The sequence below is a fragment of the Pezoporus wallicus genome, unplaced genomic scaffold (assembly GCF_028554395.1).
Source record: "Pezoporus wallicus isolate ANWC-B61680 ecotype Strahan unplaced genomic scaffold, APGP_CSIRO_Pwel_v1 contig_5261, whole genome shotgun sequence".
NCBI lineage: Eukaryota > Metazoa > Chordata > Aves > Psittaciformes > Psittacidae > Pezoporus > Pezoporus wallicus.
Window position 1 is genome coordinate 4,730,416 of NW_026642423.1, and position 60,948 is coordinate 4,791,363.

The window sequence follows — 60,948 nt, forward strand, 5'->3', positions numbered from 1 at the left end:
TCTTTGGACCAAAACCCTGTCTCTTTGCTTTAAAATTCTCCCAGACACTTGTTGAATAAATCATCATTCTATGTGCAACAAAGAGGTAGAAAACTTGACTGAGGGCTACCTCACGAAGGGCTACTTGCTTGAACCCTCCTAGCTACACCTCTGTTGCATTTAAGATTCAAAACGGTGAACCTGCAGTTGGGTGCCTAGTAGAGCTGGAGACCATTCTGCAAAGCATGAGAAAAGGAAGATTATCATGGTCTTCCCTGGATACTACTGAGCATGATTTTTTTCATGCTCTGCGTACACCACCAGGCTGCATGAAAAGTAGTGGGAATGCAGCAAGGGCTGGCATGGAGTACGCCATACTTGCAGCCACCTATCAAAGTTTGCTGTTAAAACATTTAAGAATCACATTCCTTGGAATTCTACTGCATGAGCAAAGCTCTGAGTTAGGAGATCAGGACCTTGCAGGATAATCATGGGCAGCATTAGGCATGAAGGTGTATAAAATAGCTAAAAAGATGCTCTGAAACAAGCTGCCAAATAATGAATAATCACAGGGAACTTAAATGGGACCTATAGTACAGCCTTTTGTTTCTTAAGGCAAGCTACCTCTCTTGGACTTTTTTCCTCTTTGAGAATAAAAGGCAGAATCAGTAAGCTAGTCAATGAGACCACTGGAAACCACTTTGAAGTTTGTGATGAAAGAGAATTTTCTTTCCTGTTTGAATTTCAGATTCCTTAGCACACAACATGGCTGGTTTACTTCCACCTCAGCAAATCCAATTGAGGCATCTAAGCTCCCATCCCATCCCGCTGCCCTCCTGAGCACAACTCCACTGAGTGAGTTCAATCAGCTGTAGTCTGCACTGCAGACATGGTTTTTCAAAGTAGAAGCTGAAGCTATTGTTTCACCATCCCAGCTCTCTGGAAGTTTTGCCATTGTCAAGGCACTGTATGTTATCTGGCAAGGGAGGAAAAAAATAAATTCAAGCAGTCCTAAAATTTTTAGCTTTTTGGGTTTTTTTATTTTAATGCCCATGGGTCAAGACAGCTGCAATAGCACTATAATCGTTAGTGGTAAATAAGTGTTAAGCTGCATGTAAATTAGCGCTTGATAGTCCCAAACAGTTAATGAGCTACTCGTTAGAAACAAGTTGGGGGAAAATGCCTAATTCCTAAATATGTACCAGTCTGAGTGTTATCAACCATAGCATTCTTTCTTTTAAATATATAATAGGATTAAGTTGGATCTCTTGACTTCCTAGCTCATACCTGGAGGACAATAACACTTTGATTCTGGCAGCCAGAGAATGTTTGCTCACTACTTGGCTCCAACTCTACAGATGCACAGTTTCTCTTCAGCAATTTCAGAACTGTTCAGTGGCATGACACCAATGGAAGTATCTGGTGCAGAGCTATCCAGGGGCTATTGCATTTTAATCTTACAATGGGCACTGCCTCTCATCCTTTGCTGTCATTGTGAGTTAGAGACCTTGTCAGAGACATGGGTGGTCTTTATTAGTGTGCAGTCATGTAATACAAGATTGTCCTTGATCAGGGTAGCTCTCATGAAAAGTATCACAGAGGGGGGTGGCTTCTGTGCTCTGCATGTTTGCAGCACCTAGCAGTTTCCTTTCCATTGATGCTCTTTAACACAGTCACTAAATATTTTGCCCCATTCAAAGATGAGACCTGAGACATTAGGATGGCACGCTTCAGCTAGGTTTGAAATTGGCAAAGCAAAATGTAGGTAAACTTCCTTACCTATAAAAATTACCTTGCTAACACTGGATAGTCTATAATCTCTTCTTGCATCTTACTGCACAATCATTCAGCCTTCAGTTGGTGTGAACTACAGTCTTTCAACCCACCAGGGTCTGCTTTCTGTCTGCAATGGTTTGTGCTGCTAACCTAGTGGGACATCAAGGAGACCTGATGACATCTCACCTAGCAGCTCCCTGTACAGACATAGGGTCCTTCAACTAATCTCACTTTTAGAGGGGAAATGTAGAATGACAAACCTTGGTGCCTCATCTTACTAATGGCATGATGGATCTAGGATGAACTGTGTTTCAGAGAGGTCCAAAAGAAGACCTCTCCATCTTCCTTCAGCCTCTCCCAAATGCACTCCAAAGAATGTAAGTATGCCCCAGGCTTCAGCTGAAGACTTTCAGTGTTCCTGTCACCACTTCATTGGTCACTGGGCTCCCTGGCAGCCCAGTCATTTCTGAAAGAAGTTCACCGAACAGAAGTGCTCTGCTAATGCAAGTTGCCTTAAACACTTGCATTCCTTACGAGTTAAACTAAAGCACCAGGGACTCATCTTCAAGTGAAGGGTGGGGAAGAAAAGGTTAACCAGCTAACTGCAAAACCATTCCCTTTAACTGAAGGCCTGGAGCCACACTGCATATTTTATAGCTTGGGACAGAAAAGTGCACAGTATGTGACATTGGTGCAGAGTAAATGTTTCATGAGCCGGCCTCCTAACAGACTTCTTCCTGAGAGGAAGAAGCTGGGGTGGTGGTGACAGCCTGAGTGCCTGCAAAAGCGAGCTATGAAGTCTCCGGTAGCTTTCTTAGAACCTGAGGATCTACCCCCTTGGGCTTGCATAGCTTTTTGTTAAATAAAACTTCGGCCCTTTCTTAGCAGAAGGGAGCAGTGCATCCAGCAGATGCTGCACTGGTGGGCATCGGAGCCGGACAGTACTTGTGATAATCTGGTGGCAGCTCTGAAGGCTGCTAGCCTGCCTATGCTTTACTTGTGAAAACATGAATAATTGAACATTCTGTCAGACCGTGCTCTTATTTTTAGTAGCATTGCTGCAAATGCCCTACATGCTACAGAGATTGCTCTCTGAAAATATATTGTTTGCAACCTGATTTTAACGTGGTTAGCAGAGTTTGCAAACATGGCAATAGCCTTGGAAAAACTGCTTCTGTGAGAGAAAGACCTCTGGTTTAGTCTGAGACTGTTAGTTTTCTACCTCTTATGTTATCTCAGCTTTATGGAAGCAGGACAGGTTACAGAAAAGTTTTTGTCACAGCTTGCAGTGAAAACAGATGGTGTAGCAAAGGAGCCAAAAAACAAGGCTAAGAAAAGAGATGTTATATATCTCTGTAAAATACTTTGGCCAGTTATTTTAAAAATGTCAGACATCAGGGTATTTTTTCAGCTTCTGGTATCTAATATAGATATCAGATTTATTTTTTTTTAAATAGCTAGGCAAATTACTTCACATTCTCCTACAAAATCACTTTGCTATAGTTATTAGTGAACAATAAGACATCTTTTCCAGCAGCTGATGGAAGTCCCAAGGTCCGTTCATAGCTGCATCACTAGAATGTGCTGAAAAATCTTTTCCCTAATAATAGCATACTGGTCCTCACCACTCATAAATGAGATGTAAAAGTCAATGCTATGTCTCAGAGTATCACACTGAATAAACTCAGATATTAAGCTGGCCAGAGCGCTGAGCTAGCATGAAGAAATAAGGCTTGGAGCATGGAAAAATAAGGGTTACAATACTTACACTGCCTGCACGAAGATCAAGTTTTGTCGTTTATTCTGTACAGAACTTGGGTGAGATCTTAATGTGCTCATCTGGAGGTCAGCGGGGCTACTGCTGCATGTGTGAATATTTCTGTGACCATTTTGCTATTTGGTTTGGCCCCAGGCAACTCCAATTTCCACTAAAGTTGAGATACTGCTTCTTGACATCCTGCTAAATAGGGGATCTGCCTTCCACCGAGAGCCACCTGCAAACTGCCTCAGGCAGGAGGATGTTATTTTATAAACCTCCACTTAGCGTCCTCGCTGGCTTGCTTTTTGGATCAGCTAGAAAAAGGAAGGGCTCTTGTTTCGGGAAGGACAGAGGCTAAAAGGCAAGAAGATCAGAGTATACACATTTTTTACATAAAGAATTAATCTGCAATATTAAGTCTGAGCTCTGCCCGAGCACCTTGGGGTTGGCAGCGTCTCTCCTGATGCCTGCTGGGTTTGAATGGCTTCAGGATGCAACCCACAGTTTGTAAGCATTCTAATCCACATTCAGGAGTTTGGCTGAGGTCCTCTGAAGCCTGTGGAGCATGGCTAACATGTAGGGCCTGATACAGAAAATCCCTGGGAATCCCTCCTGATCTGAAGAGCATGGCTCTCCCACTGTGGATAAGCAAGTGCAAATGCTTTCACACCATATCTGCTAATGAGCTACTGGACAGACTGTATTAGTCTCATTTTGGATCCTGATTATGTAAAATATCAATGTGTGCTTCATGTTGAAGGCAATTCCTCCCTTGTGTGTTGACTGATAACTAAGTGGTCACTGGGAAAACTCAAGTAGATCTCTATTTCAGACTGAAGGAGCTGTCTGTCTGGGTTGTTTTTTTTTTCAGCTGTCCCTGCTAAGCTAGTAATAGTGTATCTACCTTTAAACTTCACCTAGCTCATTAACAAAATCTTACTTCCCACAAATGCTCAAAGCTGGAAAGAGTAAGGTCTAGGCCAACCAGCTCATGTTTTTACAATCACCTACACATAGAATCATAGAATAGTTAGGGTTGGAAAGTATCTTAAGATCATCTAGTTCCAACCTCCCTGCACATTACAGGCCATTTAATACCATATGGAATTGCAGAGGAATCTCTTCAAACTTCCCCTTTGCCCTATATTTATATCTGAAACGGGTCTCTGTAATGGAATTATTTTAATAAATGTAATTGTTACTAATTTGATCATTTCAGTATGGTAGCTACTGCTCACCTTAAAGAAATGTCTGCAGCATTTATACGATGCAAACAAGGAGTGCACAGAGCAATGTACTTGCTTCAAAAGTTTTCATTGGCTTGAACAGAGAAAGGATTAAACCATGTTGCAGATCAGCCCCGGGTTTTGGCATACTAATTGTTTGGGGAATTTTTCTTTATTGTCATTGGGACTGTGGAGCCCTGAAAACTTTACTTCTGTAGCTGCTGGAAGACAAAAACCTATTTCAAAACTGAACTTATTCGTGAAGGAACAACAGTGGATTTCACATGATCTTAATTTTACCAAATTCCCCTATTTTAAGGTCAAAACCTGTTTTGTTTTGGTCTGGGTTTTTTTCAGATCTTATACAAAGGCATCTTGTCTCCTCACAAAAGGGACAAAATCCATCCCTTCCACCAGGGGTTTGTTCCAATGATAAACACTGACTTTGTTTTAGGCTACTTTGCCTTATTTCTTTTGTGAAACTTTTCTAGCTGAAGTTCATAGCAAGCTGACCAAGTACTGCTATTCTGGGCCAGGGTAATCTCCAGAGGGAAAACATCTCCTGTTAACGGGGAATATTTGAACACATCAGTTGATGAACTGGACTTCAACCCAGTAACTCCACTAAAAGTTTAGTAGCCTAATTAGACGATTACCTCCTTCAGTTCTTATTCCTGTTCCCCAAACTGAATACTCACCAGTCCTAAGTCTTCTAATTATTTTCTAGGTCTTCCAACCTTTGTCCAATTGAGCATTAACTTGTACAATTGTATCTGACATTTAAGTCTATTTAGATACAGCTTAATTTGATCTTTCTCCTTTGCTACATAATTCTTTATTCCTTTTCTTTGTCCAGACAAATCTCAGGACATGGGCCTCTAACCTGATCCTTTTTCTTATGAGTTGTTAGGATCCAGCTTTCAGCTATTGGGAGCCAGTTTGCAGAGGTGCTTTTGTGTGCAAAATCAGGACCAAAGCTGAGAAAAAAAAAAGCATTTATTTCTCCTGGTGTAGTCTGAGAGCACCTCAGAATTGGAATGCTTGGGTTGTCAGTAGCTTATTAGGTGTGAAATGCCCGCTACCTTTAACTGGGTGAATCTCTGACTGAAGAGATTCTGTTATTCATGGTATTGGCAATAGGACTGCATCAATGGGCCAGCTTTCTGTGTAGCTGTAAATCACACGGTATTTTGTTGCACAAGAGAAAAGCCACTGAGAGAACTGATTCTATTTGGGTGAGTTGTACTGAAGGAATGTCACTATTTTAGAAATAATCATTATTGGGTTTGATTTGATGGGGAATACGGTAGAGCCTAAGCTGTACTTTGCAGGGTTACTATAATTACTTTGAAAGCTCAGCATGGAAAAATTTGTAACAGCTCATGTGCTCACTTCAGGAATCGTTTCAATTTTACCCTCATGAACAGTTGTTCATTCATTGCTGATTGCAACAATCTTTTAATCAAGAAAACAGTGTGGATATTTTACTCCAGCTGGTAATAAGGGTTGGGGAAAATGGTGAGATTAATTCTACAAGCTAAATTTGACAACTGAATTTCTTCAAAGTAATGATACTTGCTAAATAGAAAGAAGTGGCTTTAAAGCTTCTTTAAAATGAAAGACAGTGTCAAATTCAGCATTTTAAGCAGTGTGTTGCAAATGGACTCTGATCCTAGAAGCAGCAATGGGAAGGTTTGTATCACAGGCAGCCTACAGAGGCAGCTTTTCCCCATTGCTCTTTATGTGGCAGAAATGGGCAAGAGCTCTGGTTTGCTTCACCAGTAACAAACTATAAATCATTACGTGAATCAGCCAGCACACAACAAAACAGCTGGAAGCAAGGATCTCCCTTTCCATTCTCTTTGCTGCTCAAATTACCTCATGCAGTGCTTGCTTACTCTTTGGTGTCCAAACCCAGCATCTTACTGACTACCTTAAAGGTTGGTGTTGATTTACAACAGAAAGGTGGACAGACACTGCAGATCGCTTCCCAGACAGGTAGAGCTAGGGAGGGGATAAGATAATATGTCTTTTCTGTGTTCTCAAAGTTCAATATCCCTTGTAGGTTACCATTACAGCTGTCTGGAAAGCACTTTTTATTATTTTAACACTGTTGACGTGGAAGAGGAAAGGAAAACAGGCTGAAGGATTGCTTTAGATGTTGTTGACTTCTGTGGGTTATTCCCCTGGAAAATGTTTGGGTTAAAATATTGGAGTTATCTAGTGAAAGCATGAGAATTCTGGATGAAACCTGCTTTAAGGGTTTCCCCTGAAACCGCAGACAAATTTTTTTAACAGAAAATGGTAGTTCTGGATGGAAGAAACCCAACTTTTCTGACCACTGTTTGACTGTGAAAAATCCTTCAGGTTCTGAATATAGCCTGGTGGTGTCTTTCATAGTTATTTTTAAGTAGAGTCCATCCAGATATGAATGGCACAAGCAATAGCACTTGCATTGCAGATTTGACTTGAAGAAAAACCCATCTGGGTATCACCAGTGCCAAGTGAGTGTTCAGCTTCGGACTGCTGCATGACTCAGTTGCCTGCTCTTACTGTGCTGGCTGTGCCTGCTCTGGCTCTGCTACTGGCCAGTTTGGATCCATGTTTCCTGATGGGGACACTGTTCTTGAGAGCAGCATGCTAGTTAGACATCTCAGATGGCCCATCTGAGGAGACAAGGGCAAAGGAGAGTTTACTCTTCAGACCTCGCAACTGTTTTCAGTGACCAGTTGGGAACATGTGAAAGAGATGACCAAGCTTTGAGAATTTAGTCTCAATTGTGACTTGTGCAAACAGGGTACAGAGCAGGACCAAAGCCCTGCCAAGTGCCAAACCACACAACTATCTATTTTGCAATCAGGAGATATGAACAAGTAGTTGTCCTGGGTTCAGCAGTAGCAGTCATTTTTTCTCCTTCTTAGTAGCTGGTGCAGCACTGTGGTTTTGACTTTCGGCCTGGGAACAGTGCTGATAACACCAGTGTTTTTAGTTACTGCTCAAATGTTTCATCTGACCAAGGACTTTCTGAGCCTCATGCTCTGCCAAGGAGGAGGGGAAGCCAGGAAGAAGCAGAGACAGGACACGTGACCCAAACTGACCAAAGAGGTATTGCATACCACAGCACGTCATGCCCAGGATGTAAAACTGGGGGCAGTTACCCAGAAGGCCTAGATGACTGCTGGGTGGGGTGAGTTATCGGTCAGCGGGTGGTGAGTGGTTATATTCTCTTCCCTTTTTATTTCCTTTATCATTATTATTATTATTGGTGGTAGCAGTACTGATTTGTGTTATACCTTAATTACTGGACAGTTCTTATCTCAACCCGTAGCAGTAACATTCTTTTCAATTCTCCTCCCCATCCCTCTGGGAGCATGGGGAGGGCAAGAAGGGGGGGAGTGACAGAGAAACTGAGTGGCTGACTTGCCGATAGGGTTTAAACCATGACAGTAGTCCATACTGAAATGGGACACTCTGTTTTTGTAAGTGTTTTTGTAACCTAGTAAGCAGAGAGAAAACTGCATCAAAGACGGATATTTTAACAGTAAGTGCTAAGTTATGTACAACTTAGGAGCTTTTCCACCAGTATAAACGGATATGGCAAAGATGCTTTAGCCACTCCAGGCACAGGTGGAGTGACTCCAGATATCAAAGGTGCAACTGAGAGCCTTCCCTCTTGGTGGCTTCACTGGGAATCTTGCATACCTGCAGAACTCAGGTTGGGGCCAGTTATCGTTATTGCAATAAAAAGCAAATGTGAAAACCCTGGTTAGGTATGTCATTACAATCAGTTTTCACAGCATACTCTCCAGACAGATTGAATTTAAGGGGTTGTTTTCACTATTGCCTCTTCTGGTATGCTAAGAGGGACTGGGAGACTTGAACCTATTCAAATTGATCTCTTGATACTTCTCTCATCATTTGTATATTGGGATTATTCCATAATGGGAAAATGTTTGGGTTTGTCATACAGAATCAAGCAGCTTTGATATGCGTACTTCATCTTAACTAGTATCTTCTATGTGGAAGGAGTATAAAGTGACCTCTGTTATGGTGATATTTTTGTTATCTTTTTAGTGTCATGAAAACTGGCAAGTAAATCTTCTATAGAAGCTCCCAGCACAAAAACAAAACTGAAATATTTAATCTGCATGGAAACAGTTTATCATGGATGGAGGATTTCCCCCAAATCAAATTGTGAGCTTCCAGGAATGCATACTGGGAATGGTGATTTCACATAAAAGCTGAGAATGTGAGTGGGAAGAGAAGACAGGAGATTTTGCAGAAGAGGGGAACCCAACCGCTGATGTTCAGCCTCCAACACCTAACTCCTGTGGATTTAGTGTACATGTGAACACTTCCACTGATTTTCAGCACTCTAGGCAGAAGAGCCATTGTTTGTTAGCTATTTAATCTGCAAGTTAAGAGGATCATCTTTCTTCCTTTCAAATCTAAATCCCTTGTTAGCTTAATTTCTTGAGAGGAACACAATCAGACAATTTTTCCCTGAATACAATTGAGAGTCAGTCTTTTTTTTTTTCCTTCACTCACAAAGAAAAGCACAAGTTACAAAGGAATGCTTACTTCTATTTCTAACTTTTTTTTTGACCACTGAAGTGCATGTGATGTGTCAGCTCCTCAAATCCCTTTATTCTGTGTCTGCGTTTGTACTCTTCCAAGTATTTTTGTTTTGGTCTGCTGTGTCACTTTCTGCTTTTCTCAGAGGTTTTTCTTTTAATTGCAACACTTTAAAACTTGACACCCACATTCCGTCACACATCAAGACCATCTTCTCTTAAGTCTTAGATTTCCTGCTCCTGTTAGTGGAGCTCTACTTCCAGGCACTGATGCAATGCACTCAATTGCTTATGCATTCTTCCAGTGGCAGAAGAGAGGAAAATCTCTCATGAATGGCCCAGATGCCTTTCCACTATCCATGGGTGAACTACATCCACTGCCTCTGTGACCCAGAATTTATCTTCTTTCTGCAAGTGACTGAATTTTCCTTGTACTCTGTTATGACATTTCCTCAAATGTCTTGAGTCATGACACCTGGACTTCTCTTTTCTCTGGCTTCTGCACTTGAGAAATGCTGCCCAGGCTCTCAAATCATGTAACTGCTCATGATCTTTGCACAGCTGAAGTGGAATGGATAGATCACAGCTAGTAGCTTACTTTAGAGCCTTTTATTTCTAGTCTTACTGATTTGGGTCTTGGCTGGGGTCTGAGTAAAAACTGACATTATTTGACAGCTGGTTTTTACATGAGCTGGCAGCTTCTATATTCTAAAGGAGCATGCTGATACAGGATACTGGAAATTTTGGTGAAACACTCTCAACAGAAAAGAAGCCAGGGATTGAATTAGCATGCAGTCTGAATAACTGGAGCATGCTGAAGCATCTCTTTAGATCAAATGAACTTCTTGTCAGTGCAAACAACCAACCCCCATATGCTCAAACTCTTCAGATTTTTCCTTGGAACCTTGACTGCTACAAGATGCAAAAGATTATGCCCTTGGATATCAAGACCTGTGCAAGCAACATCTTTTATCTAACTGGATTTCAGAGTGGCAGTATGCTGAGGATGAGGTGGAGCCTCAACACTGTAAAAAGATTTGCATGCATCCATGCAACTATATTCAAGCAGAGGTTCTTACAGCATTAGCAGCCTTCATCAGCAGACTTCCACTGAAGGCCTGTGACCCCATTTGTAAAAATGTATGGCCTTCCATAAACACCACTCAGTGCTGGCGAGCGAGGAGATAGGAGAGAAGGGCTTTGTCTTTCTTCAATCAGAGAACATATCTTTGGTTTCCTTCTGTAAAGAAATAGTTCACTTTTATTAGAACTTGTCAGCAAAGAGGAAATATGAGGAGTAGCACAATCCAAGCAGAATCCCCATAAGCTCTCCACATGGTGTTTGGATACTGGGTATCCAAAACTGGGTACTGACTCTTCAGGGTCAAATCATTAAGTATTCTGTCTCTAAAACTCCCCAAAACTTAACTTCCCTTCAAGAAGCACTCGAAAAGGAGCAAATTTGTGCCAACCATGACAGCAATTTTCGTAACTTTGCATTTCAAGACAGTCCTTTTTTGAGTAAGAAGAGTTAGTCTGGGACCTGATCTAATGCCCGGCAGGTTCACTGAGCTGTGAGTAGGTTTTCTCCTAAAATCAGCTGTGCTTGAAGGTTTTCCATCAACTAGCTGTAAAACAATGGGGCAAAGGGCTTTTGTTGTCTCATTTCTCATATGTGAAATGAGGCAACAGTTCCTCTGAAGCTTGATTTACTGATGTTTGCAAAGCTCATGGTAGTTTCTGCTTGTGGATTTCCAAGGGCTGCATTTCTGTCTAGTGTAAGTACCCGGACTTCAGCAAAGCTATGGACTACATGAATATCTTCATCTTGTGCTAGTAACTCCTAACTAATCATGTTAAATCCTTTCCAGCCCCAGATCAATATCTGAAATGCACTCTGTCCTGTAATTAATGTGGTGAGCCATGCTATCCATGTGTACAAGTCCCTTCAAATTTTTCTTTAGAGTTTTTTATCTTAAAATTAAACTGTTTTAGCAGAAGCAGGGTCATGATCTCTGTTTCTCGGTAGCTTTTTCATGCCCTTATTAAATATCCTGTACTGAGTGCACTCAGTAATTCAATGATCCTGCTCTAGTGATTACAGTTGGATACCAGGGTCTTAAAGACCCTGCACAGGAGCAGGTCTGACAGTCTGATAGCTCATGTGTGAAAGGCATCAGTCAGACCAGCCTGACAGATGCGTGGATTTGTTCCTCCAAGACATAAATGCATGATGAAGCCTGTAGATCTACATGAGTTAGTCAGCACTCCTGGCTCCTACCTGATGCAGTCATGTGTTCTCAGCAACACTTGGTCTGTTTCAGCTCTTAAGGGTAGAGTCTACCTCTTGGTGAGGGCAGTTTTTTGACACCTGGCACTTTTGGAGCGAAGGGCTATTCAACAGTTGATGAACTACAGTGCTACTAATTGGTGAGAGCATGAAAACAGCAACCTTTAGCTTTATATGCCCTCCAGAAAAATGGACATGTGATATTTGCTTGTACAGGTGACTTCATTAATAGTATAGATGACAGCAAGACTTACAAGTAAGCTGTAGGAACAGAAGGAATTAATCGAATAATATCATGACTCAGTTTTGTTGCCAGTGACCAACAGTCACATTACTTACACGTGTGAGAGTGCAGCAAACTGTAATTAATGCACTACAGTTGTGTCTGAGCTCAAAACCATGGCTGGCTGGTCTAATGTTGGCAATAACTTCCAGTTTACAGTTAAACTTCCAGTTTAATTTTCAGGACTACAGACCTCCACTGGTCCCTTCCAATTTACCTGGAGTCTGTCACGTTGCACAGTGCACAAATGTTGACACCCTAGTGTCACAGAAAGGGGTCTAAGGATGAGGAGTAGATATTGCATATATGCACAGGCAATTGTGTCAGAGCTACAAACAACATCACAATTTTGCTTTCTTTTTCATCATCAGCCTTTGGTGTGCTTCTCTTGAAGGGACTCAGATAACTGAAGGCATCAAGAAGGAGGCGCTGGAGAGGTTTATGGCAACAGGAAGTGCAAGGCTGAGCCAAAACACTGAGCTACTGGGTGAAGAACAAAGCAGTCTAGGCCAACCAAAGATTATCTAGTCTCTATAGAGTCTTCCATGGAAATCTGAAGGGTTTATTTCCCATTTAAAGAGTGGAAATCACAAACATTCTTGGTTTTAGGCTTAGGGTTTCTCTACAAGACACAAATAATATTGCACAGCTGAAAACTTGGAATCAACAAAAAAGATTTGTTCACCTCTTGGCCGCTGCAGGAGCTGCTAAAGGTGCTCAAAGGTCCTGTGAGATTCATCCCTTCACCTTTTTATTATTTGAAGCTTATATGGTCATGGAGAGGTAAGGAGAGAAATGGACCCTTGTGTTCTTTCTGTAAAGACTGAAAGTGCTTATCAGCATTTTATCTAGTGACTTGGGTTTGGCATAGGCCTAGGCTCCTTTTGTGCCCAGTTCGGTCTTGCTAGTACAGTGCTAGTACAGTACTAGTTAGTACATGTGCTAGTTGTACTTGTTACTACAGTACTAGTCTAGCTAGTACATGTGCTAGTTTGGACCCAGAGACTGTTTAAGGACATCTTCCTTATCTCTGAGGATGTTTGCATGCCCCACTGTTCTCCTTGCATAAAGGCGAAAGCTTGTGAAAATCACCCCACAGCTAGGGCGCATTTGTGTTACAATTTTAGCCTGGGTCTGGTCACCCTGCCTTGACCTGGAGAGCTAACTTGACTAGCCAGAACAGTGCCAGGCTGCCAGGAAAGTGGCAAGCTCTGTTCTGCGAAGAGCTGCTCAGATGGGCTGCTACTGTGTGAGATGTGAGGATCAGAAACCCTTCTCAGTTGGGATCTGGGGCTTAGCTTGGTCACATGTGTGGGCTCCACTGCCAGGGTCATAAAAGCACCTCTGTTCCGGCAACTGAATTTTAGGAAAATGTTCTGCATAGTTTGAATATCCCAGTGTGGGGTGGGGAAGGGAATCAGGTCCTGGTCTCCTCTCTCCCTTCCTCCTCATGGGAATTAAACATGAGAGCTAAGTGCTTGCTTTTCTGAACCTATTATTGGTAACCAATGCAAAATGTCCCTTTACATGACAAGTAAATGACCTGCTAAGTACAAGCTATAAAAATTCAGGTCATGTTTTCTGTTTCATTAATATGCTGCCTGACAAAGCCTTTGTCTGCTGGGGCTGTCTGCTGGGGCACAGGATTTAGAAAACCCTTAAGGATTTCTCACTGTCATTATGAGATAGAAAGGCAAGAAGGCTTCTAAAGGAAAGAAGGCTCCCAAAAGACAGGCTGCTTTTGTGTCCTGATCTCATGAGCAACCACAGGAGGAGGGAAGTAATGCCATTTACACACACAGTCCCACCAGTGTGGGGTTCGAATGCTTTTATATTTCACTAATAGCTGGGCCTGACTGTCCCAGAAGTCAGTAGAAAGGTTTTCCTTGATTACAACAGGCAGTGGACCAACAATGTTATTCAGGCACAGAAATGTTCATAAAGTTAGGAAGGAAGGGAGAAGAACAGTAAGAATCAGAAAGAGAATCCAAGGGAGAGTCTCTCTGAAATGCTTTTCTATAAAAACCATAGAATCATTTAGGTTGGAAAAGACCTTTAAGACCATCAAGTCCAACCGTTAGCCTAATACTGCCAAGTCCACCATTAAACCGTGTCCCTAAGTGTCACATCTTTTAAATACCTCCAGGGATGAGGACTCTAACACTTTCCTGGGCACCTTGTTCCAGTGCTTGACAACCTTTCAAAGAAGAAATGTTTCCTAATATCCAACCTAAACCTTCTCTGGCGCAGCTTGAGGCCATTTCCTCTTGTCCTACCTCTTGTTACTCAAGAGAAAAGAGCAACCTCCAACTTGCTACAACCTCCTTTCAGGTAACTGTAGAGAGCAACAAGGTCTCCCCTGAGTCTCCTCTTCCCCAGGCCAAACAACCCCGGTTCCTTCAGCTGTTCCTCATTAAGACTTGTGCTCTAGACTCTTCACCAGGTTCATTGACTGCTGTAGTCTTTGAGACAGTAGCATGAAAAATTTCCTGGAGATGGGTTGCTCTTTCCACATAAAGCTGTCCTTCAGAAATCATAGAAGTGTCTCCCTGCAGGGAACATGCAAGTGGGTTCAGAGTGCATCACTTCTAGGTGTAACTACAGGGTTTTCCCATAGAGGATGTAGGGAGGATGTACCTTCCTTCACGTGCTTGGCTAAAATTGTAATAATCTAAAGCTGGATTCTGGATCCAAAGCTTTTTCTCTATGTAGGGACCTTGGCCTCGAAGGAATGTGAAAAGCATTAGCTTTTCCTCTTGCCATTATTGAGTAGGATGTATCTTGCCTTCTTGACTGTGTTCTCTGGATTTACAGGGTGGTAATTGATGTGCTGGCAGTGAGATCATGCTGCCCTGCCTAGGGCTGAGGTTTGGCTTTCCAGCTCCCGGTCAGCTCCCATTCCTCTCACCTGTCCTGCTTCCTCAGCTACAAGCTGATAAAGTGAGTTACATATGGAGAGCATGGAGGTTGATGCAGCAGAGTGATCCGAAATGTAACCTGACAGGTTAGTGCTGTTCAGAGGGTTATGAATATTTTGAGCCAACAGGAATTTTCAGGTTTGACATCTAGGTATCCTGCTGAATCACTTCTTGCCAGAGATGGGTTTTAGGGACCAGGCTGCTTTGTGTCCTTCTCTGTGTTGTTCACTGCCATGTACCTTGTTCTTTACAGCACTCTTGCCCAGAATGTCAGTGTTCAGGAGCAGCACCATTAGCCTCATTCCAAGGATACTCAGTCTGCAATGCTGCAATGAATGCATTGATTCATAGCTTATTTTTAAAGCCAGAAGGAATTGCTATGCTGATCTGCTCTGACCTCGAGCATGCAGTGGGCACAGGAGTATTTATAGCTCCGTTTACAACATTCTGCTCTGTATACAAGCCAATAAGGCTAAGTAAAGAGCAGGGTCCCTGCCCCAGTGTAGGTCTGACATCCACTACAAGCTCAACTGCTTTATTATTGCCCTCAGTAAACAGCAGGGCAGACTAGCCATGCTGATTACAGAGCACATGGGCAGAGTCCCTTGTGCACAGGACTTACTGTGTATACATCTGTGGCCTGTCTGCAGCAGAAGCAGAAATAAGCTCTAGATGCAGGGACAGAGATCTGGCAAATCCTGGTTCTGTGCTTTAGTATTTCTTAGTCTCCATGCTAAGCCTGCCTTGCATCTTCTCTTGGGGAATCATCTCTCGTATGTTTTAACCATATTGAAGCAGCCCAAAAGGTGCATAAGGTCACTGGGTAAGATAGTTGAAATGAACCTAGGGAGGTGCTGGAAAAGAGCAGGACAGAGCCACCACCAATTGCAGCTGCCACAGCTTTCCCAGTATAATATTTCTCAGTGTGTGTTCCCTGCTTTGTATTTGGAGTTTTAGGCTAAGGCACAGTGTGCTCCAGAGCACCATGGTGCTGCATCTCAGATGTGGTGATGAACTGACCTGCCCAAAGCTCAAGCACTCCAAGAAGATAAGCTCCTTGTATGTGTGGAACTGACATCATTAGAATTGAAACAATGCTAAAAGTTACTTCGCTTTCTACTTGCCATGTCCTGTCTTCAGTCAGTATCCAGGCCATTTGTCTTTCTCCTCTGTTGCCTTAGCTCTTGACACGTGGTGAGTGTCCAACCAGAAACCTGAGCAATAACTAAATACATAACAAGACAGATTAGCTAGTTTTTATTCCTGTCCAGTATCAGATTTTTGCAGGTTAGTGCCGCACAGCTGCTGCTGGACTGTCAGCACAATATAAGAAGTCCTTGTCATTCTCTTTGCAGCAAAATGTTTTTTACAATATTTCTTAGAATAAGATTTTCATAGCTGAATTTTGTTAGTGTTCTGATTACATGTGTCCTCAGGTTCAAATTCCTCTGAGAGCTCGCCGTCTTCACCAGACTGTATTTGTGAGTGAACATGTAACTAACTGTAACACTGTGCATCCTTCAGATGAAATCCCTAAGTGGGAAAGTAATTGCCTTTTTGCATGCAGAAATGGTAAAATCAGCTGCAGCTAATGCTTTGATAATTAAGAGAAAAGTTATTAATATTTCTGCATGGAGGCAACACAGCCACCAAGGCCCTTGCAACTGTGAATCTCACAATCTTGCTCTTGGGCAAAGTATATGTAGTCATCTCTAATCTGTTCCATCTCTCTACAAGCAGCTCACCCAGCAGTGCGAACAAATTGCCTGGAAATGTCGCCATCAGGCTTCATCTGGCACTATCTCCCTTTCTGTCTGTGTCATTGATTTCCTCATTTCTTCTGCCTTAAAACACACATCGTACATTAATTTGCAGCTCTCCAGTATTGAAGCAGCTGCACTGTATCTTCCCTGCTCAACACCAGCAGCTTTCAGCCTCTGAAGTGTCCTTTATGGCTGCTCATATGAAAACCTCCCGAATATGTCTCAAGTTGCCTCCCTGCCTGCTACATAACAGCATGTGCTCTGCCAGCTTCTGTTTCATCATAAGAGAACTTAGAGCTGTTCTGCTTTCGGAAATTGGGTAAGATTCGGTCCCCTTCCTACAATGACTCAGTGTGCTGGAGAAATGACTCCTGCCTTGTATCGACAGCTACTGAAAAGCTCTCCTGGCTGTGCCAGCCTCCGCTAGCCACCAGCTGCCCTCCGGAGAGTGCCTTCACCAGTAAAGAGCCGGGGCTGCTCCACACTCTGGTCTTATGATTGCTAAATATAGAGTCCTTTGATAAATAACATAAATGCATGAAGGGCACAAGAACCACCAGTTGTTGCCGTCATCTTATCTAATACAACCTTTTCCTCTGTGTTTTTTTTTTTTTTTTATCCATGTCCCTGAGGCCTTTCAATACCATCCTTTGAGTTTTGAAGCCAGGGCAAGTAGGTATATGTGCACCAAATTCATACTTGGTTCTCATTGCAAGAGTGTCCAACATCAGGTCTTCAATGTGTAATTCAGCCCAGATAAATCATTCTGTAAGAGATAAAAGTCTTCTCTGGCTACCCGCTGATGCTGTAGTTGATCTGCTTGCCCTGGTCAGAGTTTATTCCCAGTGCTGGTCTGCTGCCATTGTTTAATAGCTAGTTACCACTCAGATCCTGTATCAGACCTGTTTGCTGAGCTGAAGCCAGTTCAGGCAGCTAAACCACAAACTTTTTCCTACTGTAGGTTTGCACAGCTATTCCCAAGGATCTAATTTGACTAGCAGAAGCTTACTTTCTTTGTGTTTTATTAGGAGTAATAAAGTTCCACCTCTCCTCAACATTTGTAAACTGAGTGCAACTGAAATGGAAATAAGTGCAAGATGCTGAGGCCTCAAATTTAAAGCCCTTATTTCTAAATTAATGATGATCTTAATGGGAATAATTCCATTCAAATGAAGTGTCAGATAAAATAAGTCTATTTCCTTAGGGAAGTGTGTTCTTTCTTAAATCTCTGCAGACCCTTTTCTTTGTAGAAACCAAATTGTCAGTCTCTGTTTTGCAGCCAGATCCCCCATCCTAGGCCTGGAATATGTCTGGAAAAATATTTCTAGAGATAAATAGCATGGCGGGGGGAAGTATTCTATGTATCTTTCCTAAAAGGAAGAGCGGTAGGCTGAAAAAGGCTATGGAGAAAGGGCTGATCCCTTGTACTAGGGAGAGAAAAAATCTTCAGTGTGTGCTCAGGGTGTCACATGAAAGGCAAATTGAGATAAGAACAGAGACTCCTGATTTTAATCTCTGTATCCCTGCTTAGAGTGTCTTTGCTGTAGAAGTAAAGGTGCTGTACTTCCGTGTGATGTCTCCTTGTTAAAAAGCGCATCACCACCAGGTCCCCAGAGCTTTCTGTCTATGCTCTCGCTGTTTGTTTTCTATGCATAAAGCCTTTCAGAAGATTTTTTTTCTTTGTGACCTGTTTATAGCAGGTGCTGTGTGCTGAGCCTCTCCCAGCCCTCTTGCAGCTGCTACAGCCACACCATATCCAGTCTTTAGCCAAACTGGCTTTTAAGCAGTCACACATGAACTTTTATCAGGTTTATGTAGTTGCATGTGAATATCACTAGATGTCCTCTACTGCTAAGTAGCTTTATCGTAGTCTGTGCCAAGTACACAAAGAAATTGAGTGAAATGAATTTCAGCTGTTTAATCTTTTTTTTTTTTTTTTATAGCTTCATTGTTCCTAGTCCATAGATGCACAGCAATATTCCTCATCCATAGCCTAAAGGAGTGATCTGCTACTTCTGACTGACTGGACTTTCACTGACAGCAAAGCTATTGTATTCGTTTTGTGCAGATTTGGAACCATATGGCATGTCATAGAATCATAGAATAGTTAGGGTTGGAAAGGACCTTAGGATCATCTAGTTCCAACTCCCCTGCCATGGGCAGGGACACCTCACACTAAACCATCTCACCCAAGGCTCTGTCCAACCTGGCCTTGAACACTGCCAGGGATGGAGCATTCACAACTTCCTTGGGCAACCCATTCCAGTCCCTCACCACCCTCACAGTAAAGAACTTCCTTATATCCAATCTAAACTTCCCCTTTTTAAGTTTTAACCCGTTACCCCTTGTCCTATCACTACAGTCCCTAATGAAGAGTCCCTCCCCGCATCCCTATAGCCCCCCTTAAGATACCAGAAGGCTGCTATGAGGTCTCCACACAGCCTTCTCTTCTCCAGGCTGAACAGCCCCAACTTTCTCAGCCTGTCTTCACACAGGAGGTGCTCCAGTCCCCTGATCATCCTCATGGCCCTCCTCTGGACTTGTTCCAACATTTCCATGTCCTTTTTATGTTGAGGACACCAGAACTGCACACAATGCTCCAGGTGAGGTCTCACAAGAGCAGAGTAGAGGGGCAGGATCACCTCCTTCAGCCTGCTGGTCACGCTCCTTTTGATGCAGCCCAGGATACGGTTGGCTTTCTGGGCTGCAAGCGCACACCGCCAGCTCATGTTCATTATCCCATCGACCCTCAAGTCCTTCTCCGCAGGGCTGCTCTGAATCTCTGAAGAATCTCTTGAGAAGCCCCTCAACTTTTTCATTTGCAGTTCATTTGAGACTGAGCCATCAGGCAGGTCTTAGGCTTTGGTCTCCCTGTGCTCTTCTCCCAGTTCAACACCAAAGGTCAAGCCTGCAAGGCTCCACTCTAGCAAGATCTGACCCAGTGCAGGATGGTGCATGCATCTCTGCAGGGTGCAGTCAGGTATAGCTGTCTCCTCCAGCACAACCCAGCAGCCCTCAAAGCAATGCCAGCAGTGCCTTGGGTTAATACCTGGGAGGGCTACCGCATGCCCTGGGATCCCATCTCCACTCACTGCCTCCTCTGCACTGACCTCTTATCCCTGGCTATGTGGCACAGGCAGGAACTTCTGCAGACAAAAATCTCACCTGTTTCACTGTTCCTGCAGAGAAAACATGGCTTTTTTGTGTGTGCAAACTGTCCTTGCCTTGCCACCATGCTGCCCAAGCCCCTGTGCTTGCAGCCACCCACTGCAGGCCTCGGCTTGCGTGCAGCATGCCAAGGGAGGGCAAGGGAAGCTCCCCAGCCAGCCCAAAAGGCAGCTGCCAGCAAAACAAGCAAAGAGGCTCATGCTGCATTAACCCACTCAGCTTTAATGCAGGATAATAAACAGCTACATTCATCTAGCCCTAATAGTGAAACATTATGCTATATAAATAATGTGACCTCTTATTTAGAGACAGTTGGCCTGAAGTATAGTCTGACCTGAGCAGTTCAGAGATTGTACAATCGCTTTAATCTATTAAATGAAGCTGAAACAGACTGGAAATGCTGTGTGCTTAAAGCTGTATGAGGGGAAATGGCTGAAATTTTAAGGTGCTTTTTCCTTTTAGCTTTGCACTCAGTTCCATAGTTTGAAGTGTTGCCCATCCTGAACTCACATACCCCTGGGGGAGGGCTGTTAAAGGAGGGGCTCCGCATGACACCACCTCTGCTGTCAAACTGAACGTGCAGTTCTGTTTGAGGGCTCGTGACTCAGCAGGATACAAAAATGCACTTGAATAGGAGTTGAATTGTATAAACACCCAATCACAGCAGCAATTCTCCTTTAGCAATGTTGTTAAGTAATATGCACTACAAGAAATCTAATGGTGCTCCAGATACTGGCTGGAATTGAAAGAAGTTTTGGCTTTTCTCCCTACATAATTTTAGTATGTCTTACAGGCAGGAAGGCTACCGAGAACTGAGGAATACCCCAAAGACCTGATGTATAGGAGCCAGGCCACAGGCTCTTCCTCTCAAATCTTAATGACTTTGGTATGAAATGCACCACAGATTTTCACGTTTGAGTGTCTGAATACCAGGCTTGGTTTGGAAATACAGCTTTTTGCACAGAAACAGACATGTAGTTGCTCTGAATGGTGATCTCCTTAAGATGCCCAAGTACAAAGCTGGATGCTCAGATTTAAAGATCTAAACCTGAAACCTTTGGCCTACTGGTTCCCAGGAGTGCTGTGTCCCCAGCATTTAGTGACAACATTTCCATACCTCCAAGTGTATAAATCTGTATAAACAATCTGCTGTGTTTTGAGACTCACTAATGGATACTGCTTACCCACAGCTCTGCCAGTGCAGCCCTCACTAGCAGCAAGATGCTCCATCTCTGGTGGTGTTCAAGGCCAGGTTGGACAGAGCCTTGGGTGACATAGTTTAGTGGGAGGTGTCCCTGCCCATAGGGGGATTGGAACTAGATGATCGTAAGGACCTTTCCAACCCTAACTATTCTATGATTCTATATACTCATAGCAAAAAACTCAAGATTCTTCATAGCCAGCCACCTCCATCACTGTGCTGCACAAAGTCTGCCCTTGGGAAACCGAGGAGACCAGTTTGTCCTGGAAGGAAAATTTGCAGCCAACAGAGGAGCCAAGATTTGCACCAAATTCACGTGCAAGCCTGTGACTCCTGTTGAGAAATGGGTGTCGTACAAAACCCATCTGAAGAAAGCACCTCTGTCCAGTGATTCAGTCAGCAAAGCCTGTAGGGGTTCTGGACACATTTCTTTGTGTCTCCAGTTGGGGTGAGATGAGTGCAGACTGCAGGGTGAGCTGGTACAGGCACTGTGGCCAAGTGTGCTGTAGCCACTTGCTGTGGGGTCTGCTCTCTCTCACCCATCCATGCTGCTGGACCGATGCAGATTTTGAAGCAGAGACACATGTATCTTGTTTGTAAAACGGCAGTGTGTTCTCTGCCTCTTACTTAGGTAAGAAAGACAGCATAGAGGATCTCTCTTGTTTTTTGCAGGCCGCAGTGCAGTGCCAGACTGTCTTGGGTAGACATTTTCAGGGAGTACCAGGGTATGCATAATGCTGATTTTGCACAGGAGGGGAACTGGGTCGTTCACTTGTCTGTGAGAATCAATTCAAGTCATACATCTATTTTGTAAACTAGTATAGAGGTGGGCCCTGACCCAGCAAGGTGAATTAGCAGGTGCCTAAATGCAGCCCCAAGATGCTTTGGGCACTTGGAATGTGCCGGAGCATGCTGCAGGATTGTGTCCAAGATGATCCCATGGTGGAACATGGGACACAGCCAGACCCACCAGTACTTACTGACATGGATATACTGTCATAGCTATTGCCTGCCTCCTGTGAAGGCAAGGCATGTAAATAAAGGAGTGCATGCACAGAAGCGGGTGAAGGTGTGAAGTGGCAAAGGAGTCTGCAGGAGAGATGTGAAGCACTGCTTTGGTTTTGTCCCGAGTGCCAAGGGCACAAAAATGAGGTAGGAAAAGTTTATCACTGCCCATGTGTTCCTTAAGTTCCAACTGGGATGAGGCCTGGCACAGTAAACACAAATTCTGTCACTGTGCTATAAGTTGATAAAGCTTCCTCCTATTTAGTATGAATATATGTATGTGTGCACGCATATAGTAGCTGGTTCTTAACGGCATCGTGTGCGCCGTGTTCACGTGGCATGAACTGCATTTGTACAATCCCGTGCCCTCCGGTTGCTGCCCCGTCCATCAAGCAGCACCCACAGAGGCGCGGTTGTTCTCCCTCCTCCTCTTCCTCGCTCGCCGGCGGCGCCACAGACCTCGCTGCCCGGAGACTGTAGCCGCTCCCTTTCAGCCCCAAACCCCCAGGGCCCGGGATGCCGGGCAGGGGGAGGCGAGGCACCGGTCGCCCGTCCCCCGGAGCAGCTTAAGGTGCTGCCGCCCGCTCCCGCGGTCCACCTTAACGCGGCGGCGGCGGCGGACGGGCCCATTGCGGCACCGGGGGTCGGTGGGCCCCGTTCCCCCGGGAGCCGCGCCGCGGCCCCGCGCCCGCCGGAGAGCGGCGTGAAAATAAGTCAAAAGTGAGAAACACGCCGCTTGTCACCGAGCCGCAGGTGATGACGGGTCCCCGCCGCTGAGAAACCCCCTCCTGCGGCACCCGGGCCGGCCCCCGGCGGCGGGGCCGGGCTATTTATAGCAGCCGCCGCGGCGATATAAGGCATGGCCGGGTGCAGGCTTCCCGGCCGCGGCCGCCGGGGCGAGCGGGAGCGGGAGCGGGAGGTGGCTGCCGGCGCTGCCCAGCCACGGGTGCCTCCGGGAGGGCGCTGAGAGCGCGGTCCCGGGTGAGCGGCGCTTCAGAGCCAGGGGGTGGAGGGTCGGCGTTGGGTGGCGCTTTTAGTATCGGGGGGAAAGACCAACCCAGTAAATCGCAGTTTGTTTTGTTTCTGTGCGCGACAAGCGACGGGCTGCGGGATGGCGCCGCGAGGAGTTCCGGCGCTCCACGCGTGAAAAGCCCGCGGGCAGGGTGCTCTCGCCGTGACACCCTGGGATAACTGCGGAGAGGCTCTCCCCGCTCTCCCTTCCTCTTCCCCCAGCGACTCCGGCAGCAGCGCGGCGCCCCGCTCTGGCATGAGCCCCCCCCCGCGCCGGGAGGAGTGCTCCCCGGGCACCGCCGCCTACCCTGGCCGGGGATCCGGGTCGGGAAGAACGGGCTGTCGCTGACTGACGCGGCGGAGCCACCGCGCTCAGCAACGCCAGACGCAGAAGGGCTCGGGACGGTACGGTGGTTGCGTGCGCGGCGGCGGCGGATTTGGTGTCCTGGGGGTCTCTTCCCTTCCTTGCTGAACGCTTGAAAAACGGTCCAAAACCACTGTATAAAGCCGTGGTTGGACTGCTGTGGGTTTCATGTCGTGTTCTGGGTGGGTGGTGGCGAGAGGGTTTACTCTGTGCAGGGAGGAACCTTTGTAAACTGGGGACTTGGTTTTTTTTGTTGTGTGTACCCCCCCCCCCAGCAGACTCAGAGCAGAGCCACGCTAATCTTTTACTTTCCTACCCCTTGTGTGCTCTGACCTGTGTGTTGCAAGTTTTCTTATCTTCCATTAAAACCGCTCTTGGACCGCTAAGTACTTTGTGAAAGCTTCCAGATCCATGTGTTTATTTGCTAGACTTCTAGAAGAAAGATACAGATGCTGTCTTTAACTACAAAGAAACAAGGAGAGGAGGATGTACCCTTTTTTTTTTTTTTTTTTTTTTTTTTTTTACTTTTTCCCTGCTTTGAGAAAATTAAGTAAACCACAGTTGAAGGACAAGGACTTTTCAGCTGTTGTGCTTGGGAGTGCTCGGGGTTAGAAAGAAAACTGGTAACTTTTGTTCTGTTTTGTTTTTAAAGCGGATCAGAAACAGTGGTTAGAAAATCCTGATTCCCAGACAGAGAAACTAAGTTAAAGCCATGCTGGCTGCAAGTTGAGGAGCAAGTTACGAATTAGACCTTGGATGGACCAGTGTCAGCATCCTGTGCTTGGCTGCTCTAGAAACCCTCCCCAATGAGCTGATCACTTCATCCAAGAAACAGGGACTTTACACCATGGCAGTTCAGAGTAGAAAAGCGCCTGGGCAGAGTCCTGACCCTTGTGTGAGACTCTTCCCCAGCACAAGTAGCTGCAGCTCTACTGCACCCATCAGCTGGCAGTTTCTACATCAGTTGCCTAACCTTAAGAAAGTGTGAAAACTGAAGCCACCAACTTCCTTGGGCATCTTAATTCACCTAAGTTTCGATTTAGGTGGCAGGCTTAAAGGGATGTTACTGACTGGAAACATCCTATTTATGTCTTATCTGGAAACTGTTTATACTGTAGTTGGTACTAAGAACGAGCGCACCACCTTTATAGTCATACCTAGATGTAGAGGTGCTTTCTGAATTTTCACTATGAATATGAATTAGCTTGGGCCCTTTCTGCACAAGACAGATGCATTTCAAAGGCCTAAAACTGCATGGGTCATCTCTTGATATCTTTATGAAAGGTGCCTATCTGTTGCTCTGAATCCATTACCGTTATGGGCATTACAAAAATGAGGTCCATTAATTTAAGAGAAGCTAGGAGAACAAGGATGTGGCACGGCAGTTATAAAGTAATAGTATTAAAAAAACACACTTCTCATTAGCATTGCTTTGGACTGCTTAATTGAGATAGGATTTTTTGTGTACTTATGTCTGAAAATATAAAGCTGACAGCATCCTTTTAAAACTGCATAAGGTGCACATAGAAAAATTGGTGTTTTTCATGTTATAGTTCTGCATCAATTTGTTTGACTTCCTCTGATTTTGTTCCTTTGTTCCAGGAGATATCTCATAGGATAGAGCTTGTAGTCCAGATTGCAGAGGGCCAAGCACCCCACCAGTGTGACTCCTGAACGAGAGCACCTTCATCAGGGTCAGAGCTGGCCCAGCATCTAATTACAGAAATTATGTGAAAGGCAGTTTTTATTTATGAAGTCTTTAGTGGGTGTTTTCACAAGCTTGAAATTTTTTTGCATTGGAACTAAAACTTACAGAAACAAAGCTTGACCTCTTCATGGGGGGAGGTTTTGGTATGGGTTGCATTGAGTGTTGTGTTGTTTTTTTCTTAAATGGACTGAAGCTAACAAAAGGGAGGAATAAAACTGTATCATCTGGTGGTTAAAGAGGAAGTCTTTATCCCCACACACTTTTTGGCAGTAGAGAAGACATGGCATCTGGGGACTGAAAGGAGGAGGATGAGTCCTGTATGTGAGCTGGTGTTGTCATTGGCAAAGTATTACATGAGGGCAATGTAAGGACAAGTGAATGAATGTGATGAATCATTATAATTGACATCATGCTGTGGTTCCTTAGAGCTCCTCTTTAACTGCAGACAGAAACAGTGTCCTGTACCCAAGACCTGCATGGTCCTTTAGCTTGAGCCACATGCTGCTGGTGGTGTTTCACTCTTGAGACCATCAGGGCAGAAACTCTGCTCTCTTCTGATATTAATTCTGGATGGCTCCTTGGGGAAAGCTGTTTGGCTTCATTTCTGCCCTTTTTATCTTTGGTGTGAAATATTTTCTGTGGCTTGATTCAAGACAAAAGCCTCTACATACCTCCTGCAGTTGTCAAGCTGGGCATCCCTGCTGACCCACTGGCCACCTGCAAGTCAATTCATCAGATGGATCAGTCTGCCCAATGTTAGCATAAATCCTCAGGAATGAAGAGGAGAGTGGTTTTGCATGGTGGCAATGTTTGCATAAGCTTTAGATCAGGGTTAGATCTAATATGGAAAACATGGAATTAATTTTCATGGCTTCCAAGACAATATTATAGACAGGGCTGAGGAAGAAAACTGGTGTTAAAAGATACGGAAATGTGCCTTGAAAGTGACCTTTCCAAGATCAACAATATTATTCTTGGTGTCTGAGGCACTCCAACTTAATGAAGTATAAAGCAGAAGGGGTTGGGAGGATTTGGTCCAAGTGAAAACAGAATGAGCGTGGGACTAGCAGATGGGAGGAATGGTTAGCCCCCTCTTTGGTGGAGTTATAGCTGCTTTTTTCTGTTGTTATTGCCTACAGAGGGACTTGAAGATACTTAGTGGGGAGGGGAGTACAGCCTTCCTGTTCTGCTTGAATGTCACTGGCTGTATTTTTATCCATAGGGAAACAAAGGTCCAGTGCTCCAGTGGGTCACATCCGGAGTATTTGTATCCAATATAAATCTAGAGCAAGTCCATCAATTTCAATAACATCTGCAATAAGCCACAAATGGCTCTTTCTGAACAGAGAGGTGAAATGAACAGCTGTAACTTCAGATGCTGGATTTTTTGGCAAACTCTTTTTTTGAGATTTACAACTCTCTTATTCTCCATTTGAGAGTGTAGTGGAGCAATTGCTGATCCATACATGCATGTATATGTGAACAAATGTCAGTGGAGGAGTAATACAAATGGAAGTCTTGCATATAGATCTGGCAAACTGGACACCTGTTCTTAGCTAATGAAACATACAAAAATGTCTCCTGAAATAATGATTGACGGAAGAGGTGGGGGCAGTTTAATGATATTTTAAAGTAGTCTTCTGTACTTACAGTTCTTATTACTAGCTTTCCTGCTATTTTATACTGCTTCAGATGCTAGTTCTTCAGTAAGTGCTGCACAGACCTATAGGTTTCATCAGAGCAGCCGCTCCAGTGGCTGGAGCTAGCTGAAGAGATGGAAAAGCTGTCTCCAGGTACCTTTTCTGACATGCACTGCCTAAAGGCAGGCAGGCAGGCCAAGGTCAGCAACTCTTACAGATATCCATAACTGTGACTCTGCATCTCATTGAGCCTCCTTTTCTTCTTTCTAAAATAGGGTAGTGGAAGTTTCTTCTTTGTGGGGTGTGTTGGGAGCATAAATACAGCAAATGCAGAGATACTTCAAAGGGATCTAAGTATCTGAGATACTCGGGGGCTGGATTTCCCCTTCCTGCTGCTTCTCTTCTGGCGAGAATTTGTTTGCCATTGATGGGTTTGAGCTTGAACTGCTTTCTTGTACTTTCTTCTACTGCTGCTAAAGAGCTGCTTGGAAAGAGTGCTGACATCCCTTTACCTTTTCCCAGACAACATAATGCCTGTTCTTTCTCTTTCAGGAGATCTGCTTCTAGAGAGAGTGTTGTACCAAATATAAGTTTATGCAATGTGCTAGAATTGTTTTATTCTTCATCTTTCCAGCTTTCTGCTATTTAAGCCTTCTTTGTTGCTGCAAATTCCATAGTTTCATACAAAGCCTCTTATTTTGAATATTCATGGTGTTGTATTAACTTGCTAAACCTACCTGAAGTGGGTGCTTGATTTCATGGAGGGGAAAAGTCTATTTTCCCAAAGGTGGGAAAAATGCTCCCAAATGGTTTGCTGATCTATGATGGTTTGCTGTCTCTGATTATTGCCAACTCTTGACTGCATCTGCTTAGTTCCTGGCCTAGAGATGAGTGTCACTGAGGACTTCCTGGGGACTATTTTGCATCTGAATGGTGACTTGTAGTGGCGAAACATGGAGGGCCAGACTCTTGGTTTATGTAGTGACTGGTGTTAGTCCACTGAAGATCAAGGAGCTGCTCAAAGTTTCCATCATCTCCAGTGAAATCAACTAAAACTGCGTCAGCTTGCAGCCGGTTTACAATAAACCTGTTCCCTGGGCTGTGGTTTAACTTCACTAAATATCTTCCGAGGTCAGGTCTGCTACTCTTGTATGTGAAAATAAGTGTTGGTGTGCTTTCTGATCTGCTGGAGTGTAAATAAAGCAAGAAGGTCTTTCACTTACAGGTTCACTCATCAGCATATATTAGTAACACTCATCAGCTTTTGACTGGAACTTTGATGGCGTAATTACTCTAAAAGGCTAACATATTCAAAACTACCTGTGTGACTTTGGGAGTTAGATTCCTAAGAGTCTTAGTAATCATTTTAAACAGTAATCAGCTTTTTAAGCCACACATACTCCTGGAAGCTTTAAGAACAGGCTTCTGTTATCATGTCTTTAAAATGACAGTTTCTGGGATGAGGATGGCAGCTCTGCCACCCCACTCATATCAGATATTAAATAAGGAGGTTGAAGAAACAATTTAAAAAATACTGTGGAAAATAGATTCTCATGGGTAAGCCGACTAGAGAGGTGCAAGTTGTAAAAATGTCTACACTTCAGTCACCTGACAGCAGGATGGATGGGAGCATGTATTTTCAGCTATGTCTTCAGGACAGCTGGGAGGATGGCTGATGTTTTGGCCATCACTGTAGACAGACGCAGTTTGGTGTACTGAATTTGAACAGCTTGTGACAGGGACAATTTGAGTCAGCAGGGCAAACACAGTTGTCAAAAGAAACTGATAAACTAAGAAAACAGCTTTGCATACCCTAGTATTTATGTTTGTGTAGGTAAGACTTTAATTTGTTACCAGTCTTCAGTTTCTTTTTGAGCAGGGATGGATTAGTCTTGGTACCTCTGCAATTTTTAAAGCATTCCTGTAACACTTGTAATGCAAAATCTGTTTATTATGCAACATATCTGAGATAGGGGCCAACTGTCCCACTTTTACAGCTGGGGAACTGGAGTATTCAGTAAACCTAAACACAGCATGCAGGATCATACAAGAAAGTCTGCAGCAGGACAGACAGGAGAGTGCTGAAAACTGGGTTTCAATTTCCCTGAAAACCACCAAGCTATGATCTATGCTGTTCCCATCACATTCCTCCTCTGTGCCTCTGAGACAGCCTGGGGCATTTCTTTGGCTAGAAAAGGTGGGGGTTGGCTTTTCTGAGGAGAAAAGCTCAAGCCTGGTGATGAAGGGAGGAAGATGATATATATATGGGGGAAGATGGGGAATGGGTAGCATCACCCAGCTAGAGATTCCACTACCACTTCCTCAGCAAGCCCCGCTTCCCCGGTGCTGGCACAGACTACTTCACAGCTATTGAAACTCTATTCCTCTGGGAAAATCCCTGCTCTTCCTGTGCCCAGAGCCAGCTCTGCTGTATTTAATAAAGTTAGTAAGAGTGGCTGGGTTGGCATGAAGTCTGCCCATCTGCTGCCACTGTGCTGTGTTCCTGTGCTGCCTGGGCTCCCTGGTGAAGGAGAGCTGCCTTCACTCTGTCATAGCCTTAAGAGAGGCACTAGTGCTTTGCTTTTGGGGGAGGAAGCTGTCACAAAGCTGGCAGAAGGAATCTTTTGGGTTGCATGGTGAGCAGTAACAATATGAGTTTTATTGCTCAGAATGTATCCACATTTATGGGATGCTATATTTAAAAGGAGAAAATATGAGTCATGGGGAGCTATGCTAATGCTAAGTATTTATGTCTACCTCTTGTGAGGCTGAAGGCAGCGGGAGTTGAGCAACACTCTTGTGAAGTGCCTAGAGGATTTACGGATCAAACTAAAGCCCACTGAAGTCATCTGTAAGTCACACTGTGCCTTACTTGGGGCCTGTATTATGTACCTTGTGCTGGCTACAGTGAAATAACTGTTCTTGAAAAACCTGAGAGCACTCAGTGCTGTCTGTATAGGAGCTCTCTGAGCTGCAGGCTGCAGCAGAGATCTTACCCTTCCAGCAGTCACTGCTCCTCTGCCGGAGGTCACACCTTGGTCACACATCCAGGGGACAAATGTCCCTGTGCCTCTCAGGCTGTGTCTACAGCACCACAGGAGCACGTACCTGCATGCTCAGTGAGAGCAGGCAGAGCCTGGGCACATCTCGGCTTCTGTCTGTTCCTCTACAAGAGCTGTAGCCCCAAAGAGGTGTAAGGTTGGGGGGTCTGCTGCAGCACAAACTGCAGGAGCTCTCTGTTCAGAGACTGCTAGGGATGCTGGTGTTCATGTACTTTAGCTTATGGCATGTTTTAATGATAATTCATTTGGCTTGAACTTCATAATTATGTACAAGCCTTGGTTTTTGTTTGTTTGCTTGTTTGTTTCATTTAAAAGTTTCTTAATGAAATGGTGTTTTATCTGCAAGTGCCTGTTAATTCAGCTTTCCAACTGTCTGCTTGCCAGTGTGGCTTGGCTCCAGTTGCAGGTAGAAGAAGGGTTGGAGCTGGGATGTCACTGCTGGGTGGGCCAAGAACGGAGAATGGAGAAGGACTCGCTGTGAACAAATCGGACAGCACGTGGTGCTTGGAAAATACAGATCTGGTAACAGCAAGGGGCTCTGCAGCTCCTCTGTTTTGCCCACTTTTTAGAGGGAGTTTTTGAAGCGAGTGTTAAATAATTCTTAAAGTGAAATCTTCAGGTTTATTGGGCATTTTGTTTCCTGGTTTTGGTTTTTTTTTTAAGTATTGGTGTATCAGTATGAAAATGAGCATCTTTGAGCTTTCTTCAGCATATTTTTGAGGGGTACACTGGAAAATGGAAAAAGCCGTAATAGTGTAAGGCTGGTTCTGGTTTGTGGAAACAAATGCTTACTCATCTTACAAATGTGAGAGCTTTTGAATAGGGATCTGTTATTTGCATTGCTGGGAGCACACAGCCTTATGGTGAGTCTGATACACAATAGCTAGAACAAAGACCCACCCAGCCCAAGTTAAAAGCATGTTAATGGGCATCACTGTAGTGGGAATCTCATGCTTCTTTCTTCTTGAACTGTTCTTCTTACTTAAAAGGCAGCTAAAACATCCACTGTAGCATGTCTCCAGGCACATGGTCACTCCAAAAAAGTGCTTAGAAGATTTTCTTCTGTAAAGTTGTGAGCCTGTGATACAAGCTGTCTACCAGTTGGTTGTTGTGACATAGAAAGACTCCAAAAAGGCATGAAATGACAAAAAGTAACAGGATGCAGATGGAATTTAATCTTTCAGGTACATCCAGACACTGTTATCAGGTCTGTCATCTGTATTTAACATACCCAGATAGCTCTGGAGTGGTCTGCATAGACAGCTGGCAATTTAGTAGAGATTGTGATCTTCAGAAAATATGTGGCTGATGTCTTCTGTAATACTTGGTTTGGAAGTATTAGTGCCACCAGTCTTAAGTACAAGACTTGATGGGTGGGGAACATCTATCTATAGAGTAGGAAGAAGTTATTTGGTATCCAGCATTCAGTCCCAGAAGAATCATGAAGGGATTGACAGTGGCCTGCTGTGGCATGATGAACTGGGAAGGGGGAGATCACTGAACAAATCCCTTTGGCTTAATGTTTGCTGGTGAACTGCACTTATGGACTGGAGGTTGGTTTGGTGGCTGCTGGTATTTGGTGGGGTCCCCTGCTAACCCTGGAGGAGGAGGAAACATGCTCCAGTACTCTGGGAAAACTAAGCTGTTGTGAATTGGTTTTGTGAAATGGCAACACAATGTAAAGTGTTGCCATCGTAGTTCTCATAGTGTGTGATCTCACTGGTAATGCACCTGCCACAAGTCTACATCAGACATAACAGTCCTTGGAGAGCAAAGTAGGTATTTCCTGAGCGTGTCCTGTGCACACCCTGCTTGGCTTCCGCCTGACTAGACCTTGGTGGTGAAGCATCATAACTGTGGATTAAAAGTCTGAAGATTATGATGAGCTGTAGCAATGAGGTGGACTTCAATGAGTACTTGCAGCTCTTCCCTGAGAAAATATTTTGTAGCTCAAGGGCAGAACGTTTGGAGAGAGACTTCTGTTTCCTCCACATGTTGTGGATGCTTTCAGATTTAATCTGCAAACAGGCAAAATAGCAGGCATAAGGAGCTGAGCAGACCATTTGCTTTCTTGAGGTTTGGTCTGGTCTGAATAGATACTGAATGTTCTGTTAAAATGCTCTGCTGAGCATTGTTTCCTCTGTGTATTCTGTGAAATGGTTCCATGCAGCACAGAGATTCTGACAAGATGCAGCATCACCCCTTTCATGTAAGGAACGAGTGTTTTGTTACATGATATTTACCTGTGGAGTATTAAGTCCATCTTCAAAAGTTTAACTGGAACTGAACACCTACAGAGCGTGAAAAGTCTTCCCTGTTAATCGGCAAAATTAGCTAAGGGGATATATAATTCCTTATTCTTTTTGCAGTCTACGAAGTCTGTTTAATTAGGCATCTGGGATTTGAATTATTAAATAACAGAACAGTTTCAATCTACTTTCTATTGGTAAAGATCTCCAGAAGCCCGTTTTATTCCTTGGATTTCTAAATTATGAGCTTCAGAAACTCTTTGAACCTCAGGAGGGCGACTTGCTGGATCCAGGAGGGCTGAGAAATACAACTCTTATTCTAAGGTCCCCTGAGCACAGCAAGTCACTCCCCATTGTTTACATACCAGCCTCACAAGAATATGGAAATAAACATTAGGTTGTTGAAGCAAAGCAGAAAAAATATGGTTTTGGCCATATCCCGTGTTGAAGCATCTGCTTGGTTTCATGCAGTGTAAGAATAAATCTTTTTGCTGCACAAAATACTGGGAGCAGTTCTCTGCTTTGGAGGTGAGATTGCGTGATCTGTTTTGAGGTTAAAAAATAAGATAGAATAAAATAACAGTAGTTGCAGTTTGCCTGGGCTTGGGAAGGCCCACAGAGATGTGCACAGACCTAGCCAAGAGGCAGGAAGGGATAAAGAGGTGTCGTCTAAGCAAAGTAGTAAAGAGTTGCAGAACTCCAATGGTCCATGGAGGTCTTCCACCTTCAAGGAAGTGAACAGGGAGCTGGGGAAGGGAGTAACATGGTCGGGCAGAGGTGCAGGCAGCCCTGGTCAGGGTGTCATTGTGGGCAGCAGGACGTAAGGGACTTACTGACAAAGCCACCTGAACCCAGCAAGCTCCCAAAACACCTCTCAGCCTCAGGAGCAGTCCAGCTTTCCAAGCCCTCCTGACACCAGGGTAATGTGCTCTTGTTCCTGTTTGAGATTGGTACACTTCAAAAACCTTGTCAAATGGAGGGGGGGGGGTGGACAGGATGGGTGGATTTGATGACCCAAAATATTTCACCTTCCTAGGGCTGGGCTTATTCCAAACTTGTGTCTCTGGTAAAAGAATATGAACCAAAAGTGCTGAGAGGTGCAGTGGTTAAATTGAAACATGCTGTGGCAAGATTAAAGTAATCTTGTCCCTTACCAGCCCTTAATGCTTTGGGGCTTTATTTTTTTTTTTTTTTTTTTCCAGGTGGCTGCAATCCATGCTCTCTCTATCTGTGCTGTAATAGAGAGATTTTCATATGCAGAAACATGTCAAGACACTATCGGGATAAACCATCCCATGTTGTGTTACAGCTCCCAAGGTCAAGATAAAATGTCAAGATACCTACAGTTGTCTTTCAGCTCAGATTTTATTTTTGTGGTGTCCTTGAATGTACTGAAAAAGACGTGGAGTAAATGTCCCTTAGGGAGAGCCCAGCAGTTCAAAGGGCCAAATCAAAATTTCTTACCCTTTCTGTGAGTCTTGTATGTAAAATGTGATGCAAATGAGAGAGTGACTTGAGTTGCCAAGACTAAGGCTAACATCTCTTTGGTTGGTGTTTAAAAATAATGGCACTATATAGGCATAGGAGTGGCATATGAGGTCTGCCAGGTCAGAACAACACAACACTGCATCCCAATTTTTGAGAAAACACCTTGATGTCTTGACTCCATTGTGACTTTGCAGCAGACAGGTGTACTTCACAGCTATGTGGTGGATGGCATTTAAAACTAAATCTTGCTGGCTCCGATGGCAGAGCCTAAACATTTCTATGAAGCTTCTCAGCCAAGGTCTGTAGGGGATTGAAACTCAGGAGAACTTGAGCAAGGAAACATATTCAAACAGAGCAGAATAATTGAACCAAAGCAATGCCTTTGAAGAGCTAATCAAGAACCAGAGATGATTCTTTGAAAGCAGCCCTTGGTCTGACTCAGAAACTTTGTCCAGTTACTTTGTTTTGTTCAGTTCATTCATGGTCTTACCTGTGAAACAAGCCTTCCTATTGCCCAGGTAAAGCATCAGTCATGTACACCTGTGGGAGCAAGTGCTCTCTACCACTCCAGGTACAACTGCTCATAGTACCACTCACATTTAAGGGAAGGTGAGTGTGTCTAGCCCCAGTAAATAACGAGCAATGTGGTGATATCATTGTCTTATCAATGCTTTATTCTCTTGTCCCATCAAAGGTCCTTATCCACCCCTTCGTCAGTACTGAGTGGCGTGTTTGCTGTGGGGAAGGAGGATCTTGGTGGGTCAGCTGTAGTCCAGCACACCTCATCCGTCTGACACAGCACCTCTTCAGGGAACCTGACTGGACAGTTTCTGGAAATCTGTTAGTGTCAGTCCAATGATAAGACAGATAGCATCATCTTTTGTGTGGGGCACTGGGAGGCTGAGTACTTCTGAAATGAGTATATGTACGTGTGGTGTGTTTTTCCTGTGTGAATGTGAGAACCAGTTTATAGGGAAAAGCAGAAGACATTGTTTAGTGTGTGTTGAGAGATGTTTTGTGGCAATGGCAGTGGAGGGTATGCCTCTCCCTTTTCCCTTAACTGGGAAAAGACTCTGTTGTTGCTTTTTCTTTTCTCCTTTTTTTTCCCAAATGGCAATTGATTATCAAGGAGGTTTATCTTTTCCTAAAGTTGAGTGGATTTCTGATGTGATTGCGCAGAGGTAGTGGTGGTTGGAGCCCTGCTGTTGCCTCACTCATAGGAGGTGCTTCATGAGAGTGCAAAACACTTTTGAGGTATGATTTCCCATAGCATGCTAATCCAGTGAAGTGCTGTAGACTTACTTGCTGGCTCTGTTCGAATCCATAATGCAGCACCATCTGTCAAACCATGGGGCATAATGAAAGTGTTAATGAATGTACATATATACCCTCCCACGCAGCTGCAAGTTGAATGACTTAAAAGTTGAGGCAGAGGGTTTAGACAGAGCATAGAACGAACCAGGCTTAGGGTATCCTGATGCAGGTCTGTGCTGAAACTAGTGGGTGGGCGAGGGGTGGACAGGGGTCTAAAGCTGGGTCAACTGACCTATAGGGTGCTTTCAAAGATGTGCTGATTTTCAGCTGCTGCTCACCAGTATATGGAATAATCCACTTGTGACACCCGAGAAGAAACTTTCAACAGGAAAGCACAGGTACTGCGCAGCACTGGCTGGGACCCCAGTGCATCTTTTCCAGTGGGGTATCCTCATAGGATGCTTCTCTCTGGTACTGGCAGGGTGAATGCACTCAATAGGAGGGAGGGTTTGAGTCATGCATAGGTAAACTCTGTTCCTCAAGGGTGGTTTGGCCAGTTGCCTGCTGGTCTGAGTGTCAGGGTGTACATTTGCCACCAAGAGGGTTTGCCCAGGCTGGGAGGGAGCTGACAGCCAAGGAGGTAGACAAAGAGCAGGGCTGAGAAGAGGCACCAGGGCTGGCCTGGCACATTGCTGGAATGCTGGCAGTCCTGCAATGCAGCCTGTACTCAGGCGGGTTCATGGGGACATTATGACTGTGCAGAGCTGTACATCACCATATGCAGGGCAGAGGAGGTGGCCATACACCCCCTCCATCCTGCTCCTCACCCTGGTACCCAGCCCCAAGCTCTGCTCACTCTCCTTTGTCAGACAAGCCTGTTGGATTTGCCAAGTATGGAGTCGCCTCTCTAGCATGTTGTGCGTAAATAAGAGGCTCATGCTCTTGGTGGACACTGTGATGAGCCTGGAAAAAATTACTGTTATGGGTCCTGGGCCAGTGATGAGATCTTGGAGTATTCCAAGTGACAGAGTGATGATATGGACCCAGAAAATGGCTAGAAAATAGCCTTCAATGCAGTTCTCAGATTTAGAGTCATGAAGTTATACCTAAAATCTGCCAAGTTCCTATTTAAGTAAACCTAAGAGATTGTGTCTATATGAGTATGGGAGATGGCTGTTCCTTCATCTTCTGAAGACCATGCTGGTGAAGCTTTACTAAAGCTCCAGTGTCACAGGCTAGCATGCTTTGTGCTCTACTGTATTTGTAAATCAGTATGAAATGGGCTGTGGGGAACCAGGAGGACTGCCCTCAACCCAGGAGCCTAGGAAGATTGACAGCCCTGTGCCCTGGGGTGTAGAAGTGTTGCATAAACATCTGTGCTATCTCATAGCTCACAGGTAATTCCAGGGAACACTGTGATGTGGAAAGGGAATGGGTGATCTGTTTCTCCATACATTATGGACAACATATGTATGTCTTTTTTTCCTAGAAAGAACATAGTCATGAGTTAAGTTTTGGAGAATGTGTGTGGTAGAGGACAGGCTTTGGAAATAACCTGGAGATCCCCACTCTTCTCACTTTCCTGTGTCTGCCACAAGAGAGGGAGCATCCACCTGGGACTTGATAGCATTTACCCATCCTCTCATGGAAATGCTATTACCAGGGACCTTCACAGCCTTCAGCTCTCTACAGCTGTCTGAAGAGATGCAAAATGTGTTTGCCAGGAGGGAAGGGAGTCTTTAAAAAGCCATTTACATCCCAAAAGACATCCGGTAGCAACACTGGAGATGTAAAAAGCATTAAATATGGAATTGAGCCTGACTGGAAGACAAACTTGGAGCTAAATGCATTGACTGATTTTCAGGAGGGTGACTGGAATGAGATGGCCCTGTACCCTTTCTATTCATAAACTACCTCCAAAGCAGCCATAGGTGCCATCTAGTCTGTGCATTGACTCAACCCTGTGCATGACATGATGTGCGTAAGACCGCAGTGCAACAAGCCATCAAAAAGCTGGGTGGATGGATGGGTGCCCCCCTTGTTTTGGCAGGGGGATGCTGGGCCATGGTGGGGAAGGTGGGGCGGAGCTGTGAAGCTGGTCCATGCTGGGCAGTTCTTGGTGCTGCTCAGGATCCCCCCACAGCCCCATGCTATGGTATATGAATTCATTGCATGGACCACTTCTGACTGCCCAAGGCAATGCTGGCCAAGGCCAGGAGAACTGTGCCATGCACATCTGGCTGCATCACCAGCAACAGGGCTGTGTGCAGGCAGGAGAGCATCTGGCTGCAGAGCACTGCTGTAGCACTGGGTCATTGCTTTGGAAACCTTACAGAGCAGCAAAGCGACCCAGGGCAGTAGATTTGGGGTCTTTTTATTGGTGTGTCAGCAGGCTGGGATGTGTAGGAGGGAAGCTGCCCATTTCCAGGGATTGTGTGAGCAGGAAGGGCAGCTATTGGAATTCGAAGCCACTTCCTCCACTGTAAATTTGTTCTTGTGTTATCTCTGGCTGGGCAGGGCAGGGGAACATCTTGGCTATCTGATTTTTTGCTACAGTATGTTTAGGTCAGCTTCATCAGTTCCATGATAGCATAGGAGAGGCATTCCTGGCCTCACGAGCAAAGAATTTTCAAGATTAATACCAGGAATCTGTCATCCCCTAATGTTTCCTGAGAGAATTGGAAAGAAATGAGTATAGAAAAGGATGGTGGATTTAAATACCCATGATGTGATGGAAGTAAAAGTAGCTGAGCCATCTGCTTCTTCAGGCTCCAGTTAATGTGCAGGGATACTCTCATTTCATGTGTTGGCAAAATACTTGGATCAACCTGCAGTGGACACTCCTAAACTGGCAACCATGTAGTTTTAATCAAGGTCCGAGTGATACAGGAATGAATCTTGTGTAACTACTTTCTGGTCACGTATCCTTATTCTCTTACAAAACTGTAACTCTGCAGATGACCCAGATCTGACTTGAGTGTTGTTTTTAATTAAAAAAATAAAAAATAAAAAATTCTGGCTTCTGTATCCAACTGTTGGCTTGTCAGCGTGACAGGAATCGTCTTATGTATTTTGAAAAGGGCACTACATCACCGAGAGAAGTGGGCTGAAGATTAATGGAGTTGTGGGAGGTGGGGGAGGAGTTGGGGGAGGGAAGCAGAGTTTGTTCCAGATGACATTTGTCAGTATGATCAATGCATGCTGTGCTGCATTTGCATACAGATCAGGACACGGACAATCATGTGCTTCCATGTAAATAGGAGTGAACCTGCAGCCCAACCTGGCCACTGGAAAGCTGCTGCTCAGTGCTACAGCAAGGGCTCCTTATTAGCGCTTAAGGATTAGCAACACAGAGAGATGGGGGCCGCCTACCACCTAAGCAATTTTCACTGACGTGGCTTTTTATTAGTATTATTTCTTCAGACTATAATTCCATGTTTCCTGAAATAACAACCAAGTATTCATCAGGCAGCTACTGCCTTTAGCTGCCTTTTGTGTGAATCTGAAGTGCTTCATTACTCCCCTGGTGTGTTTTCTTTCTCTTACAGTAAATCTGAGCAGCATCTGTGTGGTGGGGGTGGTGATACGATCTTAGGTTGAAAAGGAGAAAAGGTCTGGCTGGCACAGGAAGCCAACGAGGAGCTCAGAGAGCATAGCCTTCAGGGTTCAGCATCTTTTTTGCACTGGAGGAGAATTCACAGGCCACTTCCAGGGTTCACAGCTACATCCCCCAGATTCAAAACCCAACCAGTTGCAGCTCTTTATTGCTGGGTTGAGGATTTTCTTTTTAAACAACAGTTGGATTTTGGCCTTATTTTTTTCTCCTCTTTAGTAGCACTCTTGATAGTGCTTTGATCATTGCTCCAAAAGGAAATGCCTGTAATTTCCTGTGCAGGTCTTGCCAGGTGCTGGGCTCCATCAGATCTCCTGGAAGCTGATGGGAGTTGAGAGCACTCTCACCTGATAGGATCCACCTTATTAGAAAACCTCAGAGAGTTGAAATGTCACTTGTGTTTTTAACAACTTAATGCCATAACTACAAAGGGCATTAGGCTCTGGCTTCCCCCATGACAGATATCTTCCATGATGACTTCCCACTGAAGACCAGCTTTTGCTTGGTGTGTTCTTTTTGAGGCATTGACCAGGCAGGAAATCTGCTAGACTGGAGGAAACCTGGCTAAGAGTTAATCATCTTTCTTTAATAATTGGTAGTGGTTGTTCATACACCTTTTGCTCTCAAAAAGTTTGGGACACAGTCATGCCTACTTGAGGGAGAAATTCCTGGAGTTCATTCAGTCCTCATCAGTATAACTCGGGGGAAGCAGCTACCTCCTAAAAGGGCATGTCCTGTGTTTCAAGGGTTTTCAGTAGCTCCCAGCCCAAGGGATTGCCTACAATGCATAAGACTGAACTATTTTTGTACCTGGCGAGCGTCTCTGGGTGTGTTGTGGTGGTTGTGTGGCTGCAGCCAGCAGTCTGCAGGAGGAACAGCGAGGGAAGTGTTCAGATCTTGTAGTGTTTCAGCCCTTGAGGCATTGCATGTTGCTGCTAATGCTTGCAGAGTGGCCAGGTAAAAGGGCATAATTGAGTGAGCTGTGGCTAGAGGAAGAGTTATTAATTGCAACCATAGGAGTAGTTGGCAGCCTTGGTGGCCAATAGTCTTCCTCAGCCTCAAGTGAGGTTGGTGTCCTCAGGTACACAGAGCTCTGGCAGGGTGTATGCGAAGAGCTATCTATGGGCCAAACCAAGCCAATGATAGAAAAATTCCCTTGGCCATGGGCTGGTGGAATTGGTCAGCATACATGCATACACTGAAGTATATGCTGAATCTAAACCTCAGCCTATTGCTATAGTGGGTGCAGGCTCCCTAAAGTTGTCGGTGTTGGAGTGCTGCAGCAGAGGAGGAGGGATCTGGTGGTTCCCACGCAGATCCTGCTGCAGCTTTTTCTCGAGGTTTCATAACATATTTAAGCAATTTCTGTTGTGTGTTGCCATGGAGACGGTAAATCACTGCCATGTGGGCTTCTCTGTCAGGGAGCCGGTGTTTTAATTGCACTAACCTCCCCTGCACATTCAGGGCTTGGCTCTGAGCTCGTTTACCTGCTGTAATGATTTTGCCCTGGGAGCTCTGCCTTAAGGAGAGCAGAGCTGGAACCTGGTTTAGGGGTACTTATACATCAGATATCTGGAGTTGATTTTATTATTGTCATATGTGGCCATACCTCTGCCCAGATGAACAGAAACTACAATGATTTACACAATCTGAAATCTGTCCTACTTACATTCAGGGCAAGTGTTGCAGTGAGGATAGGGATTAGTTACAAAACCTACATCTTTTGGTGACCTGTTGGGGCTTGGTGGTCCAGTCACACAAACCAAGCTGAATTTCTCCATCTTTGGTGTCTTTATGTTGCTTAGCTGCTCCAAGGCAATAGCTCTTCCACTCCATTCCCATGTCCAGAGAGGTAAATGGGGTTTTATGCAGTTTATTCTGCCTCTATAAAAAAATACCAATTTTGCAGAAGAGGCTCAGCCCCGATAATAGTCTTGGGTCAGCATTTCCCTTTTCTCTTTGACATCTGGCCGAGGACCAGACACATTTCTGACTGTCTCAGCATTACTGGCTTGTGCTGTCAGGACATAGGTCTTGCCAGCGCGTATGAAGACAGTTGTATAAATCAGCCTCCTTCCAGTGACTTAACCAGAGCCCCGACAGCATTCATCAGTGTAGGGTATGAATCCTTCTTTTGGCTCCTTCAAAATAAACAACTATATAAGTTGTAAGATGATTATCATCAGAGCTTATTAGTGTATTACCACATGCTGCTTTGTATTCAGACAATGGATAAAAACATCTGTGCTTCATTTTTCTCACTCAGATCTACAGCAAACACGCTTATTCTTGCTCCCATCTGAGGAGGACTCTGTCAGTACTCTGGCCAAAAACACTTGAAAATCAGCCCAAGTCTTGTGCACTTGCCTCTAGCAACATAACCAGCCACCATGGAAGCTGTGCACACCTTTGTGAGTGTTTAATGTTTTCCAAAAGGTAACATATGTTGATTTTAAGGCTTGATTTATTGGCTGGTTTAGATGATAATCTTGTCAAGGCATGAGCTATCTTCTTGCTATGGTTATCAGGGCAGGTGGAGGTGTAGAGGGATTAAAGTACTTGGCTTTCAGAGGGTTTGCATTACATACCTGCATGTTGAGAGCACAGGGCCTGCCATCTCAGTAAGAGGAGGAGTGTTTCCATGAGCAGTAGAAACAGCCTTATAGAAACATCTAATCTTGCTGCCTTTTGACACTCAATAGAAGTTTTCGTCTGTTCATGATAGCATCACCTAAAATACAGGGCGCTGTGCTCAACAAACCAGCCTACAGTTCTTTAATTTTACTTCTTTTTTCTTCCCAGTTCTTGCTGTTCTCCCCAGGCTACATAATATTCAGCCTGGTGGCTTAGGTGTTTTCTATGACAGTACAACCCAGTTCAACCCATAAGCATGTTGGACAGTCACTGTTTGTACAATGGGCTAAATATTATCCTAGTACTTTGAGAAGTGTTTCATGCAAGATAAGCTCGAGGCTTCTTAGGAGTGAGTTGAAGGGACTGGTACAAAATGTTAGTGAAAATGTAACACTTGTCTGCCAAGCAGTAGCTTGTGGTTTTGTGATGAGGTCAAAAATCCTGCACAAACGGAGTTTGGTTTTCACATCCGCAGCCTGTCCCCTTCCATGTTAGTAACAATCTGTCTTTCATACCGCCTGGCCAGAGCTGCTCTGCCATCTAGAGAAGGATGGGATGAAATCTTGGCCACAGGCAAAGTAAAAAATTGTCATCAAAATGTTGGGGGGAAGGGTTAGTGTTTTAACCAGGGTCTGTATCCTAACAAGCCTGTGTGAGGACTGTCTGACCTGAGCAGGATTACACAGAAAAACTTGGTCTTTCAAGCAAAAAATTATAAAATTAGTTAAAATTCCTACGTTTCTATGCAGCCAAGCATGCTGCTTGCTGATGTATGATCTTGTAAATATGAGAAAATTGCTTACTGTGCCAAAATTCAGGGTGAGAAACCTTTCCTTGGGGTTATGATGAGGAACTGCAGTAAGACTGGTTGAGACCTCAGCTGGTGCTTTGTCTCATTCTCTCCATTCAGCAGCTCCTGCTTACAGTGGAAATTCTTGTTGTTGTCAGGAATTCCCTCCAAAGATAGTTTAGAAACAAGCATACTTAATCGTGTTTCTTCTTGCTCTGAAGATATTGGCTTGCCTCAACCAGGAGAAGAAGCCTTTGCAGTTCTTACTAGCCTCAGTGATGCTCATCGTTGTGATCACATTCTTTCTCTGTCTATAGGGTTTTCTTTCCAGAGAAGAAACTAAGACAGTTCCTATACATGTGATTCAAGGAGAATTGGGATGCCAACAGTTTATGGAGATACCCTCAGTGCAGCCAGTCCAGGGCAGTCTTCATCCCCCCTTAGCACTGATCCCAGCCAGCGTCTGCAGCCCAAAGTAAGAGCATGAGAAAAAACAAAATGGATGCGAGCAGCTGCCTGCAGAAAGTGTCACCACAGCTGCTCTCGTGCTGGAAGGCTTGTGTTAGGAAAACCAACACCAAGGAAATAGCTGCCCTCTTTTATCCTTATCACTAGTGCTGCCTGCGGGCGGGTGGAGGGCACTGCCTGCCTTAGGATATGTACGAGAGTGCTTGCCTAGCTTCTTAAACAAGCTGTCAGGGCTGCTGGGTGATGAAACAGGCTGTTCAGCAATGACTGCCCCTTCTTTCTCCACACACGTGTACCGTTGCCCAGTTGCAGCCAGTGAATATTTTTCTGCTTTCTTGTTAAGAGTCAGTTCCTCCCTGGCTCACCCAGGATGGGGGAGCAGCGTGGCTGTGCTGCAGGGGAAGCTGCTCTCCTGGCTCTTTGGGCTGTGTCATAGCCACAGAAACCAGCCTTCCTGCCACAGCAGGGTTGGGGCTATTGAAAAAGAAAGAAAGGCAAAACAAAAGACACTTGTTGTTCCTGGCCTGCTGCCACCTAGTTTTTATTACTTGAAGATAAAACAGAAGAGAGCAGCTAAGTGCATTTTTGTCTGCCGCAGAGCCAGGATTGGACCTTTAACTCCAATTTCATCCATCACTGCTGGTTCTGCATGTGGGTCTGACACCAGGATGCTTGCTGTACCCTGTGAATGAAGCACCATTTAATGCCTGCTGTACCCTAGGCTAAGCAGTCAACAATAGCAAGGCTGTGGCTTATCAATGGGATTTGGTCACTGACAACTGGAAGTTATCTGGAGCTTGAAAACTGCGCTGAGCCAGGCTGATTTTTGGCATGGCCATGTGGGCACAGCCCATATGGGAAAGGTATTTAGATGATAAAAGTTCTGCACTCACATCTGTGGCAGTTAGGGATGCTTGTAGATGAGGCAGGAGTAGACTGAACCACAGTGGGGGGGTTGTCTGCACTTCTGAGTGGTGTGTCTGAGTTGTGGTAGAGCTGGTGGGGAGCATAGGTGCTGCCACTCCTGTCCAAAAGGACTCTGGATGTCAGTGCTGCCTTCGTCCTTGCTTCTTAGGCAGCAGGTAAAAGCAGCCTTGTGCATGTTGTCCTCTTTTTGTTGCTTATGGGTGATCAGAGATGATCTCTTTCTTCAGCAGGTCTAGCACGCTGGAAGCATGGCTACAAGTGCCGTTCCTAGCGAAAACCTCCCCACATACAAGCTGGTGGTGGTTGGAGATGGTGGCGTGGGGAAGAGTGCTCTCACCATTCAGTTTTTCCAGAAGATTTTTGTGCCGGATTATGACCCAACTATTGAAGACTCCTACCTGAAGCACACGGAAATAGACGGGCAATGGGCAATTCTTGATGGTAAGCAAACTACACTCATCGTCCCTCTTCCCTTACAGTTGAGCAAAAGTGCAAATAGACCTCAATGCCTTCCACAGCATATTGTGCCCCTGTGCTCCTCCTACTCTTCTGTGGGCTGCAGGAATTTCAGTGCAAACTGGCCTGTGAGCTGCAGTGTGTGGTCTGCAACTGATCTCCAGCAAAACTTCTGCTTCCAGTTGCTTTGGTTCCAGTTCTGCACAGAAATGTTTCTAACAGAAGTGTAAAAACCTATAGATCATCATAGACATTTGGGGTAGGTTTCTGCAAAAGATGAATTATAGCACTGTGAGGTAGCTCTTGCTAATGGTACTTCATTGTGGTTAGGCTCATCCCTTGGGAAATAACACTGAGTGGGTAACTGAATGGGAAAGATAACCAGAAAGAACATTTAATCAAAGCTGTCATCCACTGACAGTGAAGAATTGTAACACCTCTTAACTCCCATCATTCAGGCATGATGTTTTCATATCTAGTTACCTTTTTCATTTAACTACGGGTAGGGTAGCAGCGTGGAGAATTGCTGCAACCAAGATCTTTCAGTTCTTTGAAGAAAAACTGCTTTTTTTCTCTCTCCTTTTTTTTTTTTTTTAAGGCACCTAAAACCCAAGAAAACCCCAACCAGCCAATACCCCCCCCCAAAAAAAAAAAAAAAAAAAAAAAAAAAATCTTGATTCTGCAGATGAGGAAAATCCCTTATATTACCTAAAGCTATAATTTACTAGTTTGTGCTACAAGACTGACCATAGCCATAAGGGGAATGTTGCTGTTAAATGTTACAAGTTTTATTTGGTTTTATGCAGCAGTTAGGTAGTTCATCAAAGCAAGCATTTTGTGCCTTAATTACCAAGGTGCATGTATGTGGCCACTAACACAACTGAACTAAATTTAACCTTACTTGGATCAAGGTCCTACCCTCCACCCTTTTGTCAGCAAGGTGCTGAACATTTTTGGTGTCTCTGCATATGTATCATTGGTGTGTGGGGACAGAAAACTGGGGGAATGACATGAGCGGTGGAATGTGGAGGCTGGTCGGGTTTCCTGTATAGACCACAAGCTTGGTCTGTATACTTGACATCTTGGTTGTGCTCTTAAGTACAAAGCCCAAATGTGTCTCTTGTTTTAAACTACATCAGAGAGACCTGCACTCAATTAACCATCACATAATGTACCTGTGCACCTCTTTTTTAAATGCCAGTATTGTATAAAAGAAAAATCCAGTCCTGCTGTAAATGAAAACCATACTTTCTTTTTAGTCCAGAATCCAGCCCTCTAAGAGGAGCAATCTTTATCTTTGCTGGTATGCTCCATGACCTGATCTAACAGTGCCAGGTGCTGTACACATTGGTGTTGGCACAGCCTCAGTTTGGTAAAACAAACAAAAAACCCCAACAGAAGTAAACAACCCTGACTTGGGTGGGAGTGGGAAAAGAGGTTGTTTTCCAACAAGCAGTAACTTAACCCTTTGTTTTAATGGAAAAGCCTTTCTTTTGCTCAGAAGGGGTTTAGTGGCTGCCTTGGGGCTGAACTGAATTCAGCTGTGGCCTTGAATGGCATGTTGGGAATCCCTGACTTTCAGAGTTCATATACCCACAGAAGTGAAACTGCAGCTTCTCCTTCTCTTTCTTACTGCTTGAGATTTTGAACAATCAGAATTTTGGAAGAAAGACAGTATTCTTGCTTGGAAAAACACGTGAGCCTTTACTATCTGTCAGGTAGAAATCGGTCATAAAGACTATCATGTGTGTCTTCTGCCACAGCTTATTGGCTTTGGATCTAGGCCATCCTCAGATGTCGCTATATACTTGGACAGCTGCTCTTGTTGTGGTTACACATGGTTGCATGAATCCCTTATGGTATAAAATTAGGGACAAACATGATAGGAAGGGTGGAGATGCATCATAATAAATTCTAGACTTCCCAGTTGTCCTTTAAGACCAAGTCCTTTCATGCAGTCCTCGGTAGGAAGCAGAAGCTGCCCACTGACAAAATAAGAGCAGTTTTAGACACCCAGACTACCAAGTGAGGATATAGCGTGAAGGGCTCCCTAAGTTTCTGAGTTTTCAGAAATAGTTATGAAAAAAATAAATAACAAATACATTGGCATCCAACAACTTAAAGCCAACCAAACAAACAAACCCCAAACCCACAGCCCACCCTTTTCCAGGCTGTTGCCTGAGCAGTTCCGTAAAAAGCATTTCTGGCATTTGGTATCTGCACCAGCATTATGTTGTGAAAAAACCCTTGTGATAGCCAGCTTGCATAAAGCATTTGGCTTCTCTCCATGAAGACCTCCACCCACTAACATTCAATAGCACTAACTGGCAGTGCGATGAAATGTTTTATTTGCATTTTTTTCCTTTGCTGAAATCTCTCACTGAAAGTAGAATGGAATAGGCTTTTATTTCAGATTTGAGACCCTGGAGCCAAACATATGTTCAAACTTTCACGTATTTGCTCACTGGCTTGGGCATGTCTCTGTGTCTTATTTTCTCACCAAAGAGTCTTTGATACTTCCCTGTCTCCTAGAAGATTGTGGGACCTGCGCTTGCTGTGTTCAAGGCCAACACTACACAAAAATACTTTATTGTTGGCCTTACATCAGTTTTATAAGACCATTGATGCAGTGTTTGGAGGACAAGTGTTGTAGAGTGGAACAGGGCACTTAACCTGAATGAGGGCACAGGCAATTTGTGCCTAGCCCATTTTTTTCAGTTGCTACCACCCCAAATGAGGCTTTAAGATCAGCCTCCAGTTTTCTCAGCATATGTTATCTTCATTTATTCCCGGCTATTTATGCTGCAGTCGACATGGTGATGTGCTTGGTTAAATGCATTCACACGCAGGTGCTGTATAGACACATCAGGTCAGAATCAAGTGGGGGCCAGAGTTAATCTACTTTGATCCAATTGAGTTGCCGTCATTAATTTTGTACACTCTTCTCTGTGTGCAGGCTAACTTAGCAATTAGCAAATGATGGCTTGGCTGCAAAATGCCAGTCTGGAATTAATCATCTGGGCACAAAGACAAAAGTGGAATACCTTAGTAAGGCAAAAAAATCCCAATGGTTCAAAATCCTTACGGCTTGTAAACCACACAGAAATAAAAATGTGTCAAGGAAGAGGAGAGGAAGAGATGGTCAGAAGGACATGGCTTGGGCTTATTGATGAATTGGGCTAAATTCCTTGCTGTCAGTAGGGCTGTGCCAATTGGTACCAGCAAAGCAAGAAATTGTGCCTGTGCATTGATGGAAGGAGGCTGTAGTCTTCCTCCTCTTCCCTTTACTTCGCCTAGTTCGATTTAGATTAAACTCACTGCCTGGAAGTTGTTTTCCTACTCCTGAGCTTCAGTTTTTCACTGTGTTTCTTTTCTTCCCAAGTCCCTCTCTCCGTCCCTGGGGATTCATGCATTGGGCTAGATCTGCTGTGCAGATTTGCACAGTTCTTTTGCTGTGCAAAAAAAAAGTTTGCCATGCAGTTCTTGCATTGGGCTAGATCTGCTCTGGTGGGCAGCCCTGTGGAGTAACACCAAGCACCATTACTTCTGCCAGGCTCCCTTGTGTTTCCCATGCATCTTTTTGCTGCTAGTCATCCCAGGGCAGGCTGTCTGCTTTTCTCCTCAGGAAGCTTGGGAACAATTCAGCCAGGAGGCCAGAGGGAGATCAAAGGTCACTTCAGACTTGCAGGCAGAAGGGTTGGTTTGCAGCTTTCTTTCTTTCCTTTTTTTTATTTAAACTCTGGGTAGCATCATTGAAAGAATTAAAATTCAAATGAAGTTTGTACTTGAATTCTTTTATTTGTGTGTACAGTATTTTTCCTCCCTTAATTGCTGGGATTTTGCAACCTTGGAAGAGGGGGTTTTGTCTTGGGTTGTGGGATTTTTTTCCTGCCAGGAAAATTTTGATGTTGCAACATGGAAAACACAAGGCTTTGAATACTTGCCCTTTGTTAGAGAAAGAGCTCCTTTAAGGGCTCACATCTTTATTCTGTTTATTGATGTGTAAGTCTTTCTTCTGAAGGCCCCTCTTCTTTTTCCTTAAAGAAAGGGCAAGAATTCAAGTACTTGGGATTTCCATGTTATAACATCAGTGTATTTAGTTAGGGCACAGAAGAAGGGCTCATAAAAGCCCCAGTGTTTCCCATCACATGTTTTTGCCTCAGGAAAGCTCTCATTCCTGGACCAGTGTGGGCAGTGTGACTGTATCTGGAAAGGAGCAGAAGTATCAGTGACCAGGTGAAGCACCTGCCTCACCTTCAGCAAAGCATGGCAACCTCATACCTCTTCAGGGTGACTTGGAGTGGGGGAATACAGAATATAAACCATGGCCCCTGCACTCTAACTGCTCATCACCCAGAATACTCATTCCTCAGCTGAAGCGAATGGCTGATGGGCGTGTCCTCTCCCACTGCACTGCTGATGAAGGAAAATGAAAACTGTGATGATGACTTTTTGTTAGCCTGAGACTTGTTAGTTTGACTTGTCAATTCAAGTTAAGTTTTCCCTTGAGCTTCACTATCAAGGTGCAGAGCAACTGGGGATGGAGTTTCTCTCTGTCCTCACCTTTAGAAGAAGAGCTGCCATGCCAAGAGGAAAGCAAGACTAGGAGAAAGAAGCACCATGAGTCCAGCTCCGTAACCTGTGGTCCCCTGGCAGTGCTGCATTCCCAGGTCTGCTCTTTGCTCCAGGGATTTTTCCTGTATTTCGTATTAAGAGGTCAAAGAAGCAAAAGACGCCTGGAGTTGCTCCTTTGTGCAGCTCCTCTCCCTGGCACTGTAAACTCGGGTTCCTATCTGCCTGCTGACCCATCCAGGCCCTTAACGGGTTACGCATGTGCTGGACTTATGTAGCCAAAGGGATTTCATTGGAGACTGCTTGCAAAAACCAAGTTGTACACATTGTGCTTGCCTTTCCGAGCATGAGATTGAGGTAGGTGCTAACAACTGTGTCCTGGACACTGGAAGGCAAGGCACTTGAGGAGCCACACTGAGCTGCTTTCAGGGCTGGCTGCAGCATTGTGCAGTTGCTGCTTGGAACGGGCTGCTGGTGTCTGATTAGAGCAGTAAAACCCAAGGGCTGAAGGATAGAAAATAGGTTTAACCTGCCTGTCTCATCACCTTTGGCCCCTTAGATGCTGTGGATAGTGAAGAAACTCCCATGAGTTGATCTATGCATCTAGCTGCCCAGCAATAAGAAGATAAAGAGATAAAAAGGAATGTGCCTAGGTATGAAAAGAGAAGAGGAACTCATCTATACAACCAGATCTGAGCTCCCTGAAGGTTCTGAGTTGTGTTTGAATCTGTACTGAATCTAGCTTAGGCTCTAGAAAAAACAATGCTGTGACTTAGGTTTCATAGTATGACTCTGCCCTTGGCTTAGATTTACATGCCTGTGTTTCTGGATGGGCACTCAGCACTCTCAGTTGCAGAGACATTTTGCCACACGAAGTACCTGTAATCACCCAAGTGCCTCTATTTTGGGCTACAAATTCCCGTGTATTCCTAGGCTTCTGTCTGTGCTCAAAAGTGCTCTCTAAACAGCCGCACTCTTGCATAACCCATTGGGATTCACAGGAAAGTAGTGTGGAGAGCTCTAAGGGGCAGGATTCAATTAGCAAGGAATTCATCACAACAGTTGGGGTTACATCCACTGGAAAGCAGAAAAGGCCATCTCTTCGCTCAGCAGCCTTTTACCTGCAAAGCAGGAGGCCTCCCTGCTGGGCTTTCACAGCCTAATTGCTCTTAGTTTAGTCTCCAGCTGATTATGTGATAGCTCTGTAAAATGGCTTTGCCCTCTCTGGATGATGTCTGTTCCTACACCAGACATAATCCTTGGCTTCTCTCTCCTCAGTCTTTATCCAAATGCTTTCGTTAACGCTGTTCCTTGCTTCTTTCTCAGTCAAGTTTGTGGGAACTTCACCAAGTTTGCTGCTGGAAGTCCCTGATCATGAGCTGTGCAGCCTATGAATCTGATTTCAGTTCTTGGAAGAATGAGGTAGGGAAAACCTGCTGTGCTCTGGTCCAGTCTTGTTTCCGCACTGGCTTTTATGCACTGCCAGTGGGGCAACTGCCAGTAAGAGCCAACTGCTGTTTTAAAGTGTACCAGGGGAAAAGAGAGCTCACAGTACTTCTCTGTTCATTATTATTTCTGTGTCTTCTGGCATCCTGTCTGCAGAAACGGGAACTTTAAAACAAGGGGAATGCTGGCTAACATTGTAAATATCCTCACCCCTTTGGGAACCCAGTCGAATCACCTTCCCAGTTTCACCTTCCCAAGGTTTCTCCTCACTACTTTCCCATTCTTCTTGAAGCTTTTATGCCACAGGATTATTCCAGAAGCAAAGCCACTCACATCCTGCCTCTTTTTGCTGCTGATGCTTTCCAGAATGTGGTCCCATCCTGCCTACAGAGGATCCAGATCGCACTGTCTTCTCTGTTTCCAATTCACGTAGCACAGAAGTGTTAGGATATTGGATTGTCTTTATGAAGAGCAGATTTAAAGTTAAAGACTTTCTCTGGCCATCTGTGTGATGTTTAACTTCTGTGTGAATAGCCCATCTGAGATTAACCTTAACATTCACTGCTACATGGCTTTTACTTGCATTTTCAACTTGCCATTTTAAATGCTGCCTGGACTTGCTTGCCTGTCTACAAATGCTGCAAGTGAATTCCCTTTAAATAGCAGCTGCTGACACTGCAGCTCTGCCTGTGTTTAGCATGATGCCATGGCCAAGATCCAGGCGAGGTAGGAGTGGCAGGAGCACAGCCCCATTCTGTCTCTTGGGTATCCCCACAGCTCTCCCCTAGGACTAGTCCCCTGCCCTCTCACAGGGGATGCAAAGCTTTGGAGGGGCATCAGCTTGGGGATGGGTTGATGGGTGCAAAAGCAGAGCTGGATGCTCTTCATGTGTTTCCTTTGAGGTTTGCAAATGTGCCAGAGCAAGGGGAAGTCTCTAAGCAAATTATCATGCAGGATGTGGTACATCCATCTCCACCTTCCTGCCCACAGGTTGTGCTTGGGTACCTACCGTATCTTGGGGGCAGGGAGGGCAGGAGAGCCCAGCCCCCTGCAAGCAGCTGTCCTACTCCACCACAACTAGGGTGTGTGTGTTGGAGGGGAAGCCTGCATGTTTGTGTGTGTGTGTTGCTTGTCAGCTCTCAGCCCTGCCCCGACATCATGTCCAGCTGGTGCAGGAGTCAGACGAGGGCAGCCCAGCCTCTCCTTAAGGGTTGGGTGGGTAGGAAGGATTTCCTCTTCTGTCCTAGCCACTCTGTCCTGGCCTTATTCCATGGTAGCAATTCTGCCCAGGGCGTAGAAATTCATCAGCACATGGAGTGTCTTTGGGCTGTTTTTCTTTTTTCCTTTTTGTATAGTCCTTAAGAATAGCCTGGATGCCTTTGAGCTGAGGGCCTTGTTTCCTAGATTTAGAGGGGAGAAGCACGAGGAAAGGATAAAAAGCTATGAAGAGACACCCATGACTTTCCAGCAAGCTCCAGTTATTTGGCAAACAAGCCTAAATCTCAGGGTCTCTGGAAGACCCTAGAAGCAGTTTTCACTTTAAAGGCTCATGGAAACAGACATTCAAGACCAGCTAAGACAGGCAAATGAAGTTGAAGGATTTAAGGGCCTGGTATCACCAAATAAGGTCTGTAGGTCCTACAGCATAGGTGCCTTTCCTGCAGACGTATAGTGAAAGTGTGGGGGCTGGCTTGTGGGGTGAACTGTGACATGCAGCATGTCCACCTGTGGTCACCCATGCTGGTTCAGCAAGTAACACCAGCAGTAAAGTGGGCTTTATCCTGGCCCCATCTGGCAATTGGCTCAGGCTGAGTACTTACCCCTACAGGAGCATCTTGCTGGGACTGTGGGCCTGCTCAGACTAGAAAAACCTGTATGAAGCTTTGCTGCTCCGTCAGCAGTATGCTTCTGCCACAGCCTCCATCCACCAGTGCCCTGGGCTTTCCCCATCACTTGTGGGCAGCAGATGCTTACGAGTTTTCCCACCCAGCCCAGTTGACTGAAATGTGAAAATGTTCCCATTTGTTATGAAGGTCCTGTGTTTGTCTCTAGGATACAGTGATGCATTAGGAATAGTATTTCTGAGCAGCTGATGCACTTTGAGCTCACACCATGTTTGTACTGGCATAGCCTAAACTGATGAACTCCTCTTGTTCATCCTCTTGTTCAGCCCTCCTTCTCAAGTCTTGCTCTGAAAGCACGTGATAGTGTAGAAGTAATATCCAGGTACCGAGAAAAGGAAAATGCTTGTAGCTATTATTCTGGGTTTTCTCTCAGCTCTGCTTCACCCTGCAGCTTGTAGATTGTCCCTGACATTTAAATTGGCATTTACTTACTCTTCTAGTCTTGTTTTTTTTTCCATGAGGGGAACAGAGAAATCTGGGAGAGGGAATAATGGAGGTCTGTGAATAACTTTGAGCCATATCTTGCCAGAGAAGTAACTCCCCAGGTTCAGTGGTCAGTATTTTGTACTGGAAAAGGAAAGTAAAATCCAGGTAGTCTTCTTCCCATCCATCTGCTCCCACTGTAGGCACACGGTGATGAGTGGGATCTGGGAGTGGTTTTTACTTTGTAACAAGAAACCACCTTGTCCATCCAATTTGTTATCACCAAATCTTGCAGCCTTTGAGAGGACCAAGCTCAGTGGAGTCAGAAAAGCCATGTAGGACACATAGCAGTGACAGCAGCTGCAGGACTCACAGTACCTGAAACGCTTTGTTTCTTCTATCGCAGTTCTGGATACTGCAGGCCAAGAGGAGTTCAGCGCAATGCGAGAGCAGTACATGAGGACTGGAGATGGTTTTCTTATAGTCTTCTCAGTGACGGACAAGGCCAGCTTCGAGCATGTGGACCGGTTCCACCAGCTGATCCTCAGAGTCAAGGACAGGTGGGTGCTGCGAAGACAGGCAATGCCTGGCCCCGCTTCTGCTGCTGGAGACTGTGCCACTTGGGGAGGTTGCAGGTCTCATCCTGCCTTTTCTCTCCTGGGTGTCCTGGGGCAAATCCTTGTATGTGGGTTTGTGTACCTACATATGAGCAATAAGAAGTGTTTTACCTCTTCCAATAAGCATATAGTGCTTTCAGTGTGGAAAAGTTCAGTAGTGTTAGGATGGAGTCTTAACACTAGGTCTGGAAGGGTGGAAGGGAGAAACTCCTACCAGAATGGTGTGACAGAGCAGTGTGAGAAAGGCAGATCAGAGAGCTTTGAAGGTAACCAGTTTGGCTCTGAAGAGGGGAGAAAGGATGCTTTGTGCAGAGTGCAGGCACTTTGGGAACACCAGCAGGGAGTCGGCAAGCATTTAGGCCTAATCGTGTTGTGTGTTCTGGCAGCATCCTCCTTTACTGGTTTCAGTTTGTGCCAAACGAACCTTATAAGGTCCTGCATGAGTTGAGGCTGTGAACAAGTGTCTTGAAAGGGAAAATGTCCCATGTTGGAAAGAACTGTATTACTTACAAGGGGTGTAATGCAGTTAAAGCATAGTGCTCTGCAGCAACCATTTTTAGTGAATAAAGCATCTCTGCGTGACTGAGGAGTAAGCAGAAAAGGTCACCTGCTCCCCTCCTTTTGCTTGCATGGGAGAAGGTAGCAATGAGAGTTTAATCATGGTAAGCAAATGCATCCTGATAGAGAGAGGGGAAGCTGCCAGTTTATCTCAGAGATAACTCCCTCTTCCCACCCTGGTTCAAGAGGTGATGAACCCATCCTCTCTGGGTGGGGTGTGAATTAAGCCCTTATACATCTGCAGCTTTGAAACACTTAGTTTTTCCATCCATAATGGCTTTTAATTATGTAAGTCATCAAGAAAAGCCACCAGAGGGTTCAGGCCTTGTTGCTGGCTTCCTTTCACAGCTCTGAATAACTTCCCCACAGGAAGGGTGGACTCCTATCATGTGAGGTTCACAGCTGACAGCTCTTCCAGTAAAGCATCCAGAGTGGAGCCCACAAGAGTGAAAAGTAAAGGAAAACACATCCTTTGATTTCATCTAAATGAAGAAAAATGTCAGTCAGTCAGTCAGCCTCCCAGATCATCACAGTCTTTTCTTCACTGCCAGCTCAGCTTGAGGCAAATTAAATCTGTTTCTGAAAGCTAAAGAAGATAGGACAGCGTTTCCTGTAACCTGCCCCAAACCAATGTCAGTTTTATCTGATTTAACTTTGTGAAAATAAGATGTGGTATTCATTGTTTTGCTCTGGACTGAAATTTTTACCCCTGCGTATGCTGTGCAAACACCACAGCCAGTGTGTGAGAAGCAGGAAGTGAAACAGGCTGGTGAGGTTGTTTGTTTCCCTGCTCAACACCACAGAAGTGCAGAGCATGAGGAGCTTAACGTTTCATCCAAAACCCGAGCTCACTCAGCAAATCACAGCAGTAGAAGCAGTGTGAGTAAAGGAACGTTCCTGCCAGACCTGTGGGTAGCTGGGAACAGATCATCGCTCTGGTTTTCAAGCTAGTAGTCAGTTTTGGCACCTTAAAATCCAAAGGAATTGCAGGCTGCTGTACTAGCAGAACTGTACAAAGCCTTCCTCCTGTTTATTTCCAAAACCTTCATTACAGTAAAACTTTCTAGTAGTTTTGTCCAACTAGCAATCGTACATCTTGCAACAGGGAACAAAATCCCCATAGAGTTTTATGCCTGATGTAAACAAGGCAAATCAGATACTGTCCAAATGTAATCCCTTTCTTATCAATGTGCTGCAAGCAAAAAGGAATCAAATAATCCAGACAAGCAAGTGTTTTGCTCCAGAATGATCAGAGTCAAGATATATCAATACTTAGGCATTAAAATTAAATCAAAGCCACATTAGCAGAACAAATAACTTGCAAGACTCATTTAAAATGCAGAATGCAGTACAGTGTTTTTCTAGCCAGAGCAATGAGGCAATATGCCAGGGAGAAGATGAAGCCCTTATCATGTCAATGAAAAATGACACAGAAATGCTGTTTGAAAATCCAGAGTTACTCAGAGAAGTGTTTTATGCAGAAATGAGTACAGCCAGCTGCTCCTTACCCCAGTAAAATCAGCTCTGTTACAGCAGAAAACACTGCAATCATTTTTGGAGGGTTTAAAGTTAAATATAAGAAACTAATACTGCAGTAACTGTCAATTATCAGAAGGGACCTCCTCCCTCCTGGCAGTGGGTAAAGGCTCTGAAGCACAACTTTGCTGCCTGTGGCATGCCGCCAAAGGAATCACGGAATCATAGAACAGTTTGGGTTGGAAGGGACCTTAGCAGTCATCTAGTTCCAGCAGCCCTGTCGTGGACAGGGACACCTTCCACTAGATCAGGTTGCTCAAAGTTCTGTCCAACCTGGCCTTGAATCCTTGAGCCAGGAGAGGCTCCAGTGTGAGAGGTGGGGTGGGCAGCGCTGTGCTGCCAGGACCTCCCATGGCATGAGATGCCTTGGTTCTGTTTCATCACCAAAGCTATGGGGGTTTCTGCCAGGTGAGAGCCTGACCCACCCTCATCAAGGGAGCCTCACACTGAGCAAGCTGTGGTTAGATGGGTCTCTTCTCAGGCGGTAGCTGAATACAGTCACTTATATGCCTGGTAAAGTTAAGTACTGAGCATTATTACAGAGGTAGATGGTTATGGTAGAAAAGGATGGTTGTTCATTGTGGTTTTGCTCTGGCATTAGAAGGAGAAGATAGTAGGTAATAGAATCTGGAAGCTTAGTGAGACTAAGCTGGTTCCCTTCAGCCTCCTTCCAGCCACCACTGCCAGTCTTTCAATTTTTCTTGGGGTAACAGCGATGGGGATCTCTTCTACCCCATTTGATGCCTCTCTAAACTCCAGCTATTAGTGTACATCTTTTCTCCCCCAATGGTTGCTTTCAGTGGATGACCAGAACATGAACTGACATCAGTTCCACCACATACCTTGTTACCTTGTAGTGTGGAGCAGCTTCCAAGATATGTAGTTACTGAGATGCCTGAACTGTTATAAAAGAGTCCCGATCTGCTGTTCAAGAGCTGCCTCTATGTCTCGGTTAATTTCCTGACTAATTCTGTAGTTCTTTCTTCATCAAATTGGATCTTCAGGCTTAGCTATTATCAGGCATTGCAAAAACAATGACACAAAGTCCCTGAAGTGCTCGCAAATAAGGATGAATGTGTGCATGCATGAAACTTTGAGAAGTGAAATTTTACAATATGAACATATGTGTAGCACAGTCTGGGGGCTGAAGTGTGTTCATTTGGTCTGTTACGTATGTGGTATGTCTGTAGCTGAATGTTAGATGATGCCAGCATCAGAAAGTGAAACTTACGCTCAGCATTTTTTATTGTAGTCTGCTAATAATTGAGTGGTGGTTTTGATTTTTTCCAGAGAGTCCTTTCCAATGATTTTGGTGGCGAACAAAGTTGATCTAATGCATTTGCGAAAAATTACAAGAGAACAGGGAAGAGAAATGGCAACAAAACATAATGTAAGTTTGCAGGATTGTTTAATTGGTTGTTCTAAGTCCCATTACAGGCATTCAGAATTGAATTCTCAGCTCATTTGGAGTGGAATTAAAGTATTTCTCTTACAATCGAACATTTGCAATTACATTTTTGATTACTACAGTGTAGTAGCTATGCAGTAGTATGCAGTTGCCTTTCAGCAGGGCCAGTTCATCACTGAAACTAGAAGCTCTGCTGAGCACTGGGCTGTAGTGACACTGGCCATCACAAAGCCATTTGTACAAAGTGTCTGCAAGTGGTGAGAAATGTGAAATATTCAAAATGAGGGAAGAAAGTGCTCTCTCCTGGAGTGAAAAGGTGGAGTCAGACATTAGGAAGTATAGCCAGTTGTCTGTAGGAAGTGAGCTTGTTAATGAAGTTACAAGGTTGTTAAGCCTACATAAATATGTCCCACCATATTAGCTCTGCATTATTCATGCTGGAGTTTAGCCTGAGAAATTGGTCTTAGATGGATGTAGATCACACCCTACTCCACTAATCACCTCTAAATGCCAGCAGTCCTGAACACCCGGAGGGAGACAATTCCCTAGGAGGAAGTGAGTGGAAAAGTAAAAGCAAACAAGCCTGAGACCTCTTGGCAGCTTGCTATGCCTAAATGTTTCTAAACAAGCCACAATGGGAGTTTGGCAGGGCAGGTTCACTCCCTCCCCTCCCCAAGGAAGGTCGTTTCTGTAGGATCCAGGTCACCTAAACTGCAGCATAACATGTTGCACCCATCTGTACGTGCACGCTTTGGAAAAGGCCATGTACGAAAATACCTTATCAGAGGCAGCTCTATAAATCAGCCAGCATGCTGGACAGGCACTCCAGGAGGCCCCATCTGGCTGTCAGACTTTGAAGGAGAAGATCATTTTACACTGAAGGGGAATTGTAGTCATGAAATATTCATGCACTAGTCCTAATAAAATGTGGCAAGCAAGAATTTTGGCAAGTGCTTGTCTTTCAACAACCTTCGGCTATTTTCATGTCTGCAAGCACAGATTAGGGGGAGAGAACATCTGACAACATGAAACCTAAGAGTATTATAAACCCAGAGCTCTGATAGCAGCTGGTTTGCCTGGTGCTTATTCTGAACCTTTTGTCAAGCACTCACTGACCTTGCTGTGATCGTGAAGGTGTTGATAGCAGTGCCATGACAACACTGTTTACCTGTATTTCCCTGGTCTCTTAGGCACCCAATTACTCCAGCCTTTAGGGTTTTTCATCTTGAAACTGGTTTGCTACCAACATGCAGGCTGTTACTAATTTCTTCCATGATACGCTTCTCTCCTCCAGATTCCCTATATAGAAACTAGCGCCAAGGACCCACCTCTAAACGTTGACAAGGCCTTCCACGACCTCGTAAGGGTAATAAGGTAAGCTGCAGTCTCTTCACCTGCTTACTGCCTGGGGATGGAACATGCAGGAGTCCTGGCCCAGAGAGCCAGGAGCCAACTTCTGGGGTCATGTGGTTTGGTGGGGGTGGGAGACTTCTGGGGTTTATTAAACTTTCTTGTCCTGTATCTGCATAGGCATGTTACTAGCAATTAGTTACCCTTGCAGGACATCAGTACTAGGCAGGTTGAGGACTAGCTGTGGCCATGATGAAACTATATTATTCAATGAACAGTGCAAAGCCTACTGTAATGATCAACTTTAAAAGGCTGGCATTAAAAGCTCTCGACCAGTAATTTGGGTTTTCATAGGTTTTTCCTCTCAGGGTCTCATGTTGCCAGAGGTTAAAGGGGACTGGCAAAACAATTCTACAATAGTCTAATGCTGTAGGTGACTTGTAACATTTTCTGCTCACTAAATGGAAAAAATTAAGCAGCTTTGTGTGAGAAGCAGCATGACCTAATGGCTATGCCACAGGTTTCCTCCTCAGACTGCAGAAACTTGTTCCCAGTTTTGGCATGGGCTGCCTTTCCTTGCTTTGGCAAACGCCTGCTCTCTGGGCGAATCCCTACTCTGGCTGCTGGCAGGGAGGGACTGCTTTCCAGAACGCTGGCTGCCCTGCAGGAAAAGAGCTGTATGCACATCTTGGCATCTCGGCTGATAGCCTCAAATCTCTCTGAGAAGATTTGTTTTTCTGGCACCAGATTTTTCTGGGCCCTCATTTTTCATGTTTTGGAGGGTGCTGAGCTGAAATCATGCTCTTCCCCACTATGCAGTCAAAGTGCCTCGCTCGGCAATTAAACCATGAGGCATTTATTCACAGTGTATTTGTACTTGTGAATATCTTAGCACAGACTCGAGTCAGCCTCTATCAGAAACAGATGGTACTGCCCACTCTTCCCACATGTCTCAAAAGCAGGGGGCAGAAAGTCTTTGGAGAATACAGAGCTGAGCTGGAAATGTCCCAAACTATTTCCCAACTGTTCTGTAACTCATCATTGGCTGTCTAGATATTACTTTTGTGTTACAGTGAGCTCTTGCCACCATCTATTCCACTCTGCGGGGAAAAAAACATAGCCAAAATAAGATGGTGAGGCTTTGTTTGCTATCTCTACATAACACATCTCCAGACAGTCTGGAAGGAGTTCTGTAATAACACATCACTAAATTCAAGGCCTGAAAATGCACTTCATAACTTCAAAAGTGGGTGATGCACCCTGTTCCCTGAGTAGTCACCATGAACGTCATTGCCAGCCAGGTAAAACTCTCCATAGCGTTAGAGGCACCAGAGATGTTCACAAAAGCTGGAACTCTGGTTAAGTCAGAGAGAAAAGAGGTGCCATGTGATTTAGTTGGTCATTTGCCACAAAACAGCTTCACTTGGTCTTTGAACATTGCAAACTATCCTCAGCCATCGGATGGCATCACCTACCAAGTATTGCTTTTCTTTTTTTAAATGAGTTTTTCCAAATAACATGTAAATTTACAACTCCCTAATAACTGTGGTGCTCCAGGAGTGATTTAAAAATGTAGAGGCTCCTCAGAGCCTATGTGCATTTGCAGGGTGAGGACACTCACTCAGAGTTGGCACTGTTCATGCTCCTTGCACTTGACTGATTCCCAATTTATTTAGCTTTATGCAGGAAACCCTTGTCTAGAAGTAGTCCAGGAAGGAGGAGGGTGATAGAGTTCACCCAATAGACCTTTTAAATTTCCTGATACACCTTTTATGCTGCAGCAATGCATACAGAGGGACTGTCACAGCAAAGATCTTGAGCGGGTGTGGGACGTGGTTTTCTGGATCTCTAAAATGGTTCCAGAACATTGTGAACAGCTTGTGGCTGCTTATTTGAGCTTTAAAGTTTTATGATTTTCATGCTTCCAACCTTCATACTCACTGAAAAAAATCTTACTAGTGAAAGCTGAGTTTTTCAGGTGGTTGCAAACATTTGAGAGCTGAGGCAGTAAGAAAAACACCAACTAAAGCCATAATTTGTCCCTCAGCTATGTCTCATCCTGGTCTGGATAACTTGTTTTAGACACTCAGTTTAGTGTCCGGCATATAACATAGCAAAGAGGCTGGTTTTGAGCTATTTAAACTCTCAGGTTGGTGATTTAGACACTATTTGAATCTATGGAAGATGTTGGTGCTTTCAGCTGCCTGTTTTGGGTGGCTGTGACTTCAGACAGCCAAGGACATCTTTCAGGGCTCAGCTCGTCCTGCATACTCTGGTGCTCTTCACAACTTCCATGGGAGGCCAGAGCCCCTTTGGCAGCAGATTCTGTTTGTTCATTATTATTTTTTAGCCCCCCCCTCCATAACCAAGACCACAGCAGCGCAGCTGGCTAAGGGCAATGCCGGCTGGCAGCAAATCTTTCCAAGAGGGTTTATTTCTCTGTGCACTCTGTATCTCTTTCATCTTCTTCCCTAATGAGCACTAGCAGCAGTGTGATGGATGATGTTGCTCTGTTTCCCAGAGCAGCCCCCTGGCAGGGGAGGAGGCAGCAGTTCACCCAGGGCAACCGGAGGCATAGTGTCATGGCAGGACATACATCCCTGCCATTAGCCTTAATGTTTCCTTATGGCTTCTTTCCTCTTTCCTTAAAAATGCAGGCAGTTGTCTTGTTCCCTGTGTAGCATGAAAAGCCACGTGGTGGTGGAAGGGTATATGGAGATATACATATGCACGCCAAGATGCCATTCTGCCGGCTGCCCAGGGCTCAGGATGCTGATGTCTGAGACAGCCTTGTGTCTCATCTGCTTATTTTCCTGTCTGTCTCCCAAAACAGGCAACAGATCCCAGAGAAAAGCCAGAAGAAGAAGAAAAAGACCAAATGGCGAGGGGACAGAGCCACGGGCTCCCACAGACTCCAGTGCGTGATTTTGTGACGGGACCGCCTGGGAGTGCCTTGGATGCCTCCTTCCTCCCCCCGGCCCCACCACCAACCCCGGCAAGGAGCAGCAGCGTGATGCCCACATGGCCCCCCCGGACTCCCCACAGAGGCTTGGACTTGGAGGAGGTGGCTCGATGGGATCTGGGCACCCACGGAGGGGGCTGTGCATCGGGGCTGACATGGGAGCAGTGCGAATGGGAGGCGAAAGGGATCAGCAGGACCTTGACTCTCGAACATTCCCAGCGCCTTCCAGGGGCCTCCATGATGTTTATTTAAAAAAAGAAAAAAAGGGGAAAAAAAAAAAAAAGGAAGAAGGAGAAAAAAAAAAGAAAAAGAAGTGTTGTTTTTATCTGCAAACATTTCTCCTTGTGACCCATTTAAGAACAGCCATGAATAGCCCCCCTGTTTGGTACAGTCATCTGTGTATGTGTGGGGGAAGGGAAAGGGCTTTTCTTTCTCTAATTTTTTTCGTGCTCTTCTCCTTTTTTGCTGTTTGCTCAGAGAGTGTTTGGTTGCAAAGAAACACGGCCGGGGTTAGATTTTTTGCACTGAACTCTCTTTTAGACAGCAGTGCCAAAATACAACTTCAT

At 44.8% G+C, this 60,948-nt stretch overlaps 1 protein-coding gene across 3 annotated transcripts; it reads left to right on the forward strand.

The window, feature by feature from the left end:
- The first annotated feature begins 22,852 nt into the window (after positions 1-22,852).
- MRAS (muscle RAS oncogene homolog) lies at positions 22,853-60,646 on the forward strand. Of its 3 annotated transcripts, XM_057430109.1 has the most exons (7): positions 22,853-22,923; positions 23,176-23,358; positions 43,381-43,591; positions 52,358-52,511; positions 55,953-56,052; positions 57,365-57,444; positions 60,254-60,646. In XM_057430109.1, the coding sequence occupies exons 3-7, from the start codon at positions 43,399-43,401 to the stop codon at positions 60,351-60,353; spliced, it is 627 nt and encodes a 208-aa protein (XP_057286092.1). In that variant the 5' UTR covers positions 22,853-22,923; positions 23,176-23,358; positions 43,381-43,398; the 3' UTR covers positions 60,354-60,646. The 3 variants fall into 3 exon arrangements, with proteins under 3 accessions (XP_057286092.1, XP_057286093.1, XP_057286091.1); XM_057430110.1 differs by lacking the exon at positions 22,853-22,923 and having other exon boundaries at positions 23,071-23,358; positions 43,378-43,591; XM_057430108.1 differs by lacking the exon at positions 22,853-22,923 and having other exon boundaries at positions 23,072-23,358.
- The last annotated feature ends 302 nt before the right edge of the window (positions 60,647-60,948 follow it).

Excerpts from the sequence above, each read along its gene's own strand:
- MRAS (XM_057430109.1), top strand. The coding sequence starts at position 43,399 with ATGGCTACAAGTGCCGTTCCTAGCGAAAACCTCCCCACATACAAGCTG. Across the intron at positions 43,592-52,357 it reads GCAATGGGCAATTCTTGATG|TTCTGGATACTGCAGGCCAA; the intron begins GTAAGCAAACTA and ends CTTCTATCGCAG. Across the intron at positions 57,445-60,253 it reads GACCTCGTAAGGGTAATAAG|GCAACAGATCCCAGAGAAAA; the intron begins GTAAGCTGCAGT and ends CTCCCAAAACAG.